Source organism: Coregonus lavaretus, assembly GCF_964263955.1.
Source record: "Coregonus lavaretus genome assembly, chromosome: 20".
In the NCBI taxonomy this organism is placed as follows: Eukaryota; Metazoa; Chordata; class Actinopteri; order Salmoniformes; family Salmonidae; genus Coregonus; species Coregonus lavaretus.
Window position 1 is genome coordinate 35,225,164 of NC_140007.1, and position 72,089 is coordinate 35,297,252.

The 72,089-nt window shown below is 44.3% G+C and overlaps 3 protein-coding genes across 3 annotated transcripts in view; 2 read left to right on the top strand and 1 right to left on the bottom strand.

Annotated features, from left to right (window-relative positions):
- The first annotated feature begins 27,938 nt into the window (after positions 1 to 27,938).
- On the top strand, positions 27,939 to 42,077 carry LOC311148333 (kelch-like protein 21). The gene is made up of 5 exons (XM_084185265.1): positions 27,939 to 28,161; positions 34,822 to 35,922; positions 38,965 to 39,376; positions 40,324 to 40,396; positions 40,499 to 42,077. Exons 2-5 carry the CDS (start codon positions 34,863 to 34,865, stop codon positions 40,817 to 40,819), a joined length of 1,866 nt encoding a protein of 621 aa, XP_084041391.1. The 5' UTR covers positions 27,939 to 28,161; positions 34,822 to 34,862; the 3' UTR covers positions 40,820 to 42,077.
- LOC311148332 (telomere zinc finger-associated protein-like) lies at positions 42,059 to 49,029 on the bottom strand. Its single transcript, XM_084185264.1, has 11 exons — positions 48,887 to 49,029; positions 47,635 to 48,459; positions 47,054 to 47,382; positions 45,275 to 45,392; positions 44,673 to 44,765; positions 44,470 to 44,556; positions 44,173 to 44,327; positions 43,891 to 44,027; positions 43,462 to 43,626; positions 43,115 to 43,203; positions 42,059 to 42,976 (listed from the first exon to the last, which is right to left on the bottom strand). The coding sequence occupies exons 2-11, from the start codon at positions 48,397 to 48,399 to the stop codon at positions 42,518 to 42,520; spliced, it is 2,397 nt and encodes a 798-aa protein (XP_084041390.1). The 5' UTR covers positions 48,400 to 48,459; positions 48,887 to 49,029; the 3' UTR covers positions 42,059 to 42,517.
- A 13,131-nt stretch (positions 49,030 to 62,160) lies between these two features.
- Positions 62,161 to 72,089, top strand: part of LOC311147403 (polynucleotide 5'-hydroxyl-kinase NOL9-like) — a 12,875-nt gene continuing 2,946 nt past the window's right edge. The window contains 12 exon segments of the mRNA XM_084184102.1: positions 62,161 to 62,378; positions 62,849 to 63,020; positions 63,023 to 63,064; positions 63,261 to 63,391; positions 63,547 to 63,688; positions 69,219 to 69,315; positions 69,428 to 69,525; positions 69,728 to 69,889; positions 70,087 to 70,262; positions 70,264 to 70,340; positions 70,669 to 70,783; positions 71,002 to 71,176. Coding sequence (XP_084040228.1) covers positions 62,196 to 62,378; positions 62,849 to 63,020; positions 63,023 to 63,064; positions 63,261 to 63,391; positions 63,547 to 63,688; positions 69,219 to 69,315; positions 69,428 to 69,525; positions 69,728 to 69,889; positions 70,087 to 70,262; positions 70,264 to 70,340; positions 70,669 to 70,783; positions 71,002 to 71,176 — 1,570 coding nt within the window. The 5' untranslated portion in view covers positions 62,161 to 62,195.

The following is a 72,089-nucleotide window of genomic DNA, read 5'->3' on the forward strand; positions in this document are numbered from 1 at the left end:
AGTGTGTTACTGATGGTAGGCTTTGTTACTTTGGTCCCAGCTCTCTGCAGGTCATTCACTAGGTCCCCCCGTGTGGTTCTGGGATTTTTGCTCACCGTTCTTGTGATCATTTTGACCACACGGGGTGAGATCTTGTGTGGAGCCCCAGATCGAGGGAGATTATCAGTGGTCTTGTATGTCTTCCATTTCCTAATAATTGCTCCCACAGTTGATTTCTTCAAACCAAGCTGCTTACCTATTGCAGATTCAGTCTTCCCAGCCTGGTGCAGGTCTACAATTTTGTTTCTGGTGTCCTTTGACAGCTCTTTGGTCTTGGCCATAGTGGAGTTTGGAGTGTGACTGTTTGAGGTTGTGGACAGGTGTCTTTTATACTGATAACAAGTTATACAGTAATACAGGTAACGAGTGGAGGACAGAGGAGCCTCTTAAAGAAGAAGTTACAGGTCTGTGAGAGCCAGAAATCTTGCTTGTTTGTAGGTGACCAAATACTTATTTTCCACCATAATTTGCAAATAAATTCATTAAAAATCCTACAATGTGATTTTCTGGAAAAAAAAATCTCAATTTGTCTGTCATAGTTGACGTGTACCTATGATGAAAATCACAGGCCTCTCTCATCTTTTTAAGTGGGAGAACTTGCACAATTGGTAGCTGACTAAATACTTTTTTTCCCCACTGTACATTTGTGCACAACATTTTAGAGAATGAAGCTTTTTGTGCGTATGGAACATTTCTGGGATCGTTTATTTCAGCTCATGACACATGGGACCAAAACTTTACAGGTTGCGTTTATATTTTTGTTCAGTATACATTAGTGCAATCATCTTAAGATGGCTAGGTGAGACAACAACATATCACAATCATAGCAAATACATGGGATTTATACAAGGTACTCTTTAAAGAAATAGGGTTTCAGACGTTTTTGGAAGATTGACAGGGACTCCGCTGTCCTGACATTAGGGGGAAGCTTGTTCCACAATACGGGTGCCAGGACAGAGAAGACCATCATGGTGTAAGAAGAACGTTAGTGGCAGTATTGTTAATGTTTTAAAATGAATAATTTGAGTTCTCAACACTGATAATGTGACTGTGGATCTCGCTGCAGTCAGTAAGTATATATCAGCAGATTTGCAGTAACAGCAGATTTGCAGTGATTAGAATTATTTTGAACCTTGTTTCTGTATTGGTCGAGGACAAAGACTCATGATCTGTCTGGTAAGTAGCTATTCCCTATTTCCGCTAAATGTCAACTCATTAGGAACATTAGGAGTCATATTACAATACCAAGTCCCTATTACAGGATTTAACAATCTATTTCTCATTCTAACCCTCATCTTATATGTATTGAAAGCAGGAAGCTGAAGGAACCTGAAGGTAATAACAATTGCCACGAAAACACAAGGCTGTATACAAATGGAATACCCTGTATAATATTAATAAAACACTAAATACATTAATCAATTCAGTGGTTTGATGACTATCGTCCTTGAACAACTGTAAAGTGCAGACAGGCAAATACACAAAAGGTAGGCCTACAAAACATTGTATATGCCTATGCATTGTCAACAGCCATATGCACATAAACATTATGTAATAATTAGAATTAACAATGAAAGTACTCCAGTGAGCGACCCCAGTCAGCCAGCACCCTGAGTCTAGCAGAGCATAGACAGGATCAATACAGGGGCCGAGGCTTAGCCCTCATATGAATTAATCTTTAGGAGAGAGCTTCCCGACCATCAGAGTCCCCTCCCCTCTCTTGGCCACCTCAGGCAACCTACAGATGGCCTGATAGTCCTGTGTTTGCTCAGGTGATTTGAGATGTATGGGGCCTAATACCAATGACTACTACCAGCAGCCCTTCCAGGAAATGAGAGGCTAAATGAGCTTTTTTTCCATTCCTCAGGATGAAATGTGTTCAAGTTGTCACCACGGCAACAGATCCAACAGGGAGTGGAGAGAGGGGTGATGAGGTATGATGAGGGGTGATGAATTTTTCATAAGTCCAAGAATTCAACAACAACAAAAATTCACTAAGATAACAGCAAAGGCTGGATAATATGCCATTTAGCAGACACTTTTATCCAAAGCGACTTACAGTCATGTGTGCATAATTTTTTTTAAACGTATGGGTGGTCCCGGGGATCGAACCCACTACCCTGGCATTACAAGCGCCATGCTCTACCAATTGAGCTACAGAGGATGATAAAGATGGTCCCAAAGAAATTATTGAAAGCTGACAGTTCATTCATAACTGTCTAGAGTCACATGGAAAAATAATATTCATACCCTCTTTATAAAAATGGAAACATGTTTTTATTCTAAATGTGCATTTGTTTTAATTACTCATGATATAAGCCTACTATCCTTCGTAAATGTTTTATACACTGCTCAAAAAAATAAAGGGAACACTTAAACAACACAATGTAACTCCAAGTCAATCACACTTCTGTGAAATCAAACTGTCCACTTAGGAAGCAACACTGATTGACAATACATTTCACATGCTGTTGTGCAAATGGAATAGACAACAGGTGGAAATTATAGGCAATTAGCAAGACACCCCCAAAAAAAGACTGGTTTTGCAGTTGGTGACCACAGACCACTTCTCAGTTCCTATGCTTCCTGGCTGATGTTTTGGTCACTTTTGAATGCTGGCGGTGCTTTCACTCTAGTGGTAGCATGAGACGGAGTCTACAACCCACACAAGTGGCTCAGGTAGTGCAGCTCATCCAGGATGGCACATCAATGCGAGCTGTGGCAAAAAGGTTTGCTGTGTCTGTCAGCGTAGTGTCAGAGCATGGAGGCGCTACCAGGAGACAGGCCAGTATATCAGGAGACGTGGAGGAGGCCGTAGGAGGGTAACAACCCAGCAGCAGGACTGCTACCTCCACCTTTGTGCAAGGAGGAGCAGGAGGAGCACTGCCAGAGCCCTGCAAAATGACCTCCAGAAGGCCACAAATGTGCATGTGTCTGCTCAAATGGTCAGAAACAGACTCCATGAGGGTGGTATGAGGGCCCGACGTCCACAGGTGGGGGTTGTGCTTACAGCCCAACACCGTGCAGGACGTTTGGCATTTGCCAGAGAACACCAAGATTGGCAAATTCGCCACTGGCGCCCTGTGCTCTTCACAGATGAAAGCAGGTTCACACTGAGCACGTGACAGACGTGACAGAGTCTGGAGACGCCGTGGAGAACGTTCTGCTGCCTGCAACATCCTCCAGCATGACCGGTTTGGCGGTGGGTCAGTCATGGTGTGGAGTGGCATTTCTTTGGGGGGCCGTACAGCCCTCCATGTGCTCGCCAGAGATAGCCTGACTGCCATTAGGTACCGAGATGAGATCCTCAGACCCCTTGTGAGACCATATGCTGGTGCGGTTGGCCCTGGATTCCTCCTAATGCAAGACAATGCTAGACCTCATGTGGCTGGTGTGTGTCAGCAGTTCCTGTAAGAGGAAGGCATTGATGCTATGGACTGGCCTACCCGTTCCCCAGACCTGAATCCAATTGAGCACATCTGGGACATCATGTCTCGCTCCATCCACCAACGCCACGTTGCACCACAGACTGTCCAGGAGTTGGCGGATGCTTTAGTCCAGGTCTGGGAGGAGATCCCTCAGGAGACCATCCGCCACCTCATCAGGAGCATGCCCAGGCGTTGTAGGGAGGTCATACAGGCACGTGGAGGCCACACACACTACTGAGCCTCATTTTGACTTGTTTTAAGGACATTACATCAAAGTTGGATCAGCCTGTAGTGTGGTTTTCCACTTTAATTTTGAGGGTGACTCCAAATCCAGACCTCCATGGGTTGATACATTTGATTTCCATTGATCATTTTTGTGTGATTTTGTTGTCAGCACATTCAACTATGTAAAGAAAAAAGTATTTAATAAGATTATTTCATTCATTCAGATCTAGGATGTGTTATTTTAGTGTTCCCTTTCTTTTTTTGAGCAGTGTATAATATCTTGGGTGGGAAAAAACACCAGAGAAACTTTCTCCCAGTAGCCTCCACTCCACTTCACACAACCATCTGATTCAACCAATTATAAGTCTGACTTGAGCCAATTTCAGACACTCTTCAAAGGCCGAGTGCAGTCAAAAACATGATTGTCATGTGTTTTATATATATATTTCCACACTATGTTGCAATAATACTGTGAAATTGTGAAAATTATGATAATTTCAGCCTGTTTTGGCCAGCCTGGTGACATCACCCCTTCTGGACCTCACTAAAACTCAAACCCTGGGTTATGGCCCCGGTTCCAAATCTCTCTGCCAATAACAAATATTTTTCAGTTTTCCTCTCCCCACTCAGACCACTCCAGGACAGTCCTAGCAAAAAGCTTGCTTACGAAATTGCTTCGCTAAGAATCTATTTTTGTTTATTTTTGACAATTGTAATTGAAAACAATCACAATAAAGTACTTAATTGTTACCCAGTAATAAATTGATATTGATATAAAAACAGCTGCATTGGACCTTTAAGTAAGTGAGTCAAATAGATATCGGATTCATTCAAGCATCCCATAGGAAGTGTAATGATGACATTGTGCAAAACTAAGCAGCACTGAAAAGCAGACTGTGTAAATAATTAGGCGTTAGGCTATTTGACAAGGGTTTTACAGACACTGCAAGTCCTTCTATACATGGGAGGGAGGTCAGTACACTCTTTGGGGGGAAAGGGGTCCTTCCAGATGGACAAGGGTTCTACATGGAACTTTTTTCATCTGAAAAGGGTTCTAAAATCATGTCTTTGCTGGGTGGAAATATTCTACCTAGGATATGCTGAATAAACTTTTATGGTTGGTTCTAGGAATAACCTTTTTTCTAAAAGTGTAGACCCTGCTCTCCCTAGCTCTACCTGGTGCATCGTGTCTAATCTCTGATTTTTTGTGTGTGAAATCACTCTGGCAGAATGATCTGATCATGGTTGGCTCTGAAGCAGAAGTGTGAGATTTGTTTCTGTGTGGATAAACACAACCCTCACTGTTGTCTGAGACTGTTGCAAACACTTTCATTAATTTTTTGGCAGGAAATAATCCCATCTTCCACAGGCAGGAAAACAACTCACCTAGTCATTGTGATGTTGTTATGCAACTTTTTCATTGAAAATATTTAATAATGTTGTGTCTTTTGTGCCTAGCCAGTTGGCCTGTTAGTCATCCCTTAATATTGTTTTATTATGTATCTGCTCCACTTGTACTAACAAAATATGCAACGTTTTGCCACGAGCAAAATTTTATAATTTTATAGCAGTACTAAGAATTTGTAAGCACCTTCCCAAAGCGTACAGAAAGGGAGAAACTATACAAAATCCTAATGTTGGCCTACTAATTATTGACTTGCTTATAAAACAAACAGTCATACATTTTTTCATGACATAATAGTCTATTGTCAATTGTAATTTTGTCATCTAGTCCCATTTTTGACACCAGTTGTAAAATATCTACATTGTAATCTCCAACAGTACACTCTTAGAAAAACCGGTGCTATTGTTGTGGAAAATAACCACTATACTTTATTACAAATAAGGTCTTAGAGAGTTTTTTTGCATCAAGAAATGACTTTATTCAAGTTTTCAACAAAGCCGATACCAGTCTGCAGATGGGCACACATCCTTACGGTCTCCCTCCATCTTATACAGTCCTCTTCAGTTTTCCCGCTCTTTTATTGCTCCACACCCACTTCCTTTGTCCCTGAGGACGGCTGAACTATTACTCCAACCAATCACCCGCTCCCCTGTCTTGCACACACACTCATGTTTAGTTTAAACATGACAAGGCCCTAAATTACACAAACCTCACCCCCTCAAGCTGTAATAAATCAAGAAGATACCAAGGAGACAAAGGTCTAGCCCAAACTCTATTCAACCCTGGTGCCGCTCCCTTCACTGTGTTTAAAGAGAGAGACAAAAACAAACGGCCCAATTCAGTTAGCCACAAAGAATGTTAACTATATGTTCATGATTAACGCAATTTTATCTGATAATCCGTTAAAAATACACATCACTATCTAGAACCTAAAAGGGTTCTTTGAAGAACTCGTTTGGTTCCAGGTAGAACACTATTGGGTTCCAGGTAAAACCCTTTCCCGAGGGGGTTCTACATGAAACCCAAAAGAGTTCTACTTGGAACCAAAACGGGTTCTACCTGGAACCAAAAAGGGTTCTCCTATGGGGACAACCGAATAACCATTTTGGAACCCTTTTTTCTAAGAGTGTATAAGAGCTCTTATGAGAGCCCTTGAAAGCTAATTGTAGCCACGCAGCACCACATCACAAAACACACCAGTACTTAGAAAAGCAGTGTTCTTTTGTTCCTCCTTAATGACCAGTTTAGTCTCCAGCCCACCAAGACTCAACCAGCTCCATCCACCATCCTAATAACACAGCTGCCTCTGCAATGTGGCAGGAGCCACAATGGTAAGTGTCTTTAGGTTGTGTGTGTGTACATCTCTGGTGATAAGAGGCGAAGCTGCAGTCTATAGACAGGCTGTGAGGCATATGGCTCTTGAAGCCTCCCGGGGTTTAATGTCTTGGTTTTTTCCACAGACTGAACCAAAAATGAACACTTTCGCAGCAGGGCCACTGTCAGGTTGTCGTCATTTCCTTTCACATGCAGGGAGTTAATCTGTTGGGAGGAGCGCAGGGAACACATTTGCCTCGTTATCATGAGCTGTTCATATGATTGACGTAGCATAACGAGGTCCAGCACGTTGTGGATTTGCCTAATAATCTGGGATATTTGTTGTGAACTAATGATTTATGAACCTTTGGCAAATAGTTAGCCACTGAGAACACACACTACATTCCACCAACATAGTAGCTTTCATCCAATGATTCTAAAGTTTACTACAGTGTACCATGGTAGTGTCTAATGCCCCTTTTCCACTGAGGAGATTTACACCAGTACTTGGCCAGTGTCAGAATGACATACAGTATAATGACACCCCTCTGTCTGTTAACCTTTACTGATGCCCTGTGTTTGGCCGGGTCATTGGCCAGGTCAGAGTAAGTCAGTCAGTCAGCGTCCCTTGTAGTGGACGTGCGTTATTCTGCATCAGGTGAGTCATGGCAGAGGCTGGAGCTCAGCCCCATGCATCACTGCACCCTACTGTGGGTAGTGGGTTTAACATGGTGAGTATGAGAAGCTCAGACATCTCCCAGTGATTACATTCATGTTCCTTTGTTTCAGTCAACTTCCTTCTCATTATACAGTCGCTTGACTTCTTCCTGGAGTTTGACGTAAAAAATTGACTTTCTTTCACCTTGACTGTTGAGTGTTACGTGTTCTGAATTCTGTATGTTCCACATTCCGAGGCGGGTCAGAGACAGTGTCTTCATTTATTAATCTCCTCCTCATTATCTCTCACTAAACCCCTGTTTCAGTAAAAAGCTTAGGGATGGGGCTGGAGAAATGTAACCACACTCAAATTCATAGACAGAGCTATGGATGCAATACTGACATGCAATCCATGACATCAACATGATCATTTTAACCATGTTTTGGAGGCTGTATGGCGGTTGTTTACAAACATTAGAGTAAAACCAGCTTATATTTTGGGTTCTGATGGGATACGGCTGTTGAACTATGCTCATGAGGCATTTATAAGTTATATTTTTCAAGAATAAATGGGTACATTTCATTAATTCAGAAGTCCAAAAATGGATGAATCAACTGCGGATTGCCCCTTTGAGGCAAAATGTATAAATATGAATACATTGGAAGTAATTATGAAAATTATGATGACTGACTTCATAAACTGCATACAACTACACAAGACTATATTAGATTGTAACTCTTAAAGGAGAAATCCGCAGTTCGAACAATAACAAACATCTCACCTGAGGGATGGGGCTGGAGAAATGTAACCACTCTCAAACTCATGGACAGAGCTATGGATACAAGGACTGACCATCGATGATATCAAGATTATAGATTTAACCATGTTTTGAGGCGATACAGTGTTTGTTTACATTTACATTGTTTACAAACAAAGGAGTAAAACAAGCTTACATTTTGAGTTCTGATGGGGAATAACAGTTGAACTAAGCGTATGAGGCTTATAAGTTATATTCTTCACGAATCAATGGGTAAATATCATTAATTTAGAAGTCTAAAAATGGATGTAGCAACTTCAGATTGCCCCTTTAAAGTCACAGTCACAGTCACTAAATTCCACTTAAGGGTTTAGTCACCACAGTGGATGACCTCTCTTCACTATGTTGTAGGATGTGTCATTCTGAGCTCGGTTACCCTGAGCCATCCACTACAGTTGCATTCATTATGTGATGGATGATTAATTGTGCAGTGTTGTGGGAGAGGAGATAGGGATAATGTAAGGGAAGGATGTCTGCTGTAGTGGGTAGGAGGCGGGACAGGACGGGACGGGACGGGACGGGACGGGACGGGAGCAGCAGTTACTCTTTAATCCCCATGTCTGAAGTATAGATGATGGCTATGATGATACATGTGTCTTTAAAACAAGAGAAAACATTTTGCTGAGGTTTCAGAATAAAGGGATTGGGACTTTTATTTATTTATAATTTTAATTTTACCTTTATTTAACTAGGCAAGTCAGTTAAGAACAAATTCTTATTTATAATGACGGCCTACACCGGCCAAACCCGGACGACGCTGGGCCAATTGTGCGCCGCCCTATGGGACTCCCAATCACGACTGGTTGTGATACAGCCTGGTACTGGAGATAATGTAAATATATATATATATATATATATTATATATTTTGTTTTTGGATAAATGAGCTCTAATGTTTGCACTTAGATGGTGTTGGGAATAGGCAGTTGAGTATAAACTATTTCAGTCTCATTTCATTTCAAAGACAGAGGGACATAAAGGGATTTTTACTGCCAATGCACAGAAGAGAATGGAGAAGATTTTCACTGTTCTTTATTTCCGTGCAGTGGGACTCAATGGCTGCAGATGTACCAGCAGAGAATATCCAAAGTGTAATATGATATGATATCACAGAGGTAATATTAGAGGTGTAATATGATATCACAGAGGTAATATCCGAGGTGTAATATGATATCATAGAGGTAATATCCGAGGTGTAATATGATTATATCACATAGGTAAAATCTGAGGTGCAATATGATATCACAGAGGTCATATCCGAGGTGTAATATGATATCACAGAGGTAATATTAGTGCTGTAATATGATATCACAGAGGTAATATTAGTGCTGTAATATGATATCACAGAGGTGTAATATGATATCACAGAGGTAATATTAGAGGTGTAATATGATATCACAGAGGTAATATTAGTGGTGTAATATGATATCACAGAGGTAATATTAGAGGTGTAATATGATATCACAGAGGTAATATTAGTGGTGTAATGTGATATCACAGAGGTAATATTAGAGGTGTAATATGATATCACACAGGTAATATTAGAGGTGTAATATGATATCACAGAGGTAATATTAGAGGTGTAATATTATATCACAGAGGTAATATCTGAGGTGTAATATGATATCACAGAGGTAATATTAATTGTGTAATATGATATCACAGAGGTAATATTAGTGGTGTAATATGATATCACAGAGGTAATATCTAAGGTGTAATATGATATAACAGAGGTAATATTAGTGGTGTAATATGATATCACAGAGGTAATATCTGAGGTGTAATATGATATCACAGAGGTAATATTAATGGTGTAATATGATATCACAGAGGTAATATTAGTGGTGTAATATGATATCACAGAGGTAATATCTGAGGTGTAATATGATATAACAGAGGTAATATCTGAGGTGTAATATGATATCACAGAGGTGTAACATGACATCACAGAGGTAATATTAGTGGTGTAATATGATATCACAGAGGTGTAATATGATATCACAGAGGTAAAATTAGAGGTGTAATATGATATCACAGAGGTAATATCTGAGGTGTAATATGATATCACAGAGGTAATAATAATAATAATAATAATAATATGCCATTTAGCAGACATTTTTATCCAAAGCGACTTACAGTCATGCGTGCATACATTTTTTTGTGTGTATGGGTGGTCCCGGGGATCGAACCCACTACCTTGGCGTTACAAGCGCCGTGCTCTACCAGCTGAGCTACAGAGGACCACTTAATATTAGTAATATTAGGTAATATTAGTGGTGTAACATGATATCACAGAGGTGTAATATGATATCACAGAGGTAGTATTAGTGGTGTAATATGATATAAAATAATATGATATAACCTCTTTGACCTCATGGGTGGAATGTTATTAATATTTTTCATAATTAATCAAGATTAAAAAATACAAATCAGTGTTTCTATGTCAAACAGTTTTGTTATATTTTTGTACAGTACCAGTCAAAAGTTTGGATACACCTACTCATTCAAGGGTTTTTCTTTATTTTTACTATTTTCTACATTGTAGAATAATAGTGAAGACATCAAAACTACGAACTATCACATATGGAATCATGTAGTAACCAAAAAAGTGTTAAACAAATCAAAATATTTTAGATTTTAGATTCTTCAAAGTAGCCACCCTTTGCCTTGATGACAGCTTTGCACACTCTTGGCATTCTCTCAACCAGCTTCACCTGGAATGCTTTTCCAACAGTCTTAAAGGAGTTCCCACATACGCTGAGCACTTGTTGGCTGCTTTTCCTTCACTCTGCGGTCCAACTCATCCCAAACCATCTCAATTGGGTTGAGGTCGGGTGATTGTGGAGGCCAGGTCATCTGATGGAGCACTCCATCACTCTCCTTCTTGGTAAAATAGCCCTTGCACAGCCTGGAGGTGTGTTGGGTCATTGTCATGTTGAAAAACAAATGATAGCCCCACTAAGCGCACACCAGATGGGAGGGCGAATCGCTCCAGAATGCTGTGGTAGCCATGCTGGTTAAGTGTGCCTTGAATTCTAAATAAATCACAGACAGTGTCACCAGCAAAGCACCCCAACACCATCACACCTCCTCCTCCATGCTTCACGATGGGAACCACACATGCAGAGATCATCCGTTCACCTACTCTGTGTCTCACAAAAACACAGCGGTTGGAACCAAAAATCTGAAATTTGGACTCATCAGACCAAAGGACAGATTTCCACCGGTCTAATGTCCATTGCTCGTGTTTCTTGACCCAAGCAAGTCTCTTATTCTTATAAGTGTCCTTTAGTAGTGTTTTTTTTTCAGCAATTCGACCATGAAGGCCTGATTCACGCAGTCTCCTCTGAACAGTTGATGTTGAGATGTGTCTGTGACTTGAACTCTGTAAAGCATTTATTTGGGCTGCAATTTCTGAGGCTGGTAACTCTAATTAACTTATCCTCTGCAGCAGAGGTAACTCTGGGTCTTCCTTTCCTGTGGCGGTCCTCATGAGAGTAAGTTTCATCATAGCGCTTGATGGTTTTTGCGACTGCATTTGAAGAAACTTTCAAAGTTCTTGACATTTTCCATATTGACTGACCTTCATGTCTTAAAGTAATGATGAATGTCATTTCTCTTTGCTTATTTGAGCTGTTCTTGCCATAATATGGACTTGGTCTTTTACCAAATATTGCAATCTTCTGTACACCACCCCTACCTTGTCACAACACAACTGATTGGCTCAAACGCATTAAGAAGGAAAAAAACTCCACAAATTAACTTTAAAAAAACAACAACAAAAAACAAGGCACATCTGTTTGTTTAAAAATATATATGTTAGTTAATTTTTTCACTAATATATATATATATGAATATATATATCCATATATATATATATATACATATATACATATATACTGTATATATATATATATATATATATATATATATATATATATATATATATATATATATATATATACACACAGTGGGGAGAACAAGTATTTGATACACTGCCGATTTTGCAGGTTTTCCTACTTACAAAGCATGTAGAGGTCTGTAATTTTTATCATAGGTACACTTCAACTGTGAGAGACGGAATCTAAAACAAAAATCCAGAAAATCACATTGTATGATTATTAAGTAATTAATTTGCATTTTATTGCATGACATAAGTATTTGATACATCAGAAAAGCAGAACTTAATATTTGGTACAGAAACCTTTGTTTGCGACTGCATTTGAAGAAACTTTCAAAGTTCTTGACATTTTCCGTATTGACTGACCTTCATGTCTTAAAGTAATGATGAATGTCATTTCTCTTTGCTTATTTGAGCTGTTCTTGCCATAATATGGACTTGGTCTTTTACCAAATATTGCAATCTTCTGTACACCACCCCTACCTTGTCACAACACAACTGATTGGCTCAAACGCATTAAGAAGGAAAAAAACTCCACAAATTAACTTTTAAAAAACAACAACAAAAAACAAGGCACATCTGTTTGTTTAAAAATATATATGTTAGTACATTTTTTCACTAATATATATATATGTAGGTCTTGACCAGGTTTGCACACACTGCAGCAGGGATTTTGGCCCACTCCTCCATACAGACCTTCTCCAGATCCTTCAGGTTTCTGGGCTGTTGCTGGGCAATACAGACTTTCAGCTCCCTCCAAATATTTTCTATTGGGTTCAGGTCTGGAGACTGGCTAGGCCACACCAGGACCTTGAGATGCTTCTTATGGAGCCACTCCTTAGTTGCCCTGGCTGTGTGTTTCGGGTCGTTTTCATGCTGGAAGACCCAGCCACGACCCATCTTCAATGCTCTTACTGAGGGAAGGAGGTTGTTGGCCAAGATCTCGCGATACATGGCCCCATCCATCCTCCCCTCAATACGGTGCAGTCGTCCTGTCCCCTTTGCAGAAAAGCATCCCCAAATAATGATGTTTCCACCTCCATGCTTCACAATTGGGATGGTGTTCTTGGGGTTGTACTCATACTTCTTCTTCCTCCAAACACGGCGAGTGGAGTTTAGACCAAAAAGATATATGTTTGTCTTATCAGACCACATGACCTTTTTTTTTTTTATCCAGAGCGACTTACATTATTATTATTATTATTTTTCATACCCCCTGTGGGAATCGAACCCACAACCCTGGTTTGCAAACGCCATGCTCTATCAACTGAGCTACATCCCTGCCGGCCATTCCCTCCCCTACCCTAGACGACGCTGGGCCAATTGCGCGCCGCCCCATGGGTCTCCCGGTCACGGCCGGCTACGACAGAGCCTGGATTCGAACCAGGATCTCTAGTGGCACAGCTAGCACTACGATGCAGTGCCTTAGACCACTGCGCCACTCAGGAGACTTCTCCCATTCTTCCTCTGGATCATCCAGATGGTTATTGGCTAACTTCAGACGGGCCTGGACATGCGCTGGCTTGAGCAGGGGGACCTTGCGTGCGCTGCAGGATTTTAATCCATGACGGCGTAGTGTGTTACTAATGGTTTTCTTTGAGACTGTGGTCCCAGCTCTCTTCAGGTCATTGACCAGGTCCTGCCGTGTAGTTCTGGGCTGATCCCTCACCTTCCTCATGATCATTGATGCCCCACGAGGTGAGATCTTGCATGGAGCCCCAGACCGAGGGTGATTGACCGTCATCTTGAACTTCTTCCATTTTCTAATAATTGTGCCAACAGTTGTTGCCTTCTCACCAAGCTGCTTGCCTATTGTCCTGTAGCCCACCCCAGCCTTGTGCAGGTCTACAATTTTATCCCTGATGTCCTTACACAGCTCTCTGGTCTTGGCCATTGTGGAGAGGTTGGAGTCTGTTTGATTGAGTGTGTGGACAGGTGTCTTTTATACAGGTAACGAGTTCAAACAGGTGCAGTTAATACAGGTAATGAGTGGAGAACAGGAGGGCTTCTTAAAGAAAAACTAACAGGTCTGTGAGAGCCGGAATTCTTACTGGTTTATAGGTGATCAAATACTTATGTCATGCAATAAAATGCAAATTAAATACTTAAAAATCATACAATGTGATTTTCCGGATTTTTGTTTCAGATTCCGTCTCTCACAGTTGAAGTGTACCTATGATAAAAATTACAGACCTCTACATGCTTTGTAAGTAGGAAAACCTGCAAAATTGGCAGTGTATCAAATACTTGTTCTCCCCACTGTATATATACAGTTGAAGTCGGAGGTTTACATACACTTAGGTTGGAGTCATTCAAACTTGTTTTTCAACCACTCCACAAATTTCTTGTTAACAAACTATAGTTTTGGCAAGTCGGTTAGGACATCTACTTTGTGCATGACACAAGTAATTTTTCCAACAATTGTTTACAGACAGATTATTTCACTTATTATTCACTGTATCACAATTCCAGTGGGTCAGAAGTTTACATACACTAAGTTGACTGTGCCTTTAAACAGCTTGGAAAATTCCAGAAAATGATGTCATGGCTTTAGAAGCTTCTGATAGGCTAATTGACATCATTTGAGTCAATTGGAGGTGTACCTGTGGATGTATTTCAAGGCCTACCTTCAAACTCAGTGCCTCTTTGCTTGACATCATGGGAAAACCCAAATAAATTAACCAAGACCTCAGAAAAAGAATTGTAGACCTCCACAAGTCTGGTCCATCCTTGGGAGCAATTTCCAAATGCCTGAAGGTACCACGTTCATCTGTACAAACAATAGTATGCAAGTATAAACACCATGGGACCACGCAGCCGTCATACCGCTCAGGAAGGAGAAGCGTTCTGTCTCCTAGAGATGAAAATACTTCTGTCCCTCGCACCAAGCCTATGGTGCGCGTAGCCAGCCCGGCCCGGCCTGTTCCTGCTCCCCGCACCAAGCCAATGGTGCGCGTCGCCAGCCCGGCCCGGCCTGTTCCTGCTCCCCGCACCAAGCCTGTAGTGTGCTTCGTCAGCCCGGTTCGGCCCGTCCCTGCTCCCCGCACCAAGCCTGTGGTGTGCGTCGTCAGCCCGGTCCGGCCCGTTCCTGCTCCCCGCACCAAGCCTGTGGTGCGCGTTGTCAGTCCGGCCCGGCCTGTTCCTGCTCCCCGCACCAAGCCAATGGTGCACGTCGCCAGCCCGGCCCGGCCTGTTCCTGCTCCCCGCACCAAGCCTGTAGTGCGCTTCGTCAGCCCGGTTCGGCCCGTCCCTGCTCCCCGCACCAAGCCTGTGGTGTGCGTCGTCAGCCCGGTCCGGCCCGTTCCTGCTCCCCGCACCAAGCCTGTGGTGCGCGTCGTCAGTCCGGCACAGCCCGTGCCTGGGTCACCTGTGCCTGGTCAGGTACCGGTCAGCTGCTCCACATCGGAGCCTAAGCAATCCGCTCCACCGATGTCCAGTCCAGCTCCAGCCAGCGGGGCCAGACCGGACCAGGGGCGCTACGGAGGGTGGTGGTCAAGCCCGGAGCCGGAACCGCCTCCGAGGAGGAATGCCACCCGGCCCTCCCCTGTTCGGTTTATGTTTGGCGCGGTCACACTCCGCGCCTTTGGGGGGGGGGGGGGTACTGTCACGCCCTGGCTCTGGGACTCTGTTATGTTGAGCCAGGGTGTGTTGTTTCTATGTGTTTTGTGTTCTAGGTTGATTATCTAGCTCATGTGTTTCTGTGTTGGCCGGGGTGGTTCTCAATCAGAGGCAACGAGTATCAGCTGTTGCTTGTTGTCTCTGATTGGGAACCATATTTAGGCAGCCTGTTTTCCACAGTGTTTTGTGGGATCTTGTTCCGTGTATGGTTAGTGTCTGTTACCAAGGACGTCACTTATCGTTTTGTTGTTTTGTTCGTGTGGTACTCTAATAAAATAAGTATGTTCGCAAATCACGCTGCGCATTGGTCCACTGTGTTCGACGATCGTGACACATACATACATATAAATACATATATATATACATACATACTTAAAATATATATATATTTCCCTTTATTACTTTCCAACCCCACCACCCCTTCCCTAATTGGAGTAAACTAGTGAACAACAACGCTACCGGTAGTCCTCTACTTCCAGTTTATACATACTATATAAATTTTATGGACACAGTCAATTTTACAGTAATTATATTTTGTTTGTTTTTACTCCTGAACTTCCTCTACCCTCAACCTCTCCGATCATTTTCATGATGTCCATCCGGTTTGCTTCTATATGCCATATCTCTCCAACTGTGCTTCTTCACAAAAGCTCTCAACCTATAACCTATATACTTATTATGGACACAGCATGCCCTACATTAGTTATCTTGCTGTTATTAATTGTTATTAGTCCCATCCTTCAGCTCCAATCAACACCTCCCATCTATCTTTTAACACCATCCATATTGGATTTCTAACAAGGCACACCTGTTAATTGAAATGCATTCCAGGTGACTACCTCATGAAACTGTTTGAGAGAATGCCAAGAGTGTGCAAAGCTGTCATCAAGGCAAAGGGTGGCTACTTTGAAGAATCTCAAATATAAAATATATTTTGATTTGTTTAACACTTTTTTGATTACTACATGATTCCATATGTGTTATTTCATAGTTTTGATGTCTTCACTATTATTCTACAATGTAGAAAATAGTAAAAATAAAGAAAAACACTTGAATGAGTAGGTGTGTCCAAACTTTTGACTGGTACTGTATATAAAGTGTAATATTGGGACGCAAACTCATGATTGAATACATTTCAACTCTATATCTGACATGGTACAGGTGTCTTCTTTTTTAAGCCCATAACCATGTCTGTGAGGTGTATGTATTCCTTTGTTTCAAAGTAGATTTGTTTAAGACTTACCAAGAAACACTCTGTGGGACGCTGATTTAGCCCACTGCAGTGAAAGGTTAACATTACCAATTCAGCAAGGCATTGTTTGGGTGTTTGATTAATAGTGAAAATGATGCATTGATTCTCCACTTGGATTGGGAGCTCATAGAAATATGTTCTACCTGAATGAGGCTCATGCACGCAAAAATAAACCACTTAAATTCCAGTAGGAGGCCATAAAATGCACCCCACATGCGATCATACATAATACGCATTTCTGTGGAAATTCACAGGAATTCACCCATTTTTGTCTGCCTGATTGAGGAAAGTCAAGGTGTGTTATTACCAAACTCCCTAAAGCTTCCACCCCATGGAAGGGCAATACTATAAAACAATTAGCAGGGAATATAATTAAGGAGCAAATTATTATTGTCTGAAATTAAAGTGTGCTGAGATGAAACATGCATGGCCACATTCTGTGTATGCTACTAGCTAAGCAGGCTATGATTGTCTGTCCCCTGTCCCTACCCCATACTGTGTCTTCTCTAGTTCCTCTCCCCTCCCCACCTCTCCTCTCCTAAGGTGTTTATTGATATTCAAAGCCACACTTGAACCGTCATATCAATAATTTACACATTGACTGTGCTGAATTCTAAAACGTCTGGACTCAGTGTAACGTTGTCATGAGGATGGACGTCTAACAAGCCTTACATTAATCAGTCCTGCTGTACCATCCCACTACTTGCAGAGTAATGTGTGGTTTACAGATATTTATAAAGTGGGTGGTTCGAGGCCTGAATGCTGATTGGCTGACAGCCGTGGTATATCAGACCGTATACTACAGGTATGACAAAACATTTATTTTTACTGCTCTAATTACGTTGGTAACCAGTTTATAATAGCAATAAGGCACCTCGGGGGTTTGTGATATATGGCCAATATACCAAGGCTAAGGGCTGTATCCAGGCACTCCGCATTGGATCGTGCCTAAGAACAGCCCTTAGCCGTGGTATATTGGCCATATACCACACCCCCTCGTGCCTTATTGCTTAAGTGTATAATCACTCTTTTCAGTAAACTTTTGCTACATCCATTGGGGCTGATTCATGACTACAGTCCAGGGGTGGACTGGGACAAGAAATTGGCCCTGGCATTTCTAACATACCAGCCCATTTCTTTCCTCAAGGCCCCCTCACTGGCCCATTTTGTTCCTTGAGCCCCCTGTTATTAGCCATTATAGCTTTGAACGGGATATGGTAGTAGGTGCAAGGCACACTGGTTTGAATGTGTCAAGAACTGCAACGCTGCTGGGTTTTTCCATGCTCAACAGTTTCCCGTGTGTGTCAAGAATGGTCCACCACCCAAAGTACATCCAGCTAACTTGTCACAACTGTGGAAAGCATTGGAGTGAACATGGGCCAGCATCCCTGTGGAACGCTTTCGACACCTTGTAGAGTTGGTGCCCCGACGAATTCAGGCTGTTCTAAGGGCAAAAGGGGGTACAACTCAATATTAGGAAGGTGTTCCTAATGTTTTGTGCACTCAGTGTATAAAGCACAAAAGAAATGCTCCATCTTTTTTTGACATTTTACTGACTTTTATCTAAATAGGGACTAATCTTTTTCTGGACTGTTCAGTGTCTTGTCGTGCATGCGCTCTTTGTTGTTCTCTTGCTCAGTGTTAAGTAAACCTTTACGTTGTTGATGCCTGCGTCTGCATCCTGCCTCTTCGTATCCTCAGTACTCGTCACAGTCGGAATAAATTACTATAATCTACTCTATGTAGTTTGTGACTAATGTAAACTAAGAGAAATACATAATTTAACAGATAACATGTATATAATTGGCAATGCACTTATGAGCCATTCGTTTGAAAGAAAAATTTTAAGATGTGATTTTGGGGCATGTGAGTTTGACACTACTCACTAAATTAACCGCTACAATAAATTGTACTACAATAAATTGTGAGCCATTTGAAGAGAAAATAATAATCTGCTTTGGAATTATTTTTGTTCACTGAACACAGCCTTATATAATTTATGCTGGAAATAAATCTTATTACCTTCCAACACTTCTCCTACAGCTCCTGATTCAAACCTGACCAGTCAACAGAGACAAGGGTGTCAAAAACCACAAAGTGAAGAATATCTCCATCTAGTGTCTGAAACGTATAACATTTAGAAAAATAGCTCATTTTCATCACATCTACTATTATTCAATTTTGTTTATTAATTTACTATATCCTCTGGACGGTGTTTGTCAGTCATTATAAAATGTTTAGGTTTAGAATAATAGGCAGATAATGAGGTAAGTCTCAAAGATATAAGAATTACACCAGAGGCTTTGAACAAATATGATTTGGATTAATATTTTCCCAAAGGCAAATCTAAACCAGGAATTTAATTAGGAATCTTACAAATTGAAGAACAGCATTAAACAAAAACTACAATATCTTGTCAGTATCTTGATCTATCCTTATCCCCATAAGTAATTGATTGGGAACTGCAGTGATCAATGTTTCTTCTATACAGTGCATTCGGAAAGTATTCAGACCCCTTGACCTTTTCCACATTTTGTTACGTTACAGCTTTATTCTAAAATGGATGATTTTTTTTCTCATCAATCTACACACAATAACCCATAATGACAAAGCAAAAACAGGTTTTTCGAATTTGTAGCAAATGTATTAACAATAATAAACTGAAATATCACATTTACATAAGTATTCAGACCCTTTACTCAGTACTTTGCTGAAGGACCTTTGGCAACGATTACAGCCTTGAGTCTTCTTGGGTATGACACTACAAGCTTGGCACACCTGTATTTGGGGAGTTTCTCCCTTTCTTCTCTGCAGATCCTCTTAAGCTCTGTCAGGTTGGATGGGGAGCGTCGCTGCACAGCTATTTCAGGTCTCTCCAGAGATGTTAGATCGGGTTCAAGTCCGAGCTCTGGCTGGCCCACTCAAGGACATTCAGAGACTTGTCCCGAAGCCAATCCTGCGTTGTCTTGGCTGTGCGCTTAGGTTTGTTATGCTGTTGGAAGGTGAACCTTCGCCCCAGTCTGAGGTCCTGAGCGCTCTGGAGCAGGTTTTCATCAAGGATCTCTCTGTACTTGGCTCTGTTCATCTTTCCCTCAATCCTGACTAGTCCCCCAGTCCCTGCCGCTGAAAAACATCCCCACAGCGTAATGCTGCCACCACCATGCTTCACCGTAGGGATGGTGCCAGGTTTCCTCCAGATGTGATGCTTGGGATTCAGGCCAAAGAGTTCAATCTTGGTTTCATCAGATGAGAGAATCTTGTTTCTCATGGTCTGAGAGTCCTTTAGGTGCCTTTTGGCAAACTCCAAGTGGGCTGTCATGTGCCTTTTACTGAGGAGTGGCTTCCGTCTGGCCACTTTACCATAAAGACCTGATTGGTGGAGTGCTGCAGAGATGGTTGTCCTTCTGGAAGGTTTCCCATCTCCACAGAGGAACTCTGGAGCTCTGTCAGAGTGACCATCAGGTTCTTGGTCACCTCCCTGACCAAGGCCCTTCTCCTCAATTGCTCAGTTTGCTCTAGGAAGAGTCTTGGTGGTTCCAAACGTCTTCCATTTATGAATGATGGAGGCCACTGTGTTCTTGGGGACCTTCAAAGCTGTAGAAAGTTTTTGGTACCCTTCCCCAGATCTGTGCCTCGACACAATCCTGTCTCGGAGCTCTACTGTCAAGAATGCTGTAGGTGGGTGTAGTGGTGGAATCAAGCGCAGGACACCGAAGTATAGTCCAAAAGACTTTAGTTCAAATTCCAACAAGGAAAATACGAACAAAACTTGCCCGAAGGCGAAACTACGCACGAAGGCGACACAAACAAAAGGCGCACTAAACATGTGCGTAAACGCTCCAACACAGTGGAGTGAAGCTCAACCGAGCGAATAAGCAAATACAAGCACAACACACGACAGAAATAATCACACACAAACACAGACACACCCAACGAGACTTAAATAGAACACTAATGAGGACTAACTAGACACAGGTGTACAACATCAAGACCAAACCAAACGAACATGAAACATAGATCGGTGGCAGCTAGTACTCCGGGGACGACGACCGCCGATGCCTGCCCGAACCAGGAGGAGGAGCAGCCTCGGCCGAAACCGTGACATCTACGGACAATTCCTTCGACCTCATGGCTTGATTTTTGCTCTGACATGCACTGTCAACTGTAGGACCTTATACATACAGGTATGTGCATTTTCAAATCACGTACAATCAATTGAATTTAATCAAGTTGTAGAAACATCTCAAGGATGATCAATGGAAACAGGATGCACCTGAGCTCAATTTAAAGTCTCATAGCAAAGGGTCTGAATACTTATGTAAATAAGGTTTTTATTTTTTTTATTTTTTTTTCTTTGCAAAAAAATCTAAAAACCTGTTTCGCTTAGTTATTATGGGGTATTGTGTGGATTTTTATTTATTTAATCAATTGTAGAATAAGGCTGTAACGTAACAAAATGTCGAAAAAGTCAAGGGGTCTGAATTCTTTCCGAATGCACTGTAAGTAGAGCCTGTACTGTACTGTCAGCATTTCCCTGGCCTACATGACCTGAGGGACCCTCAAGTGAGGCAAGAGGAAGTTCATGGAGAGGCTCGTTATAATTGCACTGCAAGGGGTAATTTAAAACTAGAATCCTTAACTGAAACAATAACAAAGGTCACTCCGCCTCTGTTTTGGTAAGAAGCTGAGGGATGGGCATGAAGAAATGTAACCACTCTCAAATTCATAGACAGCGATATGGATGCAAAGACTCATCCTCCATGATATCAAAAGTATAGTTTTAATCATGTTTTGAGGCTATACAGTGTTTGTTTACATTTACAAACATTGGAGGTTATACAGTGAGGGAAAAAAGTATTTGATTCCCTGATGATTTTGTACGTTTGCCCACTGACAAAGAAATGATCAGTCTATAATTTTAATGGTAGGTTTATTTGAACAGTGAGAGACAGAATAACAACAAAAAAATCCAGAAAAACGCATGTCAAAAATGTTATAAATTGATTTGCATTTTAATTAGGGAAATAAGTGTTTGACCCCTCTGCAAAACATTACTTAGTACTTGGTGGCAAAACCCTTGTTGGCAATCACAGAGGTCAGACGTTTCTTGTAGTTGGCCACCAGGTTTGCACACATCTCAGGAGGGATTTTGTCCCACTCCTCTTTGCAGATCTTCTCCAAGTCATTAAGGTTTTGAGGCTGACGTTTGGCAACTTGAACCTTCAGCTCCCTCCACAGATTTTCTATGGGATGAAGGTCTGGAGACTGGTTAGGCCACTCCAGGACCTTAATGTGCTTCTTCTTGAGCCACTCCTTTGTTGCCTTGGCCGTGTGTTTTGGGTCATTGTCATGCTGGAATACCCATCCACGGCCCATTTTCAATGCCCTGGCTGAGGGAAGGAGGTTCTCACCCAAGATTTGACGGTACATGGCCCCGTCCATCGTCCCTTTGATGCGGTGAAGTTGTCCTGTCCCCTTAGCAGAAAAACACCCCCAAAGCATAATGTTTCCACCTCCATGTTTGACGGTAGGGATGGTGTTCTTGGGGTCATAGGCAGCATTCCTCCTCCTCCAAACATGGCGAGTTGAGTTGATGCCAAAGAGCTCCATTTTGGTCTCATCTGACCACAACACTTTCACCCAGTTCTCCTATGAATCATTCAGATGTTCATTGGCAAACTTCAGACGGGCATGTATATGTGCTTTCTTGAGCAGGGGGACCGTGAGGGAGCTGCAGGATTTCAGTCCTTCACGGCATAGTGTGTTACCAATTGTTTTCTTGGTGACTATGGTCCCAGCTGCCTTGAGATCATTGACAAGATCCTCCCGTGTAGTTCTGGGCTGATTCCTCACCGTTCTCATGATCATTGCAACTCCACGAGGTGAGATCTTGCATGGAGCCCCAGGCCGAGGGAGATTGACAGTTATTTTGTGTTTCTTCCATTTGCGAATAATCGCACCAACTGTTGTCACCTTCTCACCAAGCTGCTTGGCGATGGTCTTGTAGCCCATTCCAGCCTTGTGTAGGACTACAATCTTGTCCCTGACATCCTTGGAGAGCTCTTTGGTCTTGGCCATGGTGAAGTGTTTGGAATCTGATTGATTGATTGCTTCTGTGGACAGGTGTCTTTTATACAGGTAACAAACTGAGATTAGGAGCACTCCCTTTAAGAGTGTGCTCCTAATCTCAGCTCGTTACCTGTATAAAAGACACCTGGGAGCCAGAAATCTTTCTGATTGCGAGTGGGTCAAATACTTATTTCCCTCATTAAAATGCAAATCAATTTATAAAATTTTTGACATGCATTTTTCTGGATTTTTTTGTTGTTATTCTGTCTCTCACTGTTCAAATAAACCTACCATTAAAATTATAGACTGATCATTTCTTTGTCAGTGGGCAAACATACAAAATCAGCAGGGGATCAAATACTTTTTTCCCTCACTGTATTTTAGGTTCTGATGGGGTACGACAGTTGAACTAAGCTCATGAGGCATTTATAAGTTATATTCTTCAAGAATCAATGGTTAAAAATACAGTGAGGGAAAAAAGTATTTGATCCCCTGCTGATTTTGTATGTTTGCCCACTGACAAAGAAATGATCTGTCTATAATTTTAATGGTAGGTTTATTTGAACAGTGAGAGACAGAATAACAACAGCAAAATCCAGAAAAACGCATGTCAAAAATGTTATAAATTGATTAGCATTTTAATGAGGGAAATAAGTATTTGACTCCCTCTCAATCAGAAAGATTTCTGGCTCCCAGGTGTCTTTTATACAGGTAACGAGCTGAGATTAGGAGCACACTCTTAAAGGGAGTGCTCCTAATCTCAGCTTGTTACCTGTATAAAAGACACCTGTCCACAGAAGCATTCAATCAATCAGATTCCAAACTCTCCACCATGGCCAAGACCAAAGAGCTCTCCAAGGATGTCAGGGACAAGATTGTAGACCTACACAAGGCTGGAATGTGCTACAAGACCATCGCCAAGCAGCTTGGTGAGAAGGTGACAACAGTTGGTGCGATTATTCGCAAATGGAAGAAACACAAAATAACTGTCAATCTCCCTCGGCCTGGGGTTCCATGCAATATCTCACCTCGTGGAGTTGCAATGATCATGAGAACGGTGAGGAATTAGCCCAGAACTACACGGGAGCATCTTGTCAATGATCTCAAGGCAGCTGGGACCATAGTCACCAAGAAAACAATTGGTAACACACTACGCTGTGAAGGTCTGAAATCCTGCAGCGCCCGCAAGGTTCCCCTGCTCAAGAAAGCACATATACAGGCCCGTCTGAAGTTTGCCAATGAACATCTGAATGATTCAGAGGAGAACTGGGTGAAAGTGTTTATGGTCAGATGAGACCAAAATGGAGCTCTTTGGCATCAACTCAACTCGCCGTGTTTGGAGGAGGAGGAATGCTGCCTATGACCCCAAGAACACCATCCCCACCGTCAAACATGGAGGTGGAAACATTATGCTTTGGGGGTGTTTTTCTGCTAAGGGGACAGGACAACTTCACTGCATCAAAGGGACGATGGACGGGGCCATGTACCGTCAAATCTTGGGTCAGAACCTCCTTCCCTCAGCCAGGGCATTGAAAATGGGCCGTGGATGGGTATTCCAGCATGACAATGACCCAAAACACACGGCCAAGGCAACAAAGGAGTGGTTCAAGAAGAAGCACATTAAGGTCCTGGAGTGGCCTAGCCACGAAACCTTAATGACTTGGAGAAGATCTGCAAAGAGGAGTGGGACAAAATCCCTCCTGAGATGTGTGCAAACCTGGTGGCCAACTACAAGAAACGTCTGACCTCTGTGATTGCCAACAAGGGTTTTGCCACCAAGTACTAAGTAATGTTTTGCAGAGGGGTCAAATACTTATTTCCCTAATTAAAATGCAATTTAATTTATAAAATTTTAGACATGCGTTTTTCTGGATTTTTTTGTTGTTATTCTGTCTCTCACTGTTCAAATAAACCTACCATTCAAATTATAGACTGATCATTTCTTTGTCAGTGGGCAAACGTACAAAATCAGCAGGGGATCAAATACTTTTTTCCCTCACTGTATATCATAAATGTATAAGTCCAAAAATGGATGTAGCAACTAAGGATTCATGCTTTAACCCTTTTTTCAGATTAAAGACTACCTTTTCTTCGATCATTATCTTTTTTTTGCTCACTTATGATTGAGTGGTAGTAGTGCAAAGAATGCTCTGAATTTTAATCAATTCTGTAAATTAAGCATAGAGGTCATGATTATCATATTGTTGTCCTTCATATGCTTAAAAAAATCGAACTGAGTGACTAGTGAGGCCTTCACAAGCTGTATTTCCTGATTCCTGAGACCTGGTTATAAGGACATATTTTTTTAGAAATACTGTACTTTCAATATTAAGCTGTCACCCTAGACCCACTTCAATTTGCTTACCGCCCCAATAGATCCACAAACGATGCAATTGCCATCACACTGCACACTGCCCTATCCCATCTGGACAAGAGGAATACCTATGTAAGAATGCTGTTTATTGACTATAGCTCAGCATTCAACACCATAGTACCCTCCAAGCTCATCATTAAGCTCGAGGCCCTGGGTTTGAACCCCTATGGATGATTTTCTAGTACATATGTTGTAGAATGAAACACCTATATGCCTTAAATGCTTATGGATTAGGAACCAATTGAAGGGTTAAAACAGAGCAGAGACATTTCTTTAGTGCAAATGCTGTACTTCTGATAAATGAAATGATCTATCTAATTCCCTGCAGCTGGTCTGGGTATGTCAATGACATGTGATGGAGATACAACTTCTCATTGTGGCTGTTTGGAGATTGGAGTAACAATGGAACTAGTATTATCACTTGTTTGTGCTTATGACCTGATGCACATAGTCACATGCACATAGTCACAAGGAAAAACCAGAGTGGCCAGGGAGGATGGATTAAATGTATGTGGTTGAGAATGGGTTACGGATGACATGTTTAAACCATGTTGAAGTATTAATTGATATGTTTTATAATGTGTTATGAAATGATAAAGGTAAAACAGAATGAACATGATTCATACTTTGTACTCCAGATGCAGGCTTGGATAGTAAATATAGTCAATACAGAGTGTGATTGTTCTTTAACGTACGTATGTATATAATTTTTTGAGTCATGCCACTAATAAGAGACAGAAGCCCCACTTAGAGAAACGCACATAGCCTCGTGAGTAACCAACATGTGACACTGAAAGATGTTATTCATTCATATAGAGAGGAGTAACTATGTATGTTGTACAAGCTTGACTATGCATTTGTGTCTGTATAAAAGGAGAGCTCCAAGTCATGGAAAGCAGATACTCCATGGACCAGCTCGGCTTTCGTTGCTTCGTGTAATAAAAGTCTGTCTTGATCCAACAAAATTCTGGAAGAATTTGTTAACAACTATAGTGATAATTATCCACGACACCCCGCCCTGTGCAACTGGGTCCTGGACTTCCTGACGGGCCGTCCCCAGGTGGTGAAGGTAGGAAACAACATCTCCACTTCGCTGATCCTCAACACTGGGGCCCCACAAGGGTGTGTGCTCAGCCCCCTCCTGTACTCCCTGTTCACCCATGACTGCGTGGCCAAGCACGCCTCCAACTCAATCATCAAGTTTGCAGACGACACAACAGTAGTAGGCTTGATTACCAACAATGACGAGACCGCCTACAGGGAGGAGGTGAGGGCTCTGGGAGTGTGGTGCCAGGAAAATAACCTCTCACTCAACATCAACAAAACAAAGGAGATGATCGTGGACTTCAGGAAACAGCAGAGGGTGCAACCCCCTATCGACATCCACGGGACCGCAAGTGGAGAAGGTGAAAAGCTTCAAGTTCCTTGGCGTACACATCACTGACAAACTGAAATGGTCCACCCACGCAGACAGTGTGGTGAAGAAGGCGCAACAGAGCCTCTTAAACCTCAGGAGGCTGAAGAAATTTGGCTTATCACCTAAAACCCTCATAAACTTTTACAGATGCACAATTGAGAGCATCCTGTCGGGCTGTATCACCGCCTGGTACGGCAACTGCACCGCCCACAACCGCAGGGCTCTCCAGAGGGTGGTGCGGTCTGCCGAACACATTACCGGGGGCAAACTACCCGCCCTCCAAGACACATACAGCACCCGATGTCACAGGAAGGCTAAAACGATCATTAAGGACATCAACCACCCGAGCCACTGCCTGTTCACCCCGCTATCATCCAGAAGGCGAGGTCAGTACAGGTGCATCAAAGCTGGGACCGAGAATGAAAAACAGCTTCTATCTCAAGGCCATCAGACTGTTAAATAGCCATCACTAGCACATTAGAGGCTGCTGCTGCCTATTGAAATCACTGGCCACTTTAAGAAATGGACACTAGTCACTTTAATAATGTTTACATATCTTGCACTACTCATCTCATATGTATATACTGCATTCTATTCTATAATATTCTTCTGTATCTTAGTCCATGCCGCTCTGTCATTGCTTGTGCATATATGTATATATTCTTGAATCCCATTCCTTACTTTTTTGTGTGTATTGGGTATATGTTGTGTAATTGTTAGATATTACTGCACTGTAAACACGTGTATGGGACAAATAACATTTGATTTGATTTTGATTTGATATTATTAATTTCCATGTCGGCTCTATGCCGCCTGGAAATGCCCTTGTCCAAAGCAAATGATCCCAATTTCAAACTCTCAAAAAAGGTTTTTAAAATTCTAAAAACTGGCAATAGATATTAACAGAAAAAATTATCTGATATAGTTTCTTGCAACAGCCCTCTGTGACTTTAAATAATATTTATCTCAAAACTATGATTCCTTAAATGTGTCCAGAGATTTGGCCAACCTTCAGATTTGTCTAAAATCCTAAATTAATCAGGAATGAGTAGGTCAGCTATACCATAAGGACCCCTTATTCATGTCCTCATTACACGTAGTGCAACAAGACCACTCATCCGACTCGTTCATTATTATAGGACAGCAGGAGATCTAATTTGAATATTGAAACAATTTTGCAAATGTCGGAGAGACAGACAGCAAGGTTTTTACAAATCTCCGCTGTTGAAAACTAAATGTTAGCCTAAAGGAAATGTGAGATAATGTCTAGAGGCTTTTTATAGTGGAGATCAAGTTTATAAAGTGCCTGGCTTGGCTGATGAGACAGTTGATTGCGCAGTCAGATGGAACAGAGTAAATAGACATTTTAATGTCAATGATTTAGCTGGTGGTGACTTGTTGAATAGACGCCGGCAGGAATGCGGTTTTAACCAATCAGCATTCAGGATTAGACCCACCCGTTGTCGACTAATGTATCCAATGAGCAGCATTTGGAGGCTATACCAATCTTCACACGACGCGGAATCATGGCGCAGATGACTGGAGAAGAGAAGCAACATCAACGTTTATTTACAGATAGGAAATGTGAACAACTTTTAAGCGTTTAAAACTATAACCCATTCGTTGACTAGAATACGTTACATTTGGTAAGTATATTTACTTAATGATTGATCTGTTTATTTCTGCGAAGATGGTTTCCTCGGTGGAAAGGAGATAGACAGTTGTGATTGGACAGTAACTTAGGCATGTCTGATATAAAATAATAACGGAGTTCTGCATGTTATAGTCTCTTTGTTTCTACCATATATTGCTACTCGTGTTTCTATTTAGACACACCCGTTAATACATAATAGTTTTCCTTGTTGATGATGAACAGAATCTAAAGAAGAATAGGCCTACTGTACTGACAGGAAAAACAACAACGATTCATGGTGTTACGATAATGCAGTTATGTGGACTTTATACATTTTTCATTATCATAAATTGAAACGATTATAGTGGTCATGGACACAACAATGTTTTACTGTGGATTTGGGTTGGTGAACTAGAACGTAAACAAGGAACTGAAAGCAGTATTGTTGTTGCAGATACATACAGTTAGCTGTAGATATATTATCCGAACTATAGACATTAGTCTTATCTATCAGCTTCATAGAAAAGTACTGTCAGGTAATACGTTGGTGTGACCAAACACAATGTGCCCATCTCAGCATACCAGGCTTTGTCCTCTACCTCCCCAAACTCCAACGGTGTTACTCTTATCTAAGTAGCCACACATTCAGGGCTCAAACTGTCCCTCTTCTCTCCAGATGGAATGTGATCAGTGGTTGACTAGCCTGCCTTTTTATGGCTAAACCAGGCTGCTTGGGGATAAGCTATGGCGAACCCAGAGCTTTAGCTCGCTCCACTCAGTTGGTTCTCCAGGCCCCTGGTATGCAGGCCCTGTAGCAGCTGTGTTGTCATGGACATTTGCCTACCAGGTGCAATATTAGCCTGGTCCCAGATTTGTGCTGTCTTGCCTAATCATATTTAATTATTTATTTTTATTTAACCTTTATTTAACCAAGTAAGCCAGTTGAGAACAAGTTCTCATTTACAACTGCAACCTGGCCAAGATAAAGCAAAGCAGTGCGATTAAAAACAACAGTTACATATGGGGTAAACAAAACATAAAGTCCAAAATACAACAGAAAATATATATACAGTGTGTGCGAATGTAGTAAATTATGGCGGTAAGGCAATAAATAGGCCATAGTGCAAAATAGTTACAATTTTGTATTAACACTGGAATGATAGATGTACAAAAGATTATGTGCAAATAGAGATACTGGGGTGCAAATTAGCAAAATAAATAACAATATGGGGATGAGGTAGTTGGATGGGCTAATTACAGATGGGCTGTGTACAGGTGCAGTGATCGGTAAGCTGCTCTGACAACTGACGCCTAAAGTTAGTGAGGGAGATAAGTCTCCAGCTTCAGAGATTTTTGCAGTTCGTTCTAGTCATTGGCAGCAGAGAACTGGAAGGAATGGCGGCCAAAGGAGGTGTTGGCTTTGGGGATGAACAGTGAGATATACCTGCTGGAGCGCAGACTAAGGGTGGGTGTTGCTATGGTGACCAGTGAGCTAAGATAAGATGGGGATTTGCCTAGCAGTGATTTATAGATGACCTGGAGCCAGTGGGTTTGGCGACGAATATGTAGTGAGGGCCAGCCAATTCTTCACACAACGTGGAATCATGGCGCAGATGACCGGAGAAGAGAAGCAACATCAACGTTTATTTTCAGATAGGAAATGTGAACAATGACCATAAGAATTGGCAAAAGAGCACTTAAAGCAGATCCACGACCAGGCTTATATTGTCCTGCTGGTGGATAGTACTTTTTAGAATGCATCCTGGGTTTTTAGTCACTGTTCTTTCTTTTTAATGGGTCTTTGTGTGTCCGTGGAGGCTCATTTATGCGATGACTAGGCACTTTATGGAACCATGGTTTTGGTTTTGAGCTGAAAGTTGGTGTTTACCATGTCCTATCAGCAGGGGTCTACAGATGTTGTTGTTGTTGTTGTTGTTGTTGTTCTGGCTGAATAGTCAAGTAGAAGGACCTGCTGTAAGCAAAACGGTTCAGTCTGGTTTTGATGTTCTCTATCCATGTATACAGAATAGGCCTAGCTTCCAAATAAACATTCCATAGCTGGATTCGAGGACTTTCTGAAACCACATTTTATAACATAATGACTCTTTTGGCTGTAGGCTACACATTCATAGAGAACAATTTAGCCTACTTCTCTGGGAGCTTTTCATATCATTTGAGGACTAAACGTTTTGTTTAAATGTTCACCCTGTAGCTTCAGCCATATTAGAAAAAGAGCATAAAGCCTTTCAGGCTGAAAGTGAGGCCTTGTTCTTCTATCTTCTTGAGAAACCACGTGGTCTGACATTTTCCTCTACTGTCAACCCTACATTCATTGATGTAAAATAGTGTATTTAGAAGGAAATTATACCTAGCAACTCATCTATTACCACTCTATTACCAAGCTTATCATCAGCCATTCCCCATTTCCACCCAAGACTAATGGAAATAGTCCTATTACATGATGACTGGCTGTTTATTAAGAACTATGACTGACCATGTTTGGCCTATCTTAAGGGGTTTCTCCAAGGAGGCCATACTCCCTAACTATAGAGCATGAGTCAAGTTCCTAGTTCCTGGGCCAGTCACACAGGCTACTACTGTTATGAAATGTGGTGAGGGTAGTGGCATGCATCAGTCTGCCTTCGCCAATATACCTAAGATGCTTTCTGTTGGTGGGTAGGTTCTAGTCACATGGTGCCTGATGGTCACACTACTACTCTCTCTGTATTCCTCTCCCGGTCCTGAATAGCGTCTAGTTTGTCCACCCACCTCTGCTCTCTCCTTCTACCCATCTCTGCTCTCTCCTTCCACCCACATCTGCTCCCACCCTCCCTTTGAGTGAGGCTTTCTCTCTGCTACTTTAGGTTGGTAAACACACTACCCGTAAGTTTCTCAATAACCCTCTCGGGTCTTTGGGAATCACTTACCTACTCTTTATGTTGTGACCCACTGATCTAGTTCTAACCCGATATGTCAGTTTGACAGTTGTTGTTCATCTACAGTTACAGAGTAGGGTATCATACTGGCTTACACACAAGATGTGGGCAAGAAGAACTATTAGTGTGGATTGATATTATCCAATTTAATATACAACCAGAAAGGCACTACAGTAGTTTGTTTGTATAATAATACTGTACCATATGAGTTAACACATTGACCTCATAAACATATGTAGAATTGATCATCCAGATCCTTCTGCAAGGAAATGCAATAATCCCTTTTAACCTAAAATAATCACTTAACCAGGAGTATGGAACAGCTGCAGTTAAGACTCCAGAGCAGGTTTCAGGCCTGCTTCTGTAGAGTAACCTTTAGGGCAGGGTTCCTCAACTGGCGGCCTGCGGGCTGAATTTGCCCCGCAGGTGGTTTTATTTGGCCCCCCAAGTTATATGACAAAGAAAATTTATTTTTTTATTTTATTTTCACTGTTGGACATAAAATACTATAAAAACTTGAGGAACTCAGCTCCAAGTGATTTTAATTTTGGAACTCTGTTCCCAAGTATTCCCAACCATAATAGATAGACACCTGACCATATACAAATGTAAGCAAGATTTGAAATGATTGTTTTAGTCACATATTATATATGTTTGGGCTTCTTGTGGTCAATTTGCAGTCTACAAATTATTTGAAATTATACTGAACAAAAACATAAACGCAACATGTAAAGTGTTGGTCCCATGTTTCCTGAGCTGAAATAAGAGGCCAGAAATTTTCCATATGCACAAAAAGCTTATTTCTCTCCAATGTTGTGCACAAATCTGTTTACATCCCTGTTAGTGAGCATTTCTCCTTTGCTTAGATAATCCATCCACCTAATGGGTGTGGCATATCAAGAAGCTGATTTAACAGCATGATCATTACAAAGGTGCACCTTGTGCGGGGGACAATAAAAGGCCACTAAAATGTGCAGTTTTGTCACACAACACAATGCCACAGATGTCTCAAGTTTTGAGGGAGTGTGCAATTGGCATGCTGACTGCAGGAATGTCCACCAGAGCTGTTGCCAGAGAATTGAATGTTCATTTCTCTACCATAAGCCGCCTCCAACGTCATTTTAAAGAATTTGGCAGTACCTCCAACCGGCCTAACAACCGCAGACCACGTGTAACCACACCAGCCCAGGACCTCCACTTCCGGCTTCTTCACCTGCGGGATGGTCTGAGACCAGCCACCCGGACAGCTGATGAAACTGTGGGTTTGCACAACCGAAGAATTTCTGCACAAACTGTCAGAAACTGTCTCAGGGAAGCTCATCTGCGTGCTCGTCGTCCTCACCAGGGTCTTGACCTGACTGCAGTTCGGTGTTGTAACCGACTTCAGTAGGCAAATGCTCACCTTCGATGGCCACTGGCATGCTGGAGAAGTGTGCTCTTCACGGATGAATCCCAGTTTCAACGTTGTTATGTCAACGTTGTAAACAGAGTGCCCCATGGTGGGGTTATGATATGGGCAGGCATAAGCTATGGAGAATGAACACAATTGCATTTTATCGATGGCAATTTGAAAGCACAGAGATACCGTGATGAGATCCTGAGGCCCATTGTCATGCCATTAATCCGCCGCCATCACCTCATGTTTCAGCATGATAATGCACGGCCCCATGTCGCAAGGATCTGTACACAATTCCTGGAAGCTAAAAATGTCCCCGTTTTTCCATGGCCTGCATACTCACTAGATATGTCACCCATTGAGCATGTTTGGGATGCTCTGTCTGGATCAACGTGTACGACAGCGTGTTCCAGTTCCTGCCAATATCCAGCAACTTCGCACAGCCATTGAAGAAGAGTGGGACAACATTCCACAGGCCACAATCAACAGCCTGATCAACTCTATGCAAAGGAGATGTGTCGTGCTGCATGAGGCAAATGGTGGTCACACCAAATACTGACTGGTATCTGTACTTCCACTCATGTGAAATACATAGATTAGAGCCTAATGAATATTTCAATTGACTGATTTCCATATATGAACTGTAACTCAGTAAAATCTTTGAAATTGTTGCATGTTTTGTTTATATTTTTGGTCAGTGTATGTTCCGGCGCCCTGATCATCCGCTCAAAAGCAACAAAATAAATCTGCCCGCGGCTGAATCTAGTTGATGATCCCTGCTTTAGGGTGACCACTCTGTCCTTGGCGGGAGTTGGCTCATCGCTCACAGGGCTCTGTTGACCGACCAACGACTGGCTGCATTGTTGAATCCTGGTGAGGAATGTGAGCTGTCTGCTAGGCTGAGGTTCAATGCTCGTCAGCTTGTTGTTTTTTCTGCCTTAGAAGGCCAGGAGATAGATGGCTGCCTTGCCCTTTATGAAGATTCTCTGTAAAGACATACCTGTGTATTTTAAGCAGGCATGAATATTCCGTAATCCCACCTGGAATCTTGTTGGATACTTAACAGCCATGAAGCCAGTGCTTGACTTGGGCAGGAGCTCACTGGAACTGAGTACCAGCACACACATTTTCTACTGCTTAAGCTCCTGTTCCTCTTATAGAAAATGAGCTCAAAAGTATTGTGGAGCTCCTGCACCTAAATATAAACAGTACCCGCACCCAACACGAGTACCGGTACCTATTTCAGTCAAAGTCCTGCAGTTTTTACTTGCCCTTCAGATAACTGGTTGTTGTTGAAGCTCCCCAATGTCATAATATGTAGAATAACATTGATGATCAGAATAACACTGATCAAAATCAGCTAATTCAAGTCTATGGCAACCTTTGAAAATAAATGGCTTTTAGTGAGAAACCCGGGAGTTCTCTTTAAATTAGCCTAGTGAACCTTGCAGGTGTCATGACACACACTGACAGTTTTTAATCAACATTGTAACATTGAGAAACGGAGACTCTGCTCGTCAAGATGGGGTATGTCTATGTGTATGGCCTTATTACAGCAGATGGTTATAACTTTTCAGTGAGAAACCAGGGAGCACTCATTATATTGTGGCATTACGCAGTGATTTAATAGTGTTAAACCAGTTTTCAAATAACTAAGACTTTTTCTTCGTCAAGTAGAGGTATTTGTTGTGTGTGGCCTGATTAAAACAGATGGTTGATTTAGTCTGTCTGGTGTTTTTAGGAAGCTGATTTGTAGGTATTATGACAGGAAGTGCAGTGTTTGAGTCTGAGGGTGACTGTGAGCAGGCCAGTGGCAGGCTGGCAGGCTCTAGTTTGACGACTAACTCATGGGGGCGGATAGGAGGACGTACGGTAGGCAGACAGGGATATGCCTGCCGGTTTATTTATAGACCCAGAGTACAGGCGAGCTCTCTTTCTTAAACATGGACAGGGAACTGCTCATAGTCACTGGAGCTGTGCAGTGTACAGTCCTACTTTCTAGAAGGCAGGCTACTGCTTGTTTGTGTTGTTCTACCACCTAGCACGCCCAGTAGGGCTCTTCAGTTAGGGGATCCTCACCCTTGGTTTTACTGTAATTCAGCTGGTTGTTATTTGTATTGAAAATACCAGAGGTTTCTGTAAGTAGCTGAACTTGCTAATTGTAATGCTAACTCTGTTGAATACCTACACAGTGTTGCTCATTTAGTTGTTGTTATTTTGGTTTGTAGGCTGCATATTTAGATTGTGTGGTACAGTGTTTGTGAATCAGTGAACCTGAACCCATTTAGAAGTGATTGTAACAGAAATTATAAATGGTGTTTCTGTTTTCAAATGAACCCAGTCTTCTGAGTACAACCTCTTCGAGAGATCCAGACAAAAGAGATGGAGGGAGGAGTGATGGAGAGAGAAGTGATGTCTGAGAAGCCAGTCATACAGACACAGCCCTCCACGCTGCCCTTCTTCGACACAGCCCACGCCTTCAACCTGCTCCGGGGGATCCACGAGCTCCGCGCAGAGCGCAAGTTCTTTGACGTCACGCTCTGCGCCGAGGGCCGCGAGTTCCACTGCCACCGGACTGTGTTGGCCGCAGCCAGCACCTACTTCAGGGCCATGTTTGCCGGGACGCTGAGAGAGAGTGCCATGGACAGCGTGGTCCTTCACGAAGTGTCTGCTGAACTACTGGGCCTGCTGGTGGACTTCTGTTATACAGGCCGAGTCACAGTCACCCAGGATAACGTAGACCTCCTGCTGAAGACGGCCGACCTGTTCCAGTTCCCCTCCGTTAAAGAGGCCTGCTGTGCCTTCTTGGAGCAGAGGTTAGATGTCTCCAACTGCCTGGAGATCCAGGACTTTGCCGAGGCCTACGCCTGCCGTGACCTGGCCGTCAGTGCCCGCCGCTTCGTCCTCAAGAACATTGTGGACCTAGCCAAAGGTAAGGACTTTGAGCGGTTGCCCTGGAAACGGCTGCTGGAGTTCGTGTCGGACGATGCGCTGTGTGTGGACAAGGAGGAGACGGCCTATCAGATCGCGGTGCGCTGGGTCAAAGCTGACCTACAGAGGCGGCTCCACTACTGGCCCGAGCTGCTGCAGCAGGTCAGACTACCCTTTGTGCGTCGGTTCTATCTACTCGCCCACGTGGAGAGCGACCCCCTGGTTTACCTCTCCCCCTCTTGCCTGAGAATGGTGAGCGAGGCCCGGAGTTTCCAGTCGTGTGAATACGACCGGCACGACAGGCCCTGCCAACGCATGCGGCCGAGGCCCTCCACTGGCCTGGCTGAGATCCTGGTGGTGGTGGGCGGCTGTGACCAGGACTGTGACGAGCTTGTCACTGTGGACTGTTATAACCCTCAGACTGGACAGTGGCGCTACCTGGCTGAATTCCCCGACCACCTGGGAGGGGGCTACAGTATGGCTGCCCTGGGCAACGATATGTATGTCACAGGTAGGTTTCAATGCTCATGATACATTCTTGTACACTATTTATATTTGGTAACACAACTTATCAAGGTATACTTTACATTGGATTATTGATGGGTAATTGGTAGTTTATACATGTGAAAAGATAGAAAATGTATTGGATTTTACTGGATATAGCAGCATCTCTTTATACTGTGGGCTATATGTTTAAACACAATCTACATCTAGTGTGATGTGTTTATATACAACGGACAGCAGTTTACATAAGTGTGAGTATAAATAAACCACAGCCAGCCACTCTGGCTATATGAGAGAGGGAGGAGCATTGAGGTGAGCTAGCTAGGCGGGAGGAACATGGTGTCCTGCCAAGACTACAGCAGTGGTCGGTGGGCTCATCACTGAGAGACAGACCTGGGTTAAAATACTATTTGAAATCTTTTATATACTTTGAGAGTGTATTTGAACACGCCTGGAGTGCCAGATTGGCAGTTTTGTCCATTTTGGGACGATCCTATTGGTCCATTAATTAAGCCAGGCAAGCTCAAATCAAGCAATGATAACCTATTTTAAATTATTTTAAATAGTACTTGAACCCAGGTCTGTCTGAGAGGCCATCATCATCAGCGAATGGCCTTCAGGATCAGGAAAAGACAGTGTTTCCATTGAGAAAACATCCCAGGCCCTCACACGCTCCCTGTAATTCTGGCAGGAAAGTGATGGGGGTCATAAATCATTAGCAGTGCTCTCATACCTTACAGCCACTGGCAGTAGGATCTTTAGGAGCAGGTGGCTGCAGCACAGGGCACATGGTTGGGGAATGGGCTAGTGTTATGAAAGGTGTCCTCATGCTGACAGATTGATTTAATAGGGTACCTTTGATTCAACGTCCTTGTGGCAATATTGTCATTACACCTACAAGGTGAAGCTACAGCTGCAACACAGACATAGAATATGAGTACAGCACATGGCGAGGAAACTGAAAGAAGTATTAAAGTATTGAAATGAAGATGCATGCTTCAGCTTGCTGTTTGGGGTTTCTGTATCAGCAGTGCATTCGGAAAGTATTCAGACCCCTTTTTCCACATTTTGTTACGTTACAGCCTTATTCTAAAATTGATTAAATAAATGTTTTCCTTAATCTACACACAATACCCCATAATGACAAAGCGAAAACAGGTTTTTAGACATTTTTGCAAATATATTAAAAATAAAAACCGAAATACCTTATTTACATATGTATTCAGACCCTTTGCTATGTGACTCGAAATAGAGCTCAGGTGCATCCTGTTTCCATTGATCATCCTTGATGTTTTTACGACTTGGAGTCCACTTGTGGTACATTCAATTGATTGGACATGATTTGGAAAGGCACACACCTATCTAAATAAGATCCCACAGTTGACAGTGCACATCAGAGCAAAAACCAAGCCATGAGGTCGAAGGATTTATCCGTAGAGCTCCGAGACAGGATTGTGTCCAGGAACAGATCTTGGGAAGGGTACCAAAAAATGTCTGCAGCATTGAAGGTCCCCAAGAACACAGTGGCCTCCATCATTCTTAAAATGGAAGAAGTTTGGAACCACCGAGACTCTTTCTAGAGCTGGCCGCCCGGCCAAACTGAGCAATCCGGGGAGAAGGGCCTTGTCAGGGAGGTGACCAAGAACCCGATGGTCACTGACAGAGCTCCAGAATCCTCTGTGGAGATGGGAGAACCTTCCAGAAGAACAACCATCTCTGCAGCACTCCACCAATCAGGTCTTTATGCTAGAGTGGCCAGACGGAAGCCCCTCCTCAGTAAAAAGGCACAACAGCCCGCTTGGCGTTTGCCAAAAAGGCACCTAAAGGACTCGCAGACCATGAGAAACAAGATTCTCTGGTCTGATGAAACCAAGATTGAACCTGAATGCCAAGCATCACGTCTGGAGGACACCTGGCACCATCCCTAAGGTGAAGCATAGTGGTGGCTGCATCATGCTGTGGGGATGTTTTTCAGCGGCAGGGACTGGGAGACTAGTCAGGATCGAGGGAAAGATGAACGGAGAAAGGTATAGAGAGATCCTTAATGAAAACCTGCTCCAGAGCGCTCTGGACCTCAGACTGGGGTGAAGGTTCACCTTCCATCAGGACAACGACCCTAAGCACACAGCCAAGACAATGCAGGAGTGGCTTCGGGACAAGTCTCTGAATGTCCTTGAGTAGCCCAGCCAGAGCCCGGACTTGAACCCGATCGAACATCTCTGGAGAGACCTGAAAATAGCTGTGCAGCGACGCTCCCCATCCAACCTGACAGAGCTTGAGAGGATCTGTAGAGAAGAATGGGAGAAACTCCCCAAATACAGGTGTGCCAAGCTTGTAGCATCATACCCAAGAAGACTCGAGACTGTAATCGCTGCCAAAGGTGCTTCAACAAAGTACTGAGTAAAGGGTCTGAATACTTATGTAAATGTGATATTTACACAATTCTTTCGACCTCATAGCTTGGTTTTTACTCTGACATGCACTTTCAACTGTGGGACCTTTTATATTGACAGGTGTCCAAATCATGTCCAATCAATAGCATTTACCACAGGTGGACTCTAATGAAGTTGTAAAAACATCAAGGATGATCAATGGAAACAGGATGCATCTGAGCTTAATTTCGAGTCTCATAGTAAAGTGTCTGAATACTTATGCAAATAAGGTATGTTTTTAATTTTTTTATAAATGTAAAAAATGTCTAAACCTGTTTTAGCTTTGTGATTATGGGGTATTGTGTGTAGATTGATGAGGGAAAAAACGATTTAATCAATTTTAGATTAAGGCTGTAACGCAACAGTGGAAAAAGTCAGGGTCTGAATACTTTCCGAATGCACTGTATTCTGGAGGTCCACTTCCACATAAAGCTGATCCCCATATCTCATGTCTGGTTGACGTAGTGGTGATTTCCTCACTGCTAGAACAGCCAAGGGTGATGCATGGGGTTTCAATTAGCACCACTTAGCTGTAACCTGACCATGTGAAGAACAGCATGACTTTTGTGGATCTCTTCCATCTCTGACACACCTCTCTCCTGTCCTTTGCACCCTAGGAGGATCTGACGGCTCGCGTCTCTACGACGGCGTGTGGCGCTACAACTCCAGCGTCAACGAGTGGACCGAGGTGTCGCCCATGCTCAAAGCCCGGGAGTACCACAGTTCCTGTGTCCTCAGGGGTCAGCTGTACGTGGTGGCGCCAGACAGCACGGAGCGCTACGACCACGCGCTTGACTGCTGGGAGGTCCTGCCCCCCATGCTGCACGCCATGGACAACTGCTCCACCACCACCTGTAGGGGGCGTCTCTACGCCATCGGCTCCATGACCACCACAGGGGAGGACAACATGGCCATACAGTGTTACGATGTGGACACCAACCGCTGGACCCTGGTCAACTGTGGCGAGCTGCCCCCGTGGTCCTTCGCTCCCAAGACGGTCACTCTCAATGGGCTCATCTACTTTGTCAGGTGAGGAAAATATGGACAGGAATGTGGGACAGTGAAAAAGTATTTGAAAATACTTTAAATTCTCAATGGGATGAGGTAGAAAATAAACTTGCTATTAATGTGGAAGTACATAGAGGTTAATCCTTCTGTCCTAATATTAAGGACAGCTGTAGCTGTTAAACAGAAACGGAGGATGTATGGTATATGGTTTTACATTTAGCAGATGCTCTTATCCAGAGCAACTAACCGCACTGAGTGCAGTGTTGTGTTCGAGACCACCTAAAGCGAGACAGAGTCAAGACCAAGACCGGAGGGGGGAGGGCAAGACCAAGTCAAGAACGGGACGAGTCCGATTCAAGACCGAGACCAGAACAATGCGAGTCCAATTCAAGACCACCATAATAAGAGCTCAAAATGTACAGTATTTGAGAGTGCACAACTCTCAAACACTTTCCCCGTCTCCCCTTCTAGGGGAGCAAGGAAATTCCGAAGAGAGCGACAAGGTTTGAGGATATGTTTCAACAAAAGTAAAGGACAGTAATGTTTTGAGAAAAGCCAAGAGCCCAGGTTTTAATAGTCTATAAGATATAAAATGTGTCATGAAAGGAGTGTGGATATCTGGCCTGGCAAAGCGAATTCATGTGCTGACTGAATAGGGGCTGATAATGAGTTTTATCCTCCTGGTCTTGGCTGGACTCGGGAATAAATTACGAGTCCTCATTGTCCAAGACCGAGTCAAGACTGAATAAAATGTTATCAGAGACAAGACAGAGACACTCAATGTGGTCTCGAGACCGGTCTCGAGTACTACAACACTGATTGAGTGCATACGAGTTCTTTTTTTTTTCTTCATACTGGTCCCCCGTGTGACTCAAACCCACAACCCTAGCATTGCAAGCGCCATGCTCTACCAACTGAGCCACACAGGCTAGGCGTGACATTTCTCACTCTAGATTCTTGCTTTCTAGGGATGACTCTGCAGAGGTCGACATCTATAACCCTCAGAAGAATGAATGGGACAAGATCAGCCCCATGACACAGGTATGTGACACATACAAGGTGCTAGTGTTATGGCTTCCCACATTTTCCCCTCAGCCTTTACAATAGAATTTATATCAAAATATGCACTGTTTCCTTCTTCAGGTCCATGTAGGAGGCAGTGTGGCAGTCCTGGGTGGTCGTCTCTTCGTGTCTGGTGGCTATGACAACACGTTTGAGCTGTCTGACGTGGTGGAGGCCTACGACCCATCCACCCGTACCTGGACCCCCGCAGGCCGCCTGCCCCAGCCCACCTTCTGGCATGGCAGTGTCAGCATCTTCCGCCAGCTCATGCCCGCCGTATCCAACGCTTTCGAACCCATCGACCCGCCCGAGGCTAACTCCATCCACCTGCACCGACACCACCGCAACCAGGCCCTGCACAACCACAACCTCAACCAGAACCATGACGTCAACCCAGTGTAACACACTCCATGGACTAATGGGTCAGGGAATATCATACTGACCACTGTTTCAGCCATTTTAGGTTTACAGTGAAAACATACCTCCATTATGATGCTATAGATCAAAAGGTGGAAAGATGTTACAGTGCACTGCGGTTACAGTGATCAAATTATCCTGCATGGATGTGATTACTATGGGACTGTAATTATATTGTGCTTCTGTGACTGAACATGTGTGCAGTTGTGTGATCCCCATGTAATTAACTTGCCTGCCACACTGTCATTGATCATGATCAGTGGGCATATTATTGACTGGACTAATAGACTGGCTGGGTATGAAGTTCTCATGTTGGGGAAAGCACAAGCTGCCCATACATGGACATCTATGGCAGGCAGTAGCAGATCGTCTTGATTATGGTTTAATTTATACACACACATACACATATATATATATAATTTTTTATTTTTATTTTTTACATAATCAACTAACGACAGAGTTGTTTTCCCGGTTGTTTAGAGTGAGAGCCAACATCATCCCTCATAATCAATGGCATGACCCCATACATTCCAAAAGCTAACACAACCACCAATGTTTTCTAGCACTAACCAGATTTGATGAGCGTTGAGAAATTAACCTGGAGATTTGTCCAGAGCTGTACTACTATGGAACCATAGGATGGAATCAGAGCATGTGATGCAACTGGGACTGGGTTGATAAAACCACAAAGTTATGGATTCCATAGATGTGTCCTAATTCTATTTATATGATAGATTCTATCAGATTCTGATCAGCATTTTGCTCTCCCTCATCTGGACTGACTGTTTCAGACCTAATTGGCGTGACTACCAATCTAGCCTGCATGAAGTACTGGTCATATTTTCTTTCAAGATGCATTTATTTTATTTTAGGTGCTTTATTATTTTATTCGAATGGTTTAGATTTATTTATGAAAATGTATATGTTTTTGTAGTGTTAGTTCATATAATGTTAGAGGTTATTTTCTCTTGCAACAGGAGGCAGAGGTACATATGAAGATAGATACTGGTGAAACAACCGCTGTTATGATAACTGGAGGTGGGAACACATTCTCAATTTATTTGTGCAACGTGTTTGACTAAAGTTAATTTTAGTATTGTTTACTTACTGTAATGCTATTCAGCTGTGTGTTTTCTTAGTTGTCAAACAAGTTGTGTTGTCAAATAGTTTTTCATATTTGCGTTGTGTTTGTATACTGTAGTGATGTCATCCTTAGTGTGATTACAATAAAACTGCCACTTTATTCTGTTTACCGTTTTACTTGATGAAACAAGACAATCCCATTGATTTACATTCACTTCTTCTCACAAACTGACCTATTGACTTGATTTGTCTAATGTAGGCTGCAGTGTAAAAACACAACAAACTTCATAAAACCTTTAAAATAACTTAAGTAGCCTAAGCCAAGTTGTAGTTCATTGCCAGACCCAATGCACAGACAAAATGAATATGATGTTCACAGAGTAGGGGAATGTCTTGAGGGGTTTCATAGTCTACTGGGCTGAGTGGAAACTTCCAGTTCTTCTGTACAGTAATTTGGACAGAAAACATGGTTACAATAATGACTGAAATTAAGTGAATGCTTTGACTGCAGAGCGAGTAGCCACACTGTGGGAGTTCTTGAAGTCTTGCAGTACTCAAGCCGCTCTAGCGGTGTGAGATACCAACCAGTCTGTCCCGTCCTCAGGCATTGCTCTTAGCAGGAGGGTCCTCCTGTATGTCCTCCAGCTCCACCGTGGTCTCAGGGATGGGATAATCTGCCACCAGGAGAGTCTGCTCCATCACATCTGTCACAGTGAAGCTATGCCCCATCACACCCAAACCCTTGCCATGTCCCTGTGCCACCCCAACCAGGCCCTGGTTAAAGCCCACCTCCTCCACCAGGGGCTTGATCACCACCCTGAGGATGTCACTGGCTCCTGGTACTGTTCCAGGTCCAGGTATAGGTCCAGAGACCGGGACACTGGGTCCAGAGACAGGTGCCGGCCCCTCGGGTGTCTCCTTCTCAGTGGGTGGTGTCTGTGAGGGGCTAGTCTCATCCTGCGACCCCACGTCCTTTACTATCAGGTTCCGTAGCTTTCTCTCACGTGGATTGTAGTTCTCTGTACGGGTATGGACCTGAACATGACGCCTTAAGTGGGCCTGGAGAAAAATAGGAGAGACTTCAGTGTACATTTCAATTGAATAAAACTTTAATGATCCCCTCAGTGGCCGGGTGAGCAGTAAGCGTGCATGGAAATTTGAGGAACCAAGCTAGCACACTGGAAATGCATGGCCTACCTGTCTGGTGAACTTGTAGCCACACTTTTGGCACTCAAACTTCCTCATGCCCTGATGGCGACGCACATGGACGTGGAGCTGCTCGACCGCTAGAGGATAGCGGAATAAACAAGACATTAAGAAAACATACGATAAACTTGTCTTGTTCAACTGAAGTCGGGATGGAATTGCTTCTGGAAGCAATCTATTGATTAGGTGTGAGATTCCCAAACGTTTTGTAGCACTATGATAATTTTAAACCTGGTTTAGGCAAAGATCTTAGTACTACAAAGCTTTTCGTAAACTCAACATGACAGGAAAAATAATATTTTAACTGTGATTCCACGATCTCATGTGGCCATTCTCACCCTTGAAGGTCTTGCTACATATCTTGCAACAGTGAGGGCGGTCGTCCTGGTGCTTGCTGGCGACATGGCGGAGCATTGGGCCCTTCTCTGTGAAGCGCTGGTTACAGAACTCGCAGCTGTAAGGTCGCTCTCCCGTGTGGGTGCGGTGGTGCTTGTCAAGACTGGCTGAAATCACACAATGAACAGACATAAGCATTGGCACAAGCACATTGTTGAGCATTGGAATAGACAGTGTGAAAGCACACTGGATGTTAATGTGAGAGTTTGTGTTAGTCTGTGAGACAGAGCCTGTGTGTATCTAAATGATTACTTTGAGACTAAATCATACCATATCATCTGTGCAGCTATGTTTGTTGTTAGAAATGGGTGCGTTGTGCTCTGTATCTACAGGTCCTAGTGAGAGGATGACGGGCAGAAGGCAGTTGTTACCCTGTGTCCGGAAGGTCTTCCCACAGAGGTGGCACTGATAGGGCTTCTCTCCAGTGTGAATCCGTAGGTGTATGTTCAGGTTAGCCTTCTGGGTGAACGCACGGTTGCAGTACTCACACACAAATGGACGCTCGTTTCTGAGAAATTAAGACAAACAGGGACGTCACATTATTTAACACATCACATTATATGACAGTAAGGCTATATCAGGTGAGTCAAACAGTCTAGCTCCCCCATGGTAACAAACCCCTCTTCCACTACAATAGCCAGTCTCAGCCCCACCTGTGAATGGCTTTGATGTGCATCTGCAGGCCGTGTCGGCTGGAGGCTCGATGGTCACACTCCTCACACACAAAGAGCTTCTCGCCGCGATGCTTGGACGCCTCATGCAGACGCAGCTCTGTTTTAGACAGGTAGGCTTTGCTGCACAGAGAGCACTGTGGGAAAAAGTATTATCACAGGTCAGAAGGTGATCAGCAAGCAAGCAGTCATAAATCTTGACAATAATGCAGAGGCAATAAAGGTTTGAATACATGAAAAGGCAGACCAATTAACACAAAGGAGAGAGAGAAGACTTACTGCATGTGGTTTGGGTGCACCGTGGATTTTGATTTCGTGATTTCTCAAATCTTTTTTATGCATGAATTGTTCCGAGCATGACGTACACTGAAATAGATACAAGATCAAGCGATAATAAGAGAGAGAAGTCTTACAATGTCAATTAATGACATGTTCACAGTACTGTGTGCTTGTTCAAGGGTGTGAGGTGGTAGGTGCTGGACCTTATTGGGCATTTCCCCTGTATGGGAGACGGTGTGCAGACGTAGATCCACCAATCTGTCAAATGACATGTGGCATTGAAGGCAGTTGTGTACCTGTAGTAACAACGAGAATAGACATATTTAGTACATGAGGGAAAACCTAAAGCATTGTATCACTTAGGGTACACCGTAGCAAAATGTTTCGCCACAGAAAACGAAAAAGAACATTTCTTATTGGACAACTCAGTGGCCTTGTGGTTAGAATATCCGTCCTGAGATTGGAAGGTTGCGAGTTCTATCCCTGGCCAAGTCGTACCAAAGACTGTAAAAATGGGACCTGATGAGTCTCCACTTGGCACTCAGCATTAAGGAGATAGACTGGGGGTAAGGCCCTGCGATAGACTAGCGTCTGGTCCAGGGGGTGTACTTGTACATCAAGCTGCCTCACGCTACAGAAACAGGAGATAGGCTCCTGCCCTATGAGCCGTTCCAGCTTGCATAAGCCAAGGCTCGTGCAAGACTACTTACTTATTGGACAAGTCAATGTAGTCCCTCCCCTTTATGCTCAGTTTCCTTCCTTTTGGTGCCTAGGAAACTTGGCCTTGGTCCTGCTGGTCACTCACCGCTTCTATTTTTTCACTACAGTTGCAGTTCCTGGCCTGGTGGTCCATCAAATTCTCCTTCCTGTAGTACCTCTTTCTACACTTAGAGCATGGAAAGGGCATCTCACCTGTATGACACCTGGGGAACACAGGAAGAACAGAAAACACACTATTCACACTAGTCATTCAATAATACCTGTCTTTTTCATTAATCAGGTCTTTCTTGCAAAATAAAAGTTTATCTAAATAGGACAAACCTTTAAAGACAAAGGTTGTTTAATATAAACATAGTGATTGGCAAAGTCAATACAATATGATAGCAGTTACAGTGCCTTGCAAAAGTATTCATCCCCTTTGGCGTTTTTCCTATTTTGTTGCATTACAACCTGTAATTTAAATTGATTTTTATTTGGATTTCATGTAATGGACATACACAAAATAGTCCAAATTGGTGAAGTGAAATGAAAAAAATAACTTGTTTCAAAAACAAAAAAATAAATAACGGAAAAGTGGTGCGTGCATATGTATTCACCCCCTTTGCTATGATGCCCCTAAATAAGATCTGGTGCAACCAATTACCTTCAGAACTCACATAATTAGTTAAATAAAGTCCACCTGTGTGCAATCTAGATATCCGAAACTTTGAACATCCCACTGAGCACCATTAAATCCATTATTAAAAAATTGAAAGAATATGGCACCACAACAAACCTGCCAAGAGAGGGCCGGACACCAAAACTCACGGACCAGGCAAGGAGGGCATTAATCAGAGAGGCAACAAAGAGACCAAAGATAACCCTGAAGGAGCTGTAAAGCTCCACAGCGGAGATTGGAGTATCTGTCCATAGGACCACTTTAAGCCATATACTCCACAGAGCTGGGCTTTATGGAAGAGTGGCCAGAAAAAAGCCATTGCTTAAAGAAAAAAATAAGCAAACACGTTTGGTGTTTGCCAAAAGGCATGTGGGAGACGCCCCAAACATATGGAAGAAGGTACTCTGGTCAGATGAGACTAAAATTGAGCTTTTTGGCCATCAAGGAAAACGCTATGTCTGGTGCAAACCCAACACCTCTCATCACCCTGAGAACACCATCCCACAGTGAAGCATGGTGGTGGCAGCATCATGCTGTGGGGATGTTTTTAATCGTCAGGGACTGGGAAACTGGTCAGAATTGAAGGAATGATGGATGGCGCTAAATACAGGGAAATTCTTGAGGGAAACCTGTTTCAGACTTCCAGAGATTTGAGCCTGGGCGGAGGTTCACCTTCCAGCAGGACAATGACCCTAAGCATTGTCCTGCTAAAGCAACACTTGAGTGGTTTAAGGGGAAACATTTAAATGTCTTGGAATGGCTTAGTCAAAGCCCAGACCTCAATCCAATTGAGAATCTGTGGTATGACCTAAAGATTGCTGTACACCAGCGGAACCCATCCAACTTGAAGGAGCTGGAACAGTTTTGCTTTGAAGAGTGGGCAAAAATCCCAATGGCTAGATATGCCAAGCTTATAGAGATATACCCCAAGAGACTTGCAGTTGTAATTGCTGCAAAAGGTGGCTCTACAAAGTATTGACTTTGGGGGGGGTGAATAGTTATGCACGCTCAAGTTCTGTTTTTTTGTCTTATTTCTTGTTTGTTTCACAAAAATATATTTTGCATCTTCAAAGTGGTAGGCATGTTGTGTAAATCAAATGTTACAACCCCCCCAAAAAATCCATTTTAATTCCAGGTTGTAAGGCAACAAAATAGGAAAAATGCCAAGGGGGGTGAATCGTTTTGCAAGCCACTCTATGTATATACCTGTTGTGTACTTTGAGGTAGTACTTGCTGAGGAAGGTCTTATTGCAGGTGGGGCACTGAACAGAGCCCTTTGTAGACCCCTTGGCTTCCCCTTCACCGTTCTCTTTATTGACAGCTTTTCCTGGTCCTTTACGTCTGCCTTTGGGGCTGGAGGAGGTAGAAGGCAGGGCATGGGGCACATAGTCTTCATCAGTGTCCTCATCTACCCCCTCCACCAAATCACCACCACTGCCATCATCATCATCATAGTCTTCTTCATCAAGAGGCTGCAGATGAGAATTAGCTTTGTAGCTCAAATCTGCTACAAGGCTGCCGACCACGTCCGTTACCTGTCAAATAATCAAATACAATGAATCATCATCTTTACTGTCATTCATCCCATCTTCTGGCCCATCCACCTGCAACTGGGAGACAGTATTTGATGCATCATCCATCATATTGTAGCTATAGCCTAAGTGCTTGTAGTAAGGTATAGGCCAACTGTATAGTTCTAGTATAAAACCTACAAATCTGTAGGCACATTCCCTCCACACTCATTCTTACGTTAACACTTTAGGATAAGGTAATGTATTGTAGCCTACCTCTGTTATATCTGTAGGCTGAGGGAGGCTTTGTCCCTCCTCCACAGCCCCATCACTCCTATCCTTTAGGCTAATAACTAGTGGTGGAGTCCCCCTGCTAGTGGTCCCCCCATGGGGCAGGAGATGCAAGCTGGGGCCCTCTCCAAGCAGTCTTCTGGAGGCCTTCACCCTACTCCCAGAGCGAGTTGTGATGGCAGTTGTGGTGGCGGTAGCTTCCGGACAATCCTTCTTACTTGAGCCACTACTAGGGGTTTGGGATTTCTTGGGCCTCCCTCTTTTTTTAGGGGGCCTCCCCCTTTTTAGGGGGGCCTTGGTTTCCACATAAATTACAGCTGAGATTGAGCAATCATTTTCAGCCAGAAGATATGCAGACTGCGGTCCTTCTGGGGAGACTATCCCTTCTGTGGCAAACTGCTGACAAAGTGCGAGCGCATCTGGTACACATAGGCTGTCTGCAGCCTGTCGCACATTCTCCAGATTCAGAGAGTCAAGCTTTAACTCCCCTGTGTAGAAAAAGTCTAGAAGCAGTTCCAGGCCATCAGTGGGGCACTCCTCTGGGAGGGAGACCTCCTTAACCATGGTGGTGGTTGGCTCAGACTCCTGGAACCGCCCACTGAAACAGGCCAGGATATTGCGATGGCCGTTGTACACCCTCCCACCTCCTCCTACAGTCAGCTTGGCATCACAGAACCAGCTGAGACTCCTCTGCTCATTCAGAAAGGACAAAACCCGTTGGGCATGGTTGCTATTCACCTTTGAATGCATTTCTCACCCTTGACAATAGATTGCTGCTATGCAAGGGACACTGGAATCAGTGTCATGGAGCTGAAAGGGTCATAAAACAGATACAAATTCACAAAAACTGATAGAAAATAGGTTACTGTCTGTAACTTCTATTACTATCATTAGGCTATTAGCATTCTTGAAAATGCAATAGCATCATCAGTCATTCATAATATATAGTCCAGACTTCAGATGAAGTACATTATTAGCTAGATATTCACTTTATGGGACATTTGCACAAGGGGTTGAACAGTTTCAAATACACCAACACATGTGGCTATATGATATAATAATTGAATAGTGAAATAAATATAATTTGTTGATTATACACAGACAAATGCAATACTTAGAAATTAGTAGGTAGGCCTCTACCCCTAGCTAGCTACGCACCTCGACGTTTCAGACATTATACAGACGCTCCCTAAACTCTCATCTGTTTAGCAGAAATAGAGACGCGAGTTACCCTCACCTTTGCAGGATGCTGACAATCGTATCACTGCTATCAGTTGTCGGAATGGTGCAGTGAATATAATATAATTTATAAAAAGTGATTTTGATTAACGTCTCAGGAACATGGATTGGTTTCTTTTTAGTCCAGGCCAGGCGGTAGGGACCGGATGTGACGGTTAGGCTAGCGTGGTGATGTGAAATTGAATTGAAATAGTGGGTAACTTAGCATGTAATCATCACGTTTAAATTATACAATCGTATATCTATAGAATTGCATTAGTTTGGGTTTGTCTAGATAAATCTGTCTCGAGTTTATGTTCAGTTTTGTGGATGCATGCTCAGCTGTCTGTCTACTCCACTAGCAGCTAGCTACGTGAACAGCTGTACATGCGTGAACTCCTTAAAGGCTCATCATATTTTAGCAATATCCGTAGTTACCACAGCAACAAAGTCAAAATGGCCGTAAAAATGTATTAAAACAAACATGAGCTTTTTGGTCTTCGTAAGGGTAGGCATAAGGTTATCAGTGTGGTTAGGATTAAGGTTTAACATCATATTTCAAGAAGAGAAATAGGCGAGGTTTAGCCATAATTATGACTTTTGTGCCTGTGGTAACGAGCGAAGACACAACATTTTTGTTTTGACCGTCTAGTCTGAGTTACACCTACAGTTGATATTTTGTCTCCAGATTGCGTTGCTGGTTAATGATGTAAAAAAATTAACGCTATTTTAAGTATCTAACTAATATGAGGTAGATAACTGCAAAACGAGCTTGCTAACTTGGACGCGAACTCTGTAGCCGGCGACGGTGTTTACGGTGGGATGCAGGTTAGCCAAATAATTTAATCAGATGATGGCGTCTGGTTGTTTCACATGGTGAAACCGTTTTGTTAGTTAATAATAAAGCAATGTGTCAACCCGATTTGCATTTCTTAGCTATAGAGGACCGTCGAGCATCTTTTTGAGAATCTACGGAGAGGTACTGTTTGGTATCCAACCTTCTGTCTTGCTGATCGGGTGTAAGATATCACAATAACGTTTGCTGGCTAGTTAGCTAAGCTAACCTTAGCTACCTGTAACGTTATGTTAGTTGGCTAGCTAGCCAGAGATTCGTTGACCACTGCAGTATTGGGCAGCATCTGTGTTCATTCACCTTAACTAAGAAACTCAATTTATGTTACTAACAGTAGCTAGTGAGTAAAGTTGGCCATCTAGATAACTTATCCAGCTAACGTTTTATTTACACTAACAACAATCAATGTTAGCTTACTAGCTAACTATAAAGCCTAGTAGTGTGTACATATAGCTAGATGCTGGCCCATTGCATTAGTTGTTGTGTTCATTTTGAACTATTTTCCCCCATATTCATCATACTTACGAAAGGAAAGCCATAAGGTACTGTCGTGGTAAATATATTATGTTAAAGCTTGGTCTGACTAAAATCTCGTGCATAACCCATCTTGTGTTGGGGCCTTGGGACTTAATACAATGCACAAAGACTTCTAGCTTGTTGGCCTTATCAGCAGGTGGCCATGGGGAACACCCACGCCATAGGTCTCTCAAGTCCTCCCAAACTCACGAGTTATTGGCCTGAGGATACACACACACATACACACACATACACACACACATACACACACATACACACACATACACACACATCATCATTGTTAAGCACACACACACAAACAACCCCTTCTCTTAGGCTGGAGACAGAGAACCCGACTCAGAGCCAATAAAATGGAGATGACCTCGACCAACTCATCAGGACCAATGGGGAGATCAGAACTACTAGAATCAACCTACTTTATTTTATTGTATAAAATGTCAGCACACAATGGTTAGGGGCGCGCTCTCAGATATCTCCCTACGAGGTTGACGAACGCGTCCGTGCACGCTATTTTCAGATATCTTTACCTCTGAATAAACTGCCTTATATTATACAATCATCCACCTTGTCCGAAAGTCTCTACTTGGTCTCCGTTCTCCAGTAAACTTGTTTTATCAACAAAACTTGGTAGCAAGAGGATGGTTTTCTAACTCTGAATTCGGTCCATACAAGTTGATAGAGACAGGAGACAAGTAAGAGACGGATCTGAAAGGACGGGTGACCTGTCCGCAGGAGCAGCCGGGAATCCAGCTCGCCTCAGGAAACTGATCTAGACGGCCGTCAATACAAAGGTAAGCAGAACCTGTTAAAACAAAATCTGCATATTGTATTGTAGGATAAACCCAAATTTCGATCAGTAGTACTGGGCGTGAGTATGGATTACTGTGACATTTATAACATATCTATTATGACTCAAAGGCACATATGTAAAGATATCTGAATTTTTTAGTCTTTTTCCTGTTGAAATGTGACTGTCTAGAGAGCAGTCTAGTTACAGGGGTTCACAAGAGATGGACCGACTTTTATTTCCTGTTGAATTGTGATTCTCTAGTGAGGAGTCTATTTACAGAGGTTTGGTTCACTAGAAATGAACCCTTTTATTTTTTGCTGTTGATATCTGAAATCTTAGGTTTTTACTGTTGAAATGTGACTCTAAGAGAAGAAGTCTAGTTACAGTGTTTTTTTTTTCCTGTTGAAATGTGGCTTTCTAGTGAGGAGCCTATTACAGAGGTTTTGGTCCACAAGCGATGGACTCTTTTATTTGATCCACAAGAGAAGGATCTGGTGACTTGATAAAAAGATTCAGATAGTCGGGTTGAGTTAATTCCGTGAGAATCCAAGTCCAGAAAAGGTTCTCCCGACTAGACGCCAGTTGAATGGTTTAAACGACTGGGAGTCTCCTTGAGGAGAATCGAAAAAAATAATAAAAAAATACAAGTTCAGATAGTCGGGCAATTTGGTTGACGTGGCACTCAACTATATGTACTGTGAGGAACTTAAACTGAATTCGTGTGTTGATGCTGATATGTAATGAAAATGTAATTGTTGAAATGATAACCTGAATGTTGTGTAAGATTGGCCGTTTCATGAGACTAACTAGTTGATAACTTTCAAGAGGACCACGGAGTCCTATTTTGCTTGTTATGTAGCCGCTGCGCTAAAAGCTGACTTGAACTTTTTCCCTCTTGTGGAAGTTGGTATTTCCTTAGTTCCTAAAATTGGATTGGTAATTATTTTAGGAGCGCTCGAGTTTGCTAATATATTCTTCCAAAAGGGCGATTCTGATACCTTTTGGGAAAATATATAATAACTCGAATAACTGAAAAACAATAATAACTTTTGCAAAATAATTCCCAAAATTAAATTGGTAATTATTTTAGGAGCGCTCGAGTTTGCTAATATATTCTTCCAAAAGGGCGATTCTGATACCTTTTGGGAAAGTATATAATAACTCGAATACCTGAAAAACAATAATAACTTTTGCAAAATAATTCCCAAAATTAGATTGATAATTATTTTAGGAGCGCTTGGGTTTGTTAATGTATTCCTCCAAAAGGGCGATTCTGATACCTTTTGGGAAAATATATAATGATTCGAATAATTGAAAAACAATAATAACTTTTGCTAAATAATTCCTAAAATTGAATTGATAATTATTTTGGGAGCGCTCGAGTTTGTTAAATGTATTGTTCCAAAAGGGCGATTCTGATACCTTTTGGGAAGATATACAATAACTCGAATAACTGAAAAACAATAGTACCTTTTGCAAAATAATTCCTAATAATAAAGCATTGAACATTCTTTATGTACGAGGGTGGGACATCAGAGATAAGTCTGAGTCAGCGCCAAGAATACATTGCTGGTTTCGGCCAGTGACGGGCTAAGTGCACCAAGATAGTCAAAAAAAAAAAACTGTATAACCATGGCAACCACTACCGTCCCAAAACTCAAGTTTAATGAATATCTAGATCAAAAAATACAGGATAGAGCGGGAGGGAAAGAACAGTATAAGACAGTGAAAAAAGTGTGGGAGGGAGTGAAACTCAAATGGACACATGCAGGTTACTTTAGCGGGGGTGCCCCGTCTAAAGGGCAACTCACCTCTATGGAGAAAGAGCTAGGGGAGGCAGTGAGGGAAGGAACGGAAAGTGAATTGGTAAGGAATAAGTCTCACTTATTCAAGAAGGAAGGGACTAAACACAGAGAGAGAGCAGAGGCTGAGCTAAGGATAGGTACGTGGGCAATTGAGGAAATACGACGAGCACACCCATACAAGAAACCAGACATGATGGGTGTGGTGATTGAACCCACAACTGAGACAACACCAATAGTGGGGACACAGTCCATGAGTGACATACCAGCGCCCTCAGCACCACTGTATCCGACCCTGCCACAGGAAGCGAAGAGCACACCACCCGCATACACACACACTCCTCCAACTAACCCTTATAACCCATTCCTAAGTCCTGCAGTGGTACAAGCGCCTGTGTTCGTGGTGCAAGGAGGACACCTAGAGGGGAACATGGCACTAAGCGTAGGGCAAGGAGTACTTCACTGTCTGGAAGTCCGAGCCAACAGCGAGCCACAAGGACGAGAGGAGCCACACCCGGCCAGCGGAACCCAACCCAGACCCAGTCCCACAAGAGGGGGTTCCAACCCAGAGTCCCTGGTAATGATGACTCCAAACCAACCATCAGATCTATACAGGAAAGGGGGAGCATCTGGCCTAAGACAAGCAGCTGCACCCAATCAGCCTAAACCCAGACTCTCAGAATGGTTTGTCGAAAGAGAAAGGGGAAGTACCCAATCCATGACAGAAGGGGGTGCAGGGGACAATGAGCTTTGGGGGTCGATAGGGTCTGGCTCATTAAGAAGCTCACGGGGGGTCTCAATCGGGAACCCACCAAGTGAGGATGATGAAGGAGAACAAAGGAAGGAAGAAAAAACCTATGAGGCTGAGTGGGATGCGTGTCAGGGACAGGCGTCACATAACACAACCATAATAGAAGAAGCAGAGAAGGGGAAGACCTGGGCCTTGAAAGGGGTGATGGTGGGGGAAGTTGTTGACTTGCATGAACCCATCAGAAAATCTGCCAGACTTAGAGAAAGGGGATTGAACTCCCAAATGCCACTTAGACCAACAGCAGACCAACAACATGAAGAATACCAACCCTGGAAGATGACTGACCTGACCGCCCTGATGGATCAGATGCCCAGCCTCCATGGTGGAGCGTCTGCTTGGCTGTTGCAACTTCAAACCCTTACATCTGGGTTTAGGCTTGCTCTGGCAGACATGAAGGCACTCTTGGCCAGGGCCACAGATCACACCACCATGACGGTACTGACAAGAGAGGCAGGTCTGGAAAAGAGCGGAGGTGTGACGCCACCGGAAGTCTATAGAACTGTGTTGTGGGAAGTTCTGAGGAGGGCATATCCTACAGAACGAAACCATGCAACACTGACCTCTTTTACCATCGGCCCTGGGGAACAGCCAGCTGCCTACCTGGACAGGGCCAAAACCACTTGGAGAACAGTCCATGACGAACCATATGATCACTCCGACACCACGTGCAGCATGTGGAAAGAGATGGTGGTGAGCGGGACCCCAAGTGACGTTCGAACCAAACTAAGGGGAACTGTGGGATTAATGGCACTCCCTAGGGCGCAGTTTAACTCCCATGTCCATCATCACATCACTCAATACAATAAAGACAAGGGAGGGGCGGAAACACATGTCCAATCCCTGCAGGTGCAGCTGCTCAAGCTACAACTGAAAGAGGCACAGAAGGGAGATAAGCCAAAGAAACAGATGGTGGCTGAAGACCAACCTGACATTTCTCAAATAATTGAAAAAACTGTCTCACAAATGATACAAACACAACAGCCGCCTCCAACAACACTCCCAACGATCGCAATGGTGCCTCAGCCATACTATCAAGCACCAACTCCACCATATCAGCCACCGGTGGCACCATACCAGACTCAATGGGGACAGCCAAGGCCACAAGGTAATAGGGGGGCCTGTTACAATTGTCATCAATATGGCCACTCTGTCAGATGGTGTCCATTACCACCTAGTCCGCAACAGCAACACTGGCTGGCAAACAGGGGTAGAGGTTATGCCTTCAGATCAAGAGGAGGCCCAAGACCGATGTACCAGCCACATGCTGCCCTACCAGCATATAACCACCCACAACAAGACCCAAACCAACAGCCTAACCAGCAGCCAGCTCCTACCTTCCAGGGCATGTCAGACGAATATCCTCCCTGGCCCTGAAGCTGCCCACCACCACAGAACGGGAATGGGGGTCAGCATTTTCCACTTCATACTGAACCAACTGTCATGTGTGAAGTGGAGGGAGTTACCCACCAATTTTTGGTAGATACAGGATGTACGTACTCTGCCATAAGATCTCGTCAACCACTCTCTTCGGAATCAATACAGGTGGTGGGGGTATCAGGAACACCCGAAGCACAAAACAAGACCATACCATTGCTCTTCCAATGGGGCCCTTCCAATTTGAAGCATCAATTCCTATATTGTCCCAACTGTCCAATCAACCTATTGGGAAGGGACCTATTGTGCAAACTGAAATGTTCAATCTACCTTACCGAAAAGGGTGTGGAGGTTTCCATTGATCCCATTACCTCCACACCAGTTCATCCAGTTAGGGTGCTGATGCTACCCATCATCCCAACCCCAGTGCTCTCCCTGACCCAAGAAATATACTGGTTGAAGTGCATCGAATCCGGCCAAGGAACCCCTGAGGTTCAATTCAAGTTCAACCAGCTGAGACAACTCATTTACACATTTCACCCATACAAGACTCCTCAAGCTGAAATCCACTGTACACTTAATGTGACTGATAATGATGTCAACCCATATACCGATGACTGGGATGAAAACATGATGCACCTGACACCAACAATCAGATGTTGTACCATAGTGTGTGGACAGGAAGGAGTGGCTGCTCCGGTTATCCTACCTTCCCATTTGAAATCCTGGTACCTACTGGGCGAAGAATCTGCTCCCCATGTTACACTGGCAGTTGGAAACGGTTTTGAAGCAAGGAGCCTTGGGCCTATGATCAGAAGAGCATCCAAACTCCAGTGGGAACCCACCCAAACTCCAGGAATAACCAAAGCCACCACTGAGAACATGTGGAGGTTTATGACAGTTGACACAGAGGAACATTGCCTTCCTGAACGTTTGACTCTCCCAAGACACCATGGTAAACCTTACACAGACCACCCCTCATCACAAGCTCTGCTTTCCACCATTGATGAAGGCATATGGACACACACCCCATTTGATGTTGGACAACTACAGGTGGAACCAGTCACCATCACCTTACTCAACCCTGATCAAATTCCTATCTACCGAACACAGTACCGTCTGAAACCTGAACAGACCAGGGGGATCAAACCAACCATAGATGGGTTGTTGGGAGCTCGTGTCATATATCGCACTGTGTCTCCATGGAACACACCAATCTTACCAGTCTTGAAAACAGGAGGCGAAACATACCGGATGGTACAAGACTTCCGAGCAGTGAACGACGTCACTGCACCCATTGACCTACCTGTCCCTGACCCTCACATTACACTGAGTAATCTCTCACCAAAACACCAATACTTCACCGTTGTGGATCTGGCTAATGCCTTCTTCAGCATTCCACTGGATGAGGCTTCACAGCCTCTCTTTGCCTTCACATATGAACATCAACAGTATACGTATTCGGTTCTTCCACAGGGTTACAGGTGTTCTCCCGGAATCTTCAATCATATCTTGAAGACACACCTGACTGAATTGAAAATCCCTGAAGGAGTGATACTCATCCAATATGTAGACGACCTTTTGCTGGGGGCTCCCACATCTGATCTCTGTCTACAAATGACAAAAACCCTACTTGACTTCTTGGCTGTCAAAGGCTACAAGGTCAAAATGAGCAAAGTCCAGTCCTGTCGCAGAACTGTCCTTTTCCTTGGCAGAGAAATCTCAGGAGAAGGTGCTGGTCTCTCGAAATCCCACCGAGATTCCATACTCCATCATCCACGTCCCATCACAGTGTCAGGCATGTTGTCCTTCCTGGGGTTGACAGGGTACAGCCGTACCCACATCCCTGACTACACATCCAGGACTGAACCACTGAGAGAAATAGTGAGAGAAGCAGGACCAAGAAACTTACACTCCTCACTTACCTGGACACCTGAAGCATCAACAGCATTTGCTCTCCTAAAAACCGATCTCTCGGTGGCAGCAGCTCTGACAGCACCCGACTACAAAAACAAATTTCATCTTGATGTTTCTGAAAAGGAGGGGTTCACTTCTTCCATCCTTTTTCAGAAACAAGAGGGGGAGAGAAGAGTACTGATGTATCATTCCTCTAAGTTGGACCATATTGAAGCAGGTCAGACAACATGTTCCAGGTACGTGGCTGCAGTGGCAAAAGCTATTGAAAAAACCGCCCACCTGGTAATGTGCCACAAATTGGAAATCCATACGCACCATGGGGTTGCAGCATATCTGATGAGCAAGGAATTCACGTTCAGCGCTGAAAGAAAGAACAAAATCCAGAATAAATGCACCCAATCACACATTACTTTTGTCAACACCGACAAAAACATGGCAGACGCACTCAATGCAGAAGAAGGGTTGGCACACTCCTGCGAAGAGAGGGCGGCACAGGAACTGAAACTGCGACCAGATTTGGGAAACGAACCCCTTACCAATCCTGATCTATGGTTGTACACCGATGGATGCTGCTATAGAGGAGAAGAAGGGAACATAGCAGCATATGCAGTGGTACAGCAGCTTCCAGACGGGTCACACGTGACCCTGGAATCAGACATCATCCCACAACCTGCCTCAGCCCAACTAGCTGAGATCATTGGTTTGACTCAAGCCCTGGAAAAGGCTGAAGGAAAGACTGTGAACATCTACACTGACTCAGCATATGCTCATGGAGCAGTCCATACAGATGGACCACAATGGGTCAGACGTAACTTCACCACAACAGGAAACCTTCCGATCAAACACAAGGCACAAATGGAGAGACTGATAAAAGCAGTCTCACTACCTGAGCAGGTGGCCATCATGAAGTGCAAAGGACATCAGCAACTCAAGAACAAAGTCAGCGAGGGAAATGATGCAGCTGACAAAGCAGCCAAGAAAGCTGGGGGCTACACTCCAAGACAGATGGTGCTGCAGACTCAACCAGCTAGAACAGAACTCACAGACCAACACATAAAGGAACTACAATTCACAGCGGGCCCGTATGAGCACTCGGTATGGGGACAGATGGGAGCCACCAAAGGACCTGATGAACTTTGGAGATGCCATGACGGCAGGTTGGTGGCCCCAGCTAATCTCTGTCCCGAGCTGATACGTGAGGCTCATGGGCCCACCCATGAAGGGAAACTCAAAACTTTACAGAAGGTTTCCCATATTTGGTGGCACCCACACATTAAGGACATGACAGACTTGTTTTGTGATGAGTGCAGCATTTGTGGCAGCCACAACCCAAAGAAACCTTTCCAAACACCCATGGGTTCATACCCAGTACCTAATGCATGTTTTCAGGACATTAGCATAGATTACACTGACATGGGGGCTGATAATGTAACTAATGGTAAAAGGTACTTATTGGTAATGGTAGATCGATTCTCCAAATGGGTTGAGGCAATACCAACAGCACGTGAGGATGCTAGGTCAGTTATTAAGTGGCTGCAGACTGAACTCATACCAAGGTATGGGGTTCCAAGACAAATTCGATCCGACAACGGGTCCCATTTCAGTAACCAACACCTGAGACAGGTGGAGGAGAGGTTCGGCATTGTGCACAAGTTTGGGTCTGTGTACCGGCCGCAATCTCAGGGCCTCGTGGAACGCGCCAATCAAACTTTGAAGGCTAAGATAGCCAAGGTATGTGCAGGTTCAAAGTTGACGTGGGTTGAAGCTCTGCCCCTGGCGTTGATGGCCATGAGAGCCTCTCCAGGAGCAGGCACCCATCTCTCTCCACATGAGATTATGACTGGTAGAGTCATGCCTGGTCCACCAAGGGAGGGAGGTCATATGCCCGCCCTTGATGTACAACAAATTGTAATGTCTGAATATGTGAGAAAACTAACGGAACTCTCTGCAGCTCTCTCCAAACAGATTCACAAGGTCCAAGAGGGGGAGCTGACGGGAGATCCGGCGCTGCTGAAGGTAAAAGTTGGCGACTGGGTAAGGATCAAGGTTCACAAGAGAAAGTGGCAAGATCCCAGGTGGACTGGACCGTACGAAGTGAAGGAGGTTACTTCACACTCAGTCCAGGTCAAAGGTAAATCAGGCGCACCTTGGCACCACTTGACACATTGTACACCAGCACCAACTCCTTCCAGAACTTTGAATGAGGTCAGGGCTGACTTGAGCGCCCTAAATTTGGCACCAAATACAGAGGCTCCTAGTCTGTGAGAATGTGGAGGAGACTCTCATTAACAGAGACTGGAGGGCTTCGCCCTGGGAGGAGACATAGACCTCCCTGGGAGAGACTGGGTATCTCTGGTCCCTTGTTTGTTATTTTCATTATAGTCACTGGAGTTTCCATGGGAACTTTCACATGGCTAATACAGCAACTAGCACATCCACATACTAATATCACTAGTCCTAATAATATCACATCTCACACCACCGTCAGAACAAACACCCATACCTTACGAAAACGACATGTTTTTAATAGCGACCAAAACTGTACTACCAACCAAATTAGAAGTACCACCCTATGTATCCCTATAAATACTACCACCACTGTCACCGTCCCTTGGGGAATGTTGGAAACTACTGGGCAGAATGAAAACAGGAAGTTATGGCAAGTCCAATATCATTGGTACATGACATTGGGGGGTTTGGATAAATGGTCCTGGAAAAACCTAGTCGCCGAGACAGGTCCTGATTGGTCAAGTTATTCAACAGGACGAAACGTCTTGTTATGGCGAAAGGGACTTACATTGGCCAAAGAACAAAATGGCCTGAAGTTAATTATCCCACCAGGCCAGAGGAAGGGCTGCCAATATTTCATATTGGCTCCATATATGGACACCGGTCCATATAGTAAACATAGGCCTCCAAATTATATTTACTATTTTAAATGGAACTTGATTGTTTGTTTTGTATCAACACCCGACCCTTCCACTTCTACAATTAAGGACGATAGAAAAAACATTGTGAAACCCACAGGTAGAGGTAGATGGGGACCAATTACCATGGTTACCACTCCACCTACTTTGGATGATGCAATCTTGACCGCTACAGGTGTCTCCGGCCTTTCTAACAACTGGCTCTTGTTGACTGAGGAAGCGGCAAAGGTGACTCATCAGAGTTGTGTGGTTTGTATGGGGGCACGGCCATTGCTTCGCATTATCCCTGCCGCCATTACGCCAGAATGCTTCCTGTCTGTCATGAAACATGACAACCCTTCCGCCAATTGTACACTATGGGACGTAGTTCATCCCTTGGTTACTAAAGCAACTAAGAAACCAATTTTTTCCTATCAGGTGGCTAGAGCTAACTTTACCTGTGTTAATCTCACGAAAGGTCTACCATTGTTGGGTATGGTACCTGTTGGATGGTGTCGGTTTATCTATACGTCTAATGCTGAGTTTAAACCTGTTTCCAGGGCTGATGTCTGGTGGTGGTGTGGAGGCGTTCATCTGTTTGATGGACTGCCTGGAAATGCCACAGGCACCTGTGCACTAGTCTCTCTTTTGCTACCAATTTCTGTGCATCCAACAGGTGTTCAGGAGCTGGTGACCCATGTGTCTGACTTAATTCCTACCAGGACCAGGCGCGCTGTGGGCCCTACTCATGGGGACCCAACCTACATTGATGCAATTGGGGTCCCTAGGGGGGTACCAGATGAGTATAAATTGATTGACCAAGTAGCCGCAGGTTTTGAATCTTCATTTTGCTGGTGGTGCACAATTAATAAAAATGTTGACAGAATCAATTATGTCCATTTTAATGTTCAAAAATTAGGCAATTGGACACAACAAGGTTTTGAGGCGGTGCATGGCCAGTTGGCTGCGACCTCTCTCATGGCTTTCCAAAATCGTATTGCTGTCGACATGCTCCTGGCTGAAAAAGGAGGAGTATGTGCTATGTTTGGTGAACAATGTTGTACCTTTATTCCCAACAATACAGCCACAGATGGCAGCTTGACTGTCGCCCTGGAAGGGTTACGAACTCTTAATGGCAAAATGAAGAGCCACTCAGGGGTGGATACTTCAATGTGGGACTCTTGGATGGATGCGTTTGGTAAATATAAAACGCTTGTTTCTTCTATACTTGTATCCATCTCTGTTTTTGCTGCAATTCTAGTGCTTTGTGGATGCTGTTGCATTCCATGCATACGGACGCTGACAACCAGGATTATAACCACCGCTATTGATCCACATCCTGCAGATAACGGTCAGATGTTTCCTTTGCTTGCTATTGACGATGCTGACCAAGGATATCTGGATGATGAATAGCATTTAAGCTTTTTGTCACGTCTCTTGTGAGACGTGAAGAGGGGGAATGTAAAACTTTATCTTCTGATAAAGTTTTCCCTATTTTGCCAAATTGCAGCATTTAAGCTTTATGTCACGTCTCTTGTGAGACGTGAAGAGGGGGAATTAAAACTTTATCTTCTGATAAAGTTTTCCCTATTTTGCCAATTACACTGTTAGCTTGTGTCACGTCTTAAGTTTTCCTTCTCTACTGTTACTTGGTCACGTCTCTGGGGAGACGTGAAGAGAGGGATTTGTCGTGGTAAATATATTATGTTAAAGCTTGGTCTGACTAAAATCTCGTGCATAACCCATCTTGTGTTGGGGCCTTGGGACTTAATACAATGCACAAAGACTTCTAGCTTGTTGGCCTTATCAGCAGGTGGCCATGGGGAACACCCACGCCATAGGTCTCTCAAGTCCTCCCAAACTCACGAGTTATTGGCCTGAGGATACACACACACATACACACACATACACACACACATACACACACATACACACACATACACACACATCATCATTGTTAAGCACACACACACAAACAACCCCTTCTCTTAGGCTGGAGACAGAGAACCCGACTCAGAGCCAATAAAATGGAGATGACCTCGACCAACTCATCAGGACCAATGGGGAGATCAGAACTACTAGAATCAACCTACTTTATTTTATTGTATAAAATGTCAGCACACAATGGTTAGGGGCGCGCTCTCAGATATCTCCCTACGAGGTTGACGAACGCGTCCGTGCACGCTATTTTCAGATATCTTTACCTCTGAATAAACTGCCTTATATTATACAATCATCCACCTTGTCCGAAAGTCTCTACTTGGTCTCCGTTCTCCAGTAAACTTGTTTTATCAACAGTACCATGAAAGTGCACAAAGCTCCATCCAATCCCAAGCAGATGTCCATGAGGCAACACTATAAGGACAAGTGGTTCAAGCCCAACAAAATCCCCAACTCAGACTCTTCAAACCTCAGCCCAAGCACTGCCATGGTCAAGCTAGAGCACCAGGCATCTAACCTTAGAAAGGACCAGGATAACCTGAAGAGACTGAAGGAGGCCAAGGCAATGTGCTTCAGACAGGTCAAGGCTCTGGCGGACAGGGGGGGGGGGGACCCCCACTCACCCCCTGACCAACAGGGGAGTAGGTGGTTCAGAGCAGGGCATTGACTCAGGCAAGTCCCAAGACTGGAGCTCCTTTGCCAAGTCTGTTCTACATCAGAATGGTGATGGAGAGCGTATGGACGGCCAGGAGAGTTCTGTCTCAGCCAAAGCAGCACCTGGCTGGATAGAGGAGGCGGCTTTCGTTCACTGCAGAGCGAGACCACGTCCAAAATCGCACAGTGCTGGTGATGCAACAGGGTCAGGGACGTGCACAGGCTTTTAGGCTACACTTTTGACTTTTCAGTGGCAACTACACTCCCTGCCATAAGCTACTTGCTCTGATGTTTTTTCACTAATACCATCAGTGTTGTTTCTTACATGGTATTATTAATTTGGCCATGCTGTGGGATTAAAGTTATATAAATCATCTTCATCTCTTTCTTCTGCAGACCCTGTGTTTTAGGGGGAAGTGCCTTCTATCATTTATGTACGGTCGGGTGGAGGTGGATGGTTTCACCATTGAGGAGGGTCAGCAGTCCTACCCGCTGTTCTCCCCCTCCTCACATTTCCCCCTCACCCTCACAGCACTGGGGGACTCCCCTAACCCCAGCAAGACCAAGAAAGCCATCTAGTGGCCAAAGCCATTGTCCGCAAGTACCTCTCAGGTAAGGAGAGCCTTTGAATGACACCATGCACCCTTGAAATTATTTGCATGATACTTTCCTCAGCTGCCTTCTTTTAGTGATTGTTTACAGTTATAGGCCTAGTTAGATCACCCTTGAAGCAGTAAATTGTTTTGTTTTGCGTTTAAATGCTGCTCTTTAAGGTTGCTCCAATCTTAATTTTTTGTGTTCTGTTTAGAGACTCGTAAGAGGCTGTTTAGTGAAGTAGATTCAGAATCCAGTGTGATCCTGCTGGAGCCCCTGGATACCCCTCTGACGCGGTTCCTCACCAGTTTCCCAGACCTCAACGAGCTGTTTGGACTCAGTTCAGTGGGTTGACACTGACAGTCCCATCTATCTACAGCCCTTTCATATAGACTTTTATTGTACACGCCTCTTATTTGTAGAGTTACTGTGAAGCACTTTGTGACAACTGCTGATGTAAAAATGGCTTTATAAATACATTTGATTTATTTGATTGATAGAGAGACATCCGAGACAGCTCAGCCATGCTGGACACACCGCTCTCTGGCGTTGGCATGACCCCACTACGGAAAGCAGCCGGAGGCATGGTGATGTCACAGACCTACAGGGAGGCTCTCAGCAGCCTGGTTAACGCCTGTGGAGGTAAACACACACACAGCCCTGCTATCTTAACATGATAAACAGGTCCCCTTCAGTCCTTTTCTATAGACAAGCATGTTACGTTGTAGCGGTATTGTTAGAGGGGTAAAGATGAAGATTTTTGTTTGGGGGGCAGGCAGGTATTAACCCTGCCGAAAGGAAAAGAGTAGGATAGATAGAGTACCACTACCAGACACACACACACACACACACATCAGCAGAAGAGACTGCCTAGAGGGTAGCCTCTTTGCCAGATTGCCAGTGGAGAGAAAGGATAAGACACACCATCTAAAACACACGTTACAGCACAATGGCAACCCAACCAATAATATCTCATATGAGAATAATGGCAGAGGAATTCAAAGGCAACTTCATAGAAACTATTGACAAGAAAGAACCCAGTCATAAACCTTAGAGAATTTGCAATATTCTGTTTTACCATCCAGTGGATAACTCCAATATATTAGTATCACTCCGCGGTGGAGGGATACATCCGAGGTGAGGATTTACAGATTTACTCCCGTGTACACCTGTGTCACGGCTGGGGTCCGCCCCTATATATAGACCCCATGGCCGCGACACACGTTCTTTCATTTTCTCGGCGGACGTCCGTATGGTTTGAGGTACAAACTTTCTGAAGTTCGCTTGGTAAGTCACTGTTAAGTGTAATATCTTGCGTGGAAGTATACTCACTGGCTGTTTGCAGCCTGGACCAGCTGGCCACATGGCCAGCCCCTCCTTTTGAGTGCTCCACTCGCTGCGCGCGGTTGATCTGTATCTTCCGCCTGTGGTTTGTCGTACTTGTGTTTCGTTAGCGTTACACTACGACTCCGTGTGCCTTCCTCTGACACTGCCTGGTATAGAGGTCCTGGATGGCAGGAAACTTGGCCCCAGTGATGTACTGGGCCGTACGCACTACCCTCTGTAGTGCCTTGCGGTCGGAGGCCGAGCAGTTGCCATACCAGGCAGTGATGCAACCAGTCAGGATGCTCTCGATGGTGCAGCTGTAGAACTTCTGTAGAAGATCTGAGGACCCATGCCAAATCTTTTCAGTCTCCTGAGGGGGAATAGGCTTTGTCGTGCCCTCTTCACGACTGTCTTGGTGTGTTTGGACCATGATAGTTCTTGGTGATGTGGACACCAAGGAACTTGAAGCTCTCAACCTGTTCCACTACAGCCCCGTCGATGAGAATGGGGGCATGCTCAGTCCTCTTTTTTTTTCCTGTAGTCCACAATCATCTCCTTTGTCTTGATCACGTTGAGGGAGAGGTTGTTATCCTGACACCACACGGCCAGGTCTCGGACCTCCTCCCTATAGGCTGTCTCATCGTTGTCGGTGATCAGGCCTACCACTGTTGTGTCGTCAGCAAACGTAATGATGGTGTTAGAGTCGTGCCTGGCCATGTAGTCATGGGTGAACAGAGAGTACAGGAGGGGACTGAGCACGCACCCCTGAGGGGCCCCCGTGTTGAGGATCAGCGTGGCAGATGTGTTGTTACCTACGCTTACCACCTGGGGGCAGCCCGTCAGGAAGTCCAGGATCCTTAGCTTAGTGATGAGCTTTGAGGGCACTGTGGTGTTGAACGCTGAGCTGTAGTCAATTAACAGCATTCTCACGTAGGTGTTCCTCTTGTCCACGTGGGAAAGGGCAGTATGGAGTGCAATAGAGATTGCATCATCTGTGGATCTGTTGGGGCGGTATGCAAATTGAGTGGGTCTAGGGTTTCTGGGAAAATGGTGTTGATGTGAGCCATGACCAGCCTTTCAGAGCACTTCATGGCTACAGACGTGAGTGCTACGGGTCGGTAGTCATTTAGGCAGGTTATCTTAGTGTCCTTGGGCACAGGGACTATGGTGGTCTGCTTGAAACATGTTGGTATTACAGACTCAGTCAAGGACATGTTGAAAATGTCAGTGAAGACACTTGCCAGTTGGTCAGCACATGCTCGGAGTACACATCCTGGTAATCCGTCTGGCCCTGCGGCCTTGTGAATGTTGACCTGCTTAAAAGTCTTACTCACATCGGCTACGGAGAGCGTGATCACATAGTCATCCGGAACAGCTGGTGCTCTCATGCATGCTTCAGTGTTGCTTGCCTTGAAGCGAGCATAGAAGTGATTAAGCTCATCTGGTAGGCTTGTGTCACTGGGCAGCTCGCGGCTGTGCTTCCTTTTGTAGTCTGTAATAGTTTTCGAGCCCTGCCACATCCGACGAGTGTCAGAGCCGGCGTAGTACGATTCAATCTTAGTCCGGTATTGACTCTTTGCCTGTTTGATGGTTCGTCGGAAGGCATAGCGGGATTTCTTATAAGCGTCCGGGTGGCTCTCGCTGCACAAGTATGGTGGCTCTCGCTGCACAAACTGTAATTTACCTTACACAACTTGCCGACTGGCTTGTTCTATGTGTGTGTTGTGAATTGTTTTAACATGCTGCTCCCCGCGCCATAGTCGCGAGTTCTCTGCTAATTACCCTGCAGGGTTTTTCTTGTTCTTTCCCCTGCAGAGTGTAAGAGTATCGTCAAGGGCTTTCCACTACGTTGAGACATTAACTTTGGAGTTCCTTAACGGAGTTACTCCATCATATGGTGCTGTTTTTGCTGCTTGGATATTAAACCGGCTAGGTAATATTGCAGTTGGCGTAAAACAAAAACACAAATAAATCAAATCCATTACCTGGTTGCTGTTTTTTTGTCATTCATCGCACCCCGCGGCTCAAGAGGCTATGAGGAGCCTACTCACTCGGGTAGCCACTGCACTGAACATCAAACTGGTGGACAGTGATGACTCTCCATCTGTCCCCATCTCTGCTGAGTTCCGCGAGGCCTTGCAGGAGAGCTGGACCTCTGCCAGGCGACGCTTCCGACTCACAGCAGAGACTGGACCATGGAGTTATGTTGCGGAGTCACTCTGCCTCCGGGAGATTATAGGGCGGAACCTGCGACTGATCAGGGATCAGGCGATCTTATCTTGCCTCGACCACTTTCGGCAGGGGCGGGTGGTATCCGCCCTGACCTGCCAATGCCTGTTGGGCTTGCTGACGGCGGCCTCGTTGCTGATTCCCCTGGGCCTGCTCCATCTCTGGCTTCCTCAACGGTGGTTCAACTCCCACCGGCTGCACCCGAAGCGCCACCGCCAGCTGTGGGTGACCGCACAGTGCCTCAGGGCATTGTTGAGGTGGCGCTGTCGCTCCTTTCTCTCAGGTGGGGTGGAGATGCTGAGGATGTGCTGCCCGGGAGCTTGTCGACACAGACGCCTCCAAGATCGGCTGGGGGGGTGTGACCAACGGCAGGTCAGCCAGCGGCTGTTGGTTACCCCCCTTGGAGCGGCAGGCACATCAATACACTAGAGCTCCGAGCTGTACTGCTGGCCCTGCGGTCTTTCCTTCCATGTCTGAAGGGAAGACATGTCCTGGTGAGAATGGACAACACCACAGTGGTGGCTTACATCAACCATCAGGGTGGACTGAGGACCCACCGTCTCCTTATGGCACGGGAGCACCTTCTCTGGGCTCAGGGACGTCTAGCATCTCTATGCGCAGCGCATGTACGTACCTGCCATCCTGAATGTGGCAGCGGATATGGTCTTGAGGGAGGGCCCGCCACCTTGGGACTGGAGCCTACATTCCCAGGTGGTGCAGCACCTGTGGGACAAGTTCGGGAGGGCACAGGTGGACCTGTTTGCCTCCCTGCTGTCTCAGGCCGGGGGAACTCTGTGGCATCCGAGACCGCACCGCCTCAGTCTGTGGGCTTGGCCGCTGAACGGCACCAATGGTCCATGTTAGGACTACAGGAGGGCATAATGAACACCATGCAGAGCGCAAGGGCACCGGCTACAACCGCGGCATACCAGTTGCGCTGGCGGTTGTTCTGCTCTTGGTGCACTGGTATTGAGGTTGTGCCCGAGTCATGCGGGGTACAGTATGTCCTCCAATACCTGCAGTCTTGCTTGGATGAGGGCTTGGCAGCCTCTACACTGAGAGGGTATTTGGCCGCTATATCTGCCTGCCATGTGGGTTGGATGGACAGGCCAGTTGGGGCGCCATCCCTTGGTCTCCATGTTTATGAAGGAGGTTCGTCGCCTGCGTCCAGCTAGGATCCGCTCTATGGTGAGCTGGGATCTGGATGTGGTCTTGGCAGCTTTGGCAAAGCCGCCTTTCGAACCGTTGGAGTCTGCCTCCCTGAAACACCTCTCTATGAAGGGGGTTTTCTTGGTAGCGATTCCTTCCATGAAGAGGTTGGGTGAGCTCCATGCTTTTTCGGTAAGTTCTGAGTGCTACCGGATGGACGTCGTGGGAGGAGTATACCTCGCCGCCCAACCCTTCATTCCTCCCAAAGGCTCTGTCAGACAGGCATGTGAACATCCCTTTTATCCTGTCTGCTTACGGGGAGTCTGGGCTGTGCCCTGTGCGGGCACTGGCTGCCTATGTGAAGCGGACACGGTCAGTGAGAACAACAGACCAGCTCTTTGTCTGCTATGGTGAAAGAGTCCTGGGGGCTGGGCTATCAAAGCAGAGGCTCTCTCAATGGATGATGGACACGATTACGACAGCATACCACCTGGCTGGCAGGCCAGTGCTGGGATCTGTGTTGGCACATTCAACACGAGGTGTGGCTGCGTCCTGGGATCTACTGAGAGGAGTGCCCCGAGCTGATATCTGTGCTGCGGCCAGCTGGGCTTCCTCTTGCACCTTTGCTAGGTACTATCGGGTAAATGTGGCACCTCCCTCTGCGGTTGGTTCAGCGGTCCTGGGCGTCGCCTCCCCTTCTGGGGACTGTGCCGGAACCCCCCTTCCACATTGACGGCCCCTGCGTCTCGGTTCCACGCTGAGACTTCGCCGCTGGCTGGCCAGGTCCCTCTAGCACCGACTAAATCTGGTACGGGTATACCAATATATTGGAGTGATCCAATATAGTGAAACATAATGAAGGTTATGTATGTAACCACGGTTATGTGAGCTATATGGATCACTCCAATCCTCTACGGTGCTAGAGGCGCCTCAAAAATGATGTAGAGAACGTGTGTCGCAGCCATGGAGTCTATATATAGGGGCGGACCCAGCCGTGACACAGGTGTACAAGGGAGTAGCTGTTGACTTCAAGCTTGCAGCTGCACTGTCTGTCCGTCTGATACACCTGTTGGTTTGTTTGTCAAAGCTTCGCAACAATGTTGCTACTAATCCATGCGATCAATGACAAGAGTGATTCAAACACGACTTTGAGCGGTAACACCAGCGATTGACTTCAACACTTTACAAACTAAACACACTGAAAATAAACATGACTTCTGCAAAGAGTTGCACACACTGTCAAAACCGCCACGCCAACCAAGAGCCCCCACACAGAGCTGGAAGAGCTATCTTTATTTCCTCCTTCCTGACTACTGATGCGCTCTTAAAGAGGCAGCGCACGGTGAAGGCTCCGTGCAGGATTTCGCCACAACGTTTCTGTTGTATAATACAACTTGTATTCCACATGAGGGATACTGAGATGTTTTAACTGGATGACTTATTGACTGTTGTTATTTTCCATCTACAGAGGAGCTAGATGGCTGTCCAGTTATTCTAGTATGTGGTGCTAAGAATGTTGGGAAGTCCACCTTCAACTGTCACCTTATCAATACCTTACTAAACCAGTGAGTAGTGTGTTTGTTACTTTATGTTTATTTGGTTGAAAGGTTATGCAGTGATACAATGCCCATAGCAATAACCCAGTGTGTGTGTGTCATTGTGCGTGTGTGTGCGCAGCACTGCAAGTGTAGAATACCTGGAGTGTGACCTGGGCCAGACAGAGTTCACTCCCTCATGTTGTCTCTCCCTATCTACTGTCAGAGAGCCACTGCTGGGTATGTACTGTACTGCCTTCCATCACAATCACATGTGCAATACATTTTAGTGCAATGAATACGATTTCCAATGCATTCATTACTCAAATGGCAAATGCACTTGAACTACTTGCATATCCCCAATATTGTCATTGGTTCTATAAATGTTTGGGGTCTTAACTAACCCTATTGAACCCTTGTCTGTCTGTCTTGTGGTTTCCAGGGCCCCCCTTCACACACCAGTGGGCCCCAGAGCACATGATGTTCTATGGCCAGTCGTCTTGTGAAACAGACCTGGACCGCTATCTGGAGTCTCTCAAGTCCCTGTGGCGCTTGTATAAAGGAGAGACGCCCATAGTCATCAACACAATGGGCTGGGTCAAAGGTCAGTAACGCAGTATTCTTGGCAACCTGGGGACAAAACTGCTACATTTGTCACAAACTGTCATGTTCATGTTTCGCCCAATCCTCAAAAAGGGGGGAAAGCAAGCACACATGTTAACAAATAAATAATGCCTAGTAATTCATACTTTTTTGTTGAATTTTTTATACTGACATGTTAACATGTGTCTGCCTCTTCAGGTTTTGGCTTTCAGTTGCTGGTGGACATCATTCGCCTCTGCTCCGTCTCTCACGTGGTGCAGCTCAGTAGTGGGGATAAAGTAATGTGCCCCCAACTCACCCCTGAGTTCCTGAGGTCATCACATGGCTGGCAGACACACCCTCCTGCCCAGTCAGCCCTGGGGGAGGACAACTCTGGAACCCATCCTGCCCAGTGGAGTTACACTCTATTCAGTATTCACTCAGTTTGAAGGAGCGGGGCGCCCGGGCGAAATGTAAGAGTCCTAACAAGACAACAGCTTTCTTGGTTGCCATGGATATATATTTTTCTGCTGAAGGAAGATACTTGCCCTTTTCTTTAGAGAAAAGACAAACCCACTTTGCACTTGCCAGTATCACTTGTTCATTAAGCTGATGTATAAGCCTTTGTCAGAGATTTTCTTGCCCTACTTCTCTGAGTTCATCTCTCTCTCTCTCTCTCTCTCTCTCTCTCTCTCTCTCTCTCTCTCTCTCTCTCTCTCTCTCTCTCTCTCTCTCTCTCTCTCTCTCTCTCCCCCCCCCCCCCCCCCCCCCCCCTCTCTGGTGTGTGTTTTTCTTCCACAGGAGACACCAGCGTAGCAACGAGCAGCGTGACCTGGCTCTGCTGGGCTACTTCAGCCAGTTGCAGTCCCCTGAACCAGGCTCCGTCAGACCCCTGCACGGCTTCACCCCCTACCAGGTAAGAAATCAGAACAACTTTTAGAGAAGAATGTAGCCACACTCTGTAGCGATGATGTAATTGATAAGTGCGGTGTTCTGCCGACCTGCTCGCGCCAAATCACTTTTATTAATATCTGTGTATGATAAGCATATGATTCAAGTCTGTAATATTTTTACCTTTTAGAATATTCTAATATACTAATTCCACTATGTCCCTCCCTTGTCCTCTCCATGCAGGTTCCCCATTCCGCAGTGGCTGTGGGTGTGACGCACTGTGAGGTGGCACCAAGTCATGTGCTCTACACTGCCAATGCCAGTCTGGTGGGGCTGTGCTGTCTGAATGAGAAGGTATCAGGCAGGGCAGGCCCAGTTCTGATCTCCCAAACCCCTGTCTGTCCCTGTGTGGGCTTTGGTAAGTATATATACAATACCAGTCAAAGGTTTGGACACACCTACTCATTCAAGGGTTTTTCTTTATTTTTACTATTTTCTACATTGTAGAATAATAGTGAAGACATCAAAACTATGAAATAACACATGGAATCATGTAGTAACCAGAAAAGTGTTAAACAAATCAAAATATATTTGATGTTTGAGATTCTTCAAAGTAGCCACCCTTTGCCTTGATGACAGCTTTGCACACTCTTGGCATTCTCTCAACCAGCTTCATGAGGTAGTCACCTGGAATGCATTTCAATTAACAGGTGTGCCTTGTTAAGTTAAATTGTGGAATTTCTTTCCTTAATGCGTTTGAGCCAATCAGTTGTGTTGTGACAACGTAGGGTTGGTATACAGAAGATAGCCCTATTTGATAAAAGAACAAGTCCATATTATGGCAAGAACAGCTAAAAAAAAGCAAAGAGAAACGACAGTCCATCATTACTTTAAGACATGAAGGTCAGTCAATATGGAACATTTCAAGAATTTTGAAAGTTTCTTCAAGTGCAGTCGCAAAAACCATCAAACGCTATAATGAAACTGGCTCTTATGAGGACCGCCACAGGAATGGAAGACCCAGATTTACCTCTGCTGCAGGGGATAAGTTCATTAGAGTTACTTGCCTCAGAAATTGCAGCCCAAATAAATGCTTCACAGAGTTCAAGTAACAGACACATCTCAACATCAACTGTTCAGAGGAGACTGCGTGAATCAGGCCTTCATGGTCAAATTGCTGCAAAGAAACCACTACTAAAGGACACCAATAAGAAGAAGAGACTTGCTTGGGCCAAGAAACACGAGCAATGGACATTAGACCGGTGGAAATCTGTCCTTTGGTCTGTTGAGCCAGATTTGCATTCTGCAGCGATACGGCATCCCATCTGGTT

What these genes read in the sequence shown, in the direction of transcription:
- LOC311148333 (XM_084185265.1), top strand. Translation starts at nt 34,863, where the DNA reads ATGGAGGGAGGAGTGATGGAGAGAGAAGTGATGTCTGAGAAGCCAGTC. An exon ending in GGGCTCATCTACTTTGTCAG is followed by an intron (nt 39,377 to 40,323) that starts GTGAGGAAAATA and finishes CTTGCTTTCTAG; the next exon opens with GGATGACTCTGCAGAGGTCG. An exon ending in AGATCAGCCCCATGACACAG is followed by an intron (nt 40,397 to 40,498) that starts GTATGTGACACA and finishes TTCCTTCTTCAG; the next exon opens with GTCCATGTAGGAGGCAGTGT.
- LOC311148332 (XM_084185264.1), bottom strand. Translation starts at nt 48,399, where the DNA reads ATGCATTCAAAGGTGAATAGCAACCATGCCCAACGGGTTTTGTCCTTT. An exon ending in TACCTCAAAGTACACAACAG is followed by an intron (nt 45,393 to 47,053) that starts GTATATACATAG and finishes TGTGTTCCCCAG; the next exon opens with GTGTCATACAGGTGAGATGC. An exon ending in GCTACAAGTTCACCAGACAG is followed by an intron (nt 42,977 to 43,114) that starts GTAGGCCATGCA and finishes ATTTTTCTCCAG; the next exon opens with GCCCACTTAAGGCGTCATGT.